Source organism: Armigeres subalbatus, chromosome 2 (assembly GCF_024139115.2).
Source record: "Armigeres subalbatus isolate Guangzhou_Male chromosome 2, GZ_Asu_2, whole genome shotgun sequence".
Lineage (NCBI taxonomy): Eukaryota > Metazoa > Arthropoda > Insecta > Diptera > Culicidae > Armigeres > Armigeres subalbatus.
Genome location: NC_085140.1, coordinates 327,888,699 through 327,960,787, shown reverse-complemented (window position 1 = coordinate 327,960,787; position 72,089 = coordinate 327,888,699). Strand labels below are relative to the sequence as shown.

General features: G+C 39.8%; 3 protein-coding genes and 2 long non-coding RNA genes across 5 annotated transcripts; 2 read left to right on the top strand and 3 right to left on the bottom strand.

Annotated features, from left to right (window-relative positions):
- Positions 1-28,668: 28,668 nt before the first annotated feature.
- LOC134216894 (leptin receptor gene-related protein) lies at positions 28,669-29,656 on the bottom strand. Its single transcript, XM_062695671.1, has 3 exons — positions 29,510-29,656; positions 29,095-29,272; positions 28,669-29,035 (listed from the first exon to the last, which is right to left on the bottom strand). The coding sequence occupies exons 1-3, from the start codon at positions 29,575-29,577 to the stop codon at positions 28,934-28,936; spliced, it is 348 nt and encodes a 115-aa protein (XP_062551655.1). The 5' UTR covers positions 29,578-29,656; the 3' UTR covers positions 28,669-28,933.
- A 10,539-nt stretch (positions 29,657-40,195) lies between these two features.
- On the bottom strand, positions 40,196-40,793 carry LOC134216893 (uncharacterized). Its single transcript, XM_062695670.1, has 2 exons — positions 40,454-40,793; positions 40,196-40,392 (listed from the first exon to the last, which is right to left on the bottom strand). Exons 1-2 carry the CDS (start codon positions 40,748-40,750, stop codon positions 40,297-40,299), a joined length of 393 nt encoding a protein of 130 aa, XP_062551654.1. The 5' UTR covers positions 40,751-40,793; the 3' UTR covers positions 40,196-40,296.
- Positions 40,794-43,277: 2,484 nt separating this feature from the next.
- On the top strand, positions 43,278-45,863 carry LOC134216892 (augmin complex subunit dgt3). The gene is made up of 7 exons (XM_062695669.1): positions 43,278-43,434; positions 43,487-43,629; positions 43,688-44,054; positions 44,124-44,428; positions 44,642-45,214; positions 45,275-45,452; positions 45,549-45,863. The coding sequence occupies exons 1-7, from the start codon at positions 43,417-43,419 to the stop codon at positions 45,717-45,719; spliced, it is 1,755 nt and encodes a 584-aa protein (XP_062551653.1). The 5' UTR covers positions 43,278-43,416; the 3' UTR covers positions 45,720-45,863.
- Positions 45,864-47,029: 1,166 nt separating this feature from the next.
- LOC134216891 (uncharacterized) lies at positions 47,030-54,448 on the top strand. The gene is made up of 3 exons (XR_009980863.1): positions 47,030-47,319; positions 47,488-47,681; positions 53,789-54,448. It is a non-coding gene; the product is annotated as an uncharacterized LOC134216891 (long non-coding RNA).
- LOC134216890 (uncharacterized) lies at positions 51,533-52,400 on the bottom strand. The gene is made up of 4 exons (XR_009980862.1): positions 52,236-52,400; positions 52,045-52,150; positions 51,782-51,979; positions 51,533-51,652 (listed from the first exon to the last, which is right to left on the bottom strand). It is a non-coding gene; the product is annotated as an uncharacterized LOC134216890 (long non-coding RNA).
- Positions 54,449-72,089: the final 17,641 nt, after the last annotated feature.

Here is a 72,089-nt window from a genome sequence, read left to right as displayed (position 1 = left end):
TGCTCAAAGCTGACCCCATGTCATCCGTTCAACTACTGCATCCTATATTTCGAAATATCTGGGACACCGCAACTTTTCCGGTCGACTGGAAGCAAGGTATCTTAGTGATGGTGCCCAAAAAGGGTGACCTGACTGTATGCGATAACTGGCGAGGCATTATGTTGCTGTGTACCGTTCTCAAAGTTCTATGCAAAGTCATCCTAGCCCGGATTCAGGAGAAGATCGATGCGACTCTCCGGCGGCAGCAGGCCGGAAGATCCTGTGTGGACCATATTGTCACGCTCCGTATCATTCTGGAGCAGGTCAACGAATTCCAAGAGTCCCTTTACTTGGTATTTATTGACTACGAAAAAGCTTTCGACCGTCTCAATCACGAAAATATGTGGGGCCTCATCGAGGCACAGTATGGGGCCTTCTCGTGAAGAGTGCTACACAATGGGGTCTAGTCCGACCCTATCCTGGTCGTAGCTGGTGTGAGGCAAGGATGTATTCTATCAGCGTTACTGATATTCCTTATCGTAATCGACGAGATTCTGGTAGGTGCGATTGACCGTGAACCAAATCGCTAGATGAAAGCACGGTGACCCCTTCCAGTTTCACAGTAGTCGGGCAACCAGTGGAGAATGTTAATAGCTTCCAATATCTTGGTAGCCAAATGGTGTCTGATGGCGGTACCAAGATCAACATAGGCACACCGATCAAGAAAGCAAGGGCTGCCTTTGCGAGTTCAAGACATATCTGGAAAAACAGGCAGATAAGTGAACGCACCAAAATACGAATTTTCAACTCTAACGTGAAATCTGTGCTTTTATACGCTAACGAAACATGGTGTGTATCAGTGGAGAACACTCAAAAGCTGCAGGTGTTCATCAACAGATGCCTGCGGTATATAATTCGGGCCTGATGCCCTCACAACTGGATCTCAAGCATCGAGCGGAAGTGGGGCAGGCAGTGACGGAAATATAAATCTCTTGAATCTTTTTCCGCAGTACTCTAACATTCTGGTAATAATCCGGAACTTCAGAGCTCTGATCGTCCGATAGTTCCAGCAAAAGTTGTCTAAAGTCGAAAGTCATTGATTTAATGACAGAGTTTAACTTGCCTTGGTCTTCGAGTAGGAAACCTTTTCTACCACTCCCACTCGCAGGGCCTAGACTTTTGTGGTTTCCGATGGGCAGAAGACGGAATTATATTGAAAATAAGGAATTGCTATTTAACGCATTTTATATCAATGGCGTCTCGTTTGATAATTGAATACAGCTGGTAAAAAAATCAAGATATGTATAAACACAAAGGTACGCATAGTAACATCTCGATAATGGTAGTGGTAGGGTTGCAGGATTGCTTTTCCAACAGAGACTACTGCAGAACGCTGGCTTGAATAGCTCGACTGCGGCGGTAGACTCCAGAGCTTCCATAATGTCATAATGAGAAACTGATGAACATTGGCTAGAAACGATTTACGGATCAGGACTGATACAATAAGCAAAATCATCGAACTTGCCTGTAAAACCGATTTGGAAGACCCTTCTACCACTCCCACGTGCAGGGACGACTGCAGAACGCTGGCTGGAATAGTTCGACTGCGGTGGGGAGCTCCAGGGCTTCCATAAGGCAAACTTCGGTACATCCCAGTGTCAGGTTAATTTGCGGCAACGGAATTACAGATACCATGGTGTATGTAGGTGCTGAACACCGTGATGATCCTGCCCTCTTCCCCCTTACAGTGCGGTGTAGAAGCGATCTAAAACATTCTGCATTCTTTTCCTCTACTAACTGACTAATTGCTCACACTTGCCCTCAACCCACCATTTCTTTTATACGGAACTACTGTACCTAGTTTAATAACTGCGGTGGTTGTAGCTGCCCAATTTTTGGCCGAGGCGTTTGACTTCAACATCAACGCGTGTTATATACCGTCGACGAGCTAGTGGTCGGTGTAAACATTCTCACTGCGATGTGTGCGGACGTTCGTGGTGTCGAAGAAAAAATCCATCGATTAGAACCTGCCTAATTTTGGTTTCCGTTTCTTGGTTAGGCGCTTTTCATTTCAACGAGAAGAATCAAAGTGTTGTGCCACACGAGTTGCAACAGCTGTTGAGAGAACCATCCATCATCAAATATACTACTCATGCACTCCGCAAAAATCGTAAGACTGTGGTGAAACTGATTCTCGACAACGATCTGACGGGCACAACAAGGCGAGGTGCGCAGCGAGCAAGGTGGATTGATCAGGAAGAAGACTGAAAAATCTCGTTATCTGTTAGTGTCAATGTTTTTGAAATTGTGTGTTCTCGAAGTGTAAGTCAGTTTTTATATGTTTGGATCTGTTGTAATTAGTTCAAATTGAGTGTTATAATTATCTAAATTTCACAGTATGTACCAGAAAAATCCATGCCAGACAGTTAATGTTAGACTAAACAATAGACTAGGAACAAACACCGTATTGTAAGTTAACATTTTGACACATATTTATAAAACATAATTAAGTACCCAATCAATGGTCAGACCGCATCGTGCTTTCGTGCTGTGCGGTTCTTTCTCTCTTTGCGGAAGGAAGTTTTTAATACTACCCGAAGCTATTTTAATTTCAACAGTGCTTCTCAGCGCTATTTGTACCCACTGATCCCGTTACGATCTTTGCAAGGACCCGTGCCTTCGTTTTACGTTGGACCCGTTTGCGGAAGTAAAATTCCGACAAGCGGTGGTAATCCTGCAGGGACACCGTTCTGGGAAAAAAAAACTCTTAGAAGGTCACGTCTCCACGCTCAGCAATGAACATTAATAAAAACAAGAGGAAGGAGGAGTCGCTGAATTCTCCACTTCCTTCAAAGAAACAAGGTTTCAAGACCGTTCTGCCTAAGCGCGGAAAAAATAGAAGGAAGCTGGAGACTTCAGTTATTCCTTCTAAATATAATGTTGACATTGTTTCTTCTCCAGCCCAGGTGATTCGATTCATGCGAAAAAGCAAAGAATTCCGCCAATTGTGGTATCTGTTGCCGAGTTTTCTGGCTTTCGGAATGAAATCTTGAGTAACCTTCAGGGGTTCAAGGTTTCATTTCAGATTGCTAGGAAGGATGACTGCCGTGTTTTGCCGGGATCCTTTGACGATCGCAAACGTCTTCTTCAGTATTTAACTGAGAAGCGCCATAAACTTTTCACATACGACGACAAAACTGAGCGATTGTTCGAAGTCGTCTTGAAAGGTCTCCCCAGTGATGACAAATCACTGGATGAGATTAAAATTGAAATTTCTCATTAAGATGAAAAAGAAATCCCACTCTGGTACTTCCCAGAGGGGCATTTCTCAAGAATTTTATTTAGTTCATTTTAACAAAAGTGAACTAAATAATATGAAAAGTTTGGAAAAGGCCTGTATTATGTCTCATGTCCGTGTTACATGGGAATATTTCCGCAGGCCTGGGGGAAACTTCCAAAACCCCACCCAGTGCCAAAAGTGGGGTCATGGAACCAAACATTGTCACATGGATGCTAAATGCATGATTTGTGGTGGAACCTTTCACGCCAAGGACGCATGTCCTGTGAGAGAAGATTCCAATAAATTGAAGTGTGCAAATTGTGGGGGCAATCATAAATCCAATTTCTAGGAATGCCCTTCACGCAAAAAAGTTTTGAATTCCCGTGCAAAATTGATGACGGGAAATTCCAATCGGATCCCAGATTCGACGGGTAGAAATTTTTCAAACGCTCAAATTTCGAAACCAGTTACCGGTCGAGCAATTCATACCCACCACAATTCACAAACAAATTTTGCCGCTCGCCAACGGGTAGCAAGCAAGGTTGTAAATATTCGGCAGCACTGGATGAAGGTGATGTTTTTTTATATCATGTTTTTATTTTCTTCCTGCTTTGAAATCAACCTCACATTCCCGGAGAGGCAGAAAAGTAAACAACAGAACTCACATCACCCACTGCGCCGCGAAGATGAAATTTACCACTGCAAAATGTACACATTCACCCAGCAAATTGAAAAAAATCACCACGCGTTTAAATGGGCCACTCACAGTCATACGATAAAGCGCGAACTGAGCAGCCTGTCACAGCGACTTGTGAGTGGCTGAATGCGAAATTGAACTGTCGGTGTTAGAAATGATTTTTCGGCTGCACCCAGTCGCACTCACCACGGCGGCGATGAAGGCGACTGCAGATTATATTGAGATACATGTTTTTCACTGCATTGACTGTGAAATATTTCTACCCTGGTAGCAAGCACTTCAGTAAATTCCAATTTTTCGAATGTACCTACGTATGCAAACATCGCTGCTGGTAGACAAAATTTCTCTTCTCAAAATGAGGTTCATACCCATGTCCCAACGGAAAATAACGGTCATGTTGCCGATTCAGGTTGCATGACTGCTTCCGATTTTGATTTTTTAACTGAACAATTGCATCACATGATTGATGCAATGTTCAAAGCAAATACCATACCTGAAGCTGTTCAGGTTGGTATAAAGTACACACAAAAAATTATTATCGGACTCCGTTTTAATGGATCTAAATAATTGTGTGAAAGTTCTTAATTGGAATGCCCGCTCTCTAAAGGGTAAGGAAGATGAACTTCCCAACAGTTCATAATGTGCATATTGCCATTATAACAGAAACTTATTTAAAACCAGGACTCTCCATTAAAAGAGATCCAAATTATTTTATCTACAGAAATGATCGTCTGGACAGCGCCTGTGGTGGGGTCGCCATTGTCATTAATAAACGTATCAAACATAAATTATTTTCTTCGTTCGAAACCAAAGTTTTTGAAACCTTGGGAGTTTGTATTGAAACAAATTTTGGACAATTTTCCTTCATTGCTCCCTACTTGCCTTTTCAATCAATGCAATTTTCAATGCAAATTCTGACTCGCAACAAATCAAAATTATTCATAATTGGTGACTTCAATGCCAAACACCGTTCATGGTATAATGTTCAAAGCAATTCCAATGGTAAAATTTTATTTGAAGATTGTTCTGCGGGATATTATACTATTCAATATCCCAATGGACCAACTTGTTTTTCTTCCAGTCGAAATCCTTCTACAATTGATTTAGTTTTAACGGATTCAAGTCAGCTGTGTGGCCAATTGGTAACTCATGCTGACTTTGACTCTGATCACCTTCCTTGAAATTTCACAAGAAACCATTTATAATCCAATCAGCTCTACTTTCAATTATCATAGGGCTGATTGGAATTTATATAAAACGTATATCGATAGGAATTTTGATGTTGATATTCCTCTCGATACCAAAAGTGATATTGATAATGCTCTCGTATCTTTGACAAATTTAATTGTCGAAGCCAGAGGCATTGCAATTCCTAAATGTGAAATTAAATTCAACTCCATTATTATTGACGACGATCTTCAGCTACTGATCCGTCTTAAAAATGTGAGAAGAAGGCAATACCAAAGAACTCGCGATCCCGCGTTGAAAGTTATTTGGCGAGATTTGCAAAATGAAATTAAAAAACAGATTAATCCACCTAACGGTGATGGCGCCTTTCTCGCGCAAAAAGGTAATAAATGTAGCCTTTACGCTTACACCTCGATGATGTACAAGAAAGGCAAAACAGTTACACCGTCTAATGTTATGATAGAAAATTTACACTACTAGACGACAGATGGCGCTGCCAAAAGTTTCTCGAATTTCCTATGTTCGAATTTTCACTTTCGGACAATTTCATAGTACTATGAAACTGAACGAAGAGCATACTTACGCCTAAATGCGTGCAACACGAGTATCTTTATAGTGCGATGAAACTCTTAATGGGAAGCCACGGATAAAATATTCATAGATGCAAGGCATTTTTCATAACACATTATTGTTCTATGTGACTATGTCTCATCACTATTTTAATATTATCTATTTTTTGCAATTTGCAATTATTATGAAATTCAATAGTGATCAACAGCGTTTTAGTCTCTGTCGGATGCAACTTGTTGCAAGAAAATCGGTTAAGAGTTTCTATGTGAAAATTTGGCTAATGTTTTTTATGGCATTTTGTGCACACACACACGCACACACATACACACACACACACACACGCACACACGGACAGACAGACATTTGTTCAGCTCATCGAGCTGAGTCGAATGGTATATAACACTATGGGTCTCCGGGACTTCTATCAAAAGTTCGAATTTGGAGTGAAATGATAGCCTTTCGGTACAACTTAGTTGTACGAGAAAGGCAAAACGTTTCGCTATTCTGAGAAATACCAACTTTGAGAATAATGTCGAAACCCTTTTGGAAATTAACAAAAAAAATTAAAAAACCTCAAAAGCCAATTCCAGCGCTTAAAGAGGGAAATAAAATTTTATTAACAAATGGCGAAAAGGCTCAAAAACTTGCTCAGCAGTTCGAGAGTGCCCATAATTTTAGTCTAGGTCTCACTAGTCCAATTGAGGATCAGGTTACACGGAGCTTCGAAGACATTCTCAATCAAGAGAATGTGTTTGACCCTTCGTTGGGAACTAATTTGGATGAAGTGAGATCTATTACTAGAAAATTTAAAAATATGAAAGCCCCGGGTTGTCGTAATCTGACGTTTCGCCTAGCTACTCCTCCTCCGCGTTACCGGCCACTGAAGCGACTCTCACGCTTCGACTGATGGGGGCGGTGCCACCCGCTTACCCGGTCGAAGCGAAGCCGGTCCTCCGCTCAGGTAATAGAGATAAATAGAGCGGAGCTGGTCCACACGTCGGCTCCCACGCTTCGACTGACGGGGGCGGTGCCACCCGCTTGCCCGGATCGAAGCGGAGCTGGTCCTCCAGGCGGCTCCCACGCTCTGCCGAATAGAGCGAAGCTGTGGCTGCCTGTTCCGCGTCCGTCGAAAAAGTGACGAGTTCACTGTCATGCATGCGCTTTTATACTCGAAGAACATGTACTGTTAGCGATGCGGTAGTCGTACGTCATTTCGTTTATTTTATTTTCAATTTGAGCATTGTATGCAGCTCAGCAAAATAGGTTTTAGATTCGAATGCAGGTGGTCCGTTTTTTTGTAAATAATTTAAAGAATCATTTTTTCGTTTTTAATTTATTTATTATTTTTTTTATTTCTTGGTTATTATTTTTAAACATACAGAATTTTCATTCACGCTGGTACATATATATACAACAATACTCCTCTCTTGTACTCTAGCCAAAGGTTTTAAATCTGTTAATATGTTATGCTAAACATTGATACTCTAAAATTGACCATTGTAGTTTTGAATAACAATAGTCTTTATATCTGATCTATCAAATCAGAAATTGGAATAATAATCTTCTCCACATATCAAATCTTACATTTTCGATCTTCAAAACCCAGCCTACAATTGATTTCGATCACACAATCATGAATAGAGCTTGTCAGGCTCAACAACGACAATCTTGTATCCGAATCAGAAAAGGCAACAATTATCTGCTTCGCATATCAAATCTTACTTTTTCAAACCCCAAAACCAAAAAAATATTTTGGTCATGCAATCATGAATTGTCAGGCTTGAATTCGAATCTGAAAAAAAGCATCAATGATCTTCTTTGCATATCAAATCTTACTTTTTCGAGCTCCAAACTCCAAAAACCAAACAAAATGATTTCGGTCATGCAATCATGAATAGAACTTGTCAGGCTCTAAAAGTCAATCTTGCATCTTAATCAGAAAAAAAAAGCTACAGTGTTCTTTTTCGCATATCAAATTTTTTTTTTTCACACTCCAAAAACCAAACTACAATTGATTTCGTTCATGTAATCTTGAATAGAACTTGTCAGGCTCTACCACGTCAATCTTGCATCTGAATCAGAAAAAAAAACCAAAAAAAGCGTCAATCATCTTCTTCGCATATCAAATCTTACTTTTTCGAACTCCAAAAACCAAAAACCAAACACCAAAACCCAAAAAAATGATTTTGGTCGTGCAATCATGAATAGAACGTGTCAGGCACTACAACGTCAATCTTGCATCCGAATAAGAAGAAAACCATCAGTCATCTTTCAAACTACAAAAACCAAACTACAATTGATTTCGATGTAATCTTGAATAGAACTTGTCAGGCTCTACCACGTAAATCTTGCGTCTGAATAAGAAAAAACAACAATGATCTTCTTCGCATATCAAATCTTACTTTTTCAAGCTCCAAAAACCAAACAAAATGATTTTGGTCATGCAATCATGAATAGAACTTGTCAGGCTCTACAACGTCAATCTTGCATTCGAATAAGAAGAAAAGCATCAATCATCTTCTTCGCACATCAAATCTAACTTTTTCGAACTCCAAAAACCAGACTCCAAACCCAAAAAAATGCTTTCGGTCTTGCAATCATGAATAGAACTTGTCAGGCTCTGCAACGCCAATCTTGCATCAAAATCAGAAAAAAAAAGAGAATAAATAAGAATAAAAGCATCAATCATCTTCTTTGCATAACAAATCTTACTTTTTCGAACGCCAAAAACCAAATGCAATCTTGAATAGAACTTGTCAGGCTCTACAACGTCAATCTTGCATACGAATCAGAGAAACGCAACAATGATCTTCTTCGCATATCAAATCTTACTTTTTCGAACTCCAAAAACCAAAAAAATGATTTCGGTTATGCAATCATGAATAGAACTTGTCAGGCTCTACAACGTCAATCTTGCATCTGGATAAGAAGAAAAGCGTCAATTATCTTCTTCGCATAACAAATCTAACTTTTTCAAACTCCAAAAACCAAACTACAATTGATTTCGTTCATGTAATCTTGAATAGAACTCTTGCATCCGAATAAAAAAAGGAAGCGTCATTCATCATCTTCGCGTATCAAATCTAACCTTTTCGAATTTCAAAAACAAAAAAAAATGATTTCGGTCATGCAATCATGAATAGAACTTGTCAGGCTCTACAACGTCAATCGTGTATCCGAATAAGAAGAAAAGCATCAATCATCTTCTTCGCATATCAAATCTTACTTTTTCGAACTCCAAAAACCAGGCTTCAAACCCAAAAAAAATGATTTCGGTCTTGCAATCATGAATAGAACTTGACAGGCTCTACAACGCCAATCTTGCATCCAAATCAGGAAAAAAACAACAATGATCTTATTCGCATTTAACATCTTACTTTTTCGAACTCCAAAAACCAGCCTACAATTGATTTCGGTCCCACTATCATGAATAGAACTTGCAAGGCTCTGCAACGCCAATCTTGCATCCGAATCAGAAAAAAAGCATCAATGATCGTCTTCGCATATTAAAATTTTCCGAACTTCAAAAACCAGCCTATAATTGATTTCGGTCATGCAATCATGAATAGAACTTATCAGGCTCGGCAATCTCAATCTTGCATCCGAATCCGAAAAGCATTAACAATCTTCTTCGCATATCAAATCTCTCAGGTTAGTACTCCGAAAATCAATCATCAGTTCATTTCAAACATGCAATCATGGACAGAACTCATCAGGCTCTACAACGCCAATCTTGTATCCGAATCAGAAAAACGTCAATGATCTACTTCGCATATCAAATATTACATTTTCGAATTGCAAAAAAACAGCCTACAACTGATTTCGGCCATGCATAATGGAAATAACTTGTCAGGCCTACCATATTTATCTGACCACCGCCATTTCTATCGGGGTCGCTTATTCATCACACCACCGCCTTTTCCATCGGGGTCTCTTATTCATCAGACCACCGCCTTTTCCATCGGGGTCTCTTATTCATCAGACCACCGCCTTTTCCATCGGGGTCTCTTATTCATCAGACCACCGCCTTTTTCATCGGGGTCCCAAATTGTCGACATCCGTCTTTTCCATCGGAGTCCAGACTCTATCAAAGCTTTTAAGTTTTACTCACACGTTTCCATCGCAGATTCGGCATCTACCGTCCACGCCATTGTCGTAATCTGACGTTTCGCCTAGCTACTCCTCCTCCGCGTCACCGGCCACTGAAGCGACTCTCACGCTTCGACTGATGGGGGCGGTGCCACCCGCTTACCCGGTCGAAGCGGAGCCGGTCCTCCGAAGGGCTCCCACGCTCAGGTAATAGAGCGGAGCTGGTCCTCCAGGCGGCTCCCACGCTCAAATAAAAGAGCGGAGCTGGTCCACACGTCGGCTCCCACTGACGGGGGCGACTGACGGGGGCGGTGCTACCCGCTTGCCCGGATCGAAGCGGAGCTGGTCCTCCAGGCGGCTCCCACGCTCTGCCGAATAGAGCGAAGCTGTGGCTGCCTGTTCCGCGTCCGTCGAAAAAGTGACGAGTTCACTGTCATGCATGCGCTTTTATACTCGAAGAACATGTACTGTTAGCGATGCGGTAGTCGTACGTCATTTCGTTTATTTTATTTTCAATTTGAGCATTGTATGCAGCTCAGCAAAATAGGTTTTAGATTCGAATGCAGGTGGTCCGTTTTTTTGTAAATAATTTAAAGAATCATTTTTTCGTTTTTAATTTATTTATTATTTTTTTTATTTCTTGGTTATTATTTTTAAACATACAGAATTTTCATTCACGCTGGTACATATATATACAACACGGGTGATGATGGTATTTTCTACATACTTATCAAAAAACTTCCTGAGAGCTCTTTATCCTTTTTGGTTAATATATTTAACAAATGTTTTCAATTGGCATACTTCCCAGATAAATGGAAAAACGCCAAAGTTGTTCCAATTTTGAAGCCGGACAAAAATCCAGCTGATGCTTCTAGTTATCGCCCAATCAGTTTGCTTTCTTCAATAAGCAAACTGTTTGAAAAAAATATTTTAAATAGCTAGATGGTTCATATTAATGACAATTCTAAATTTGCTGATGAGCAATTTGGTTTTCGCCATGGGCATTCAACCACCCATCAGTTATTAAGAGTAACGAATTTAATTCGGCTCAACAAATCTGAAGGATATTCGACTGGAGTTGCTCTTCTTGATATAGAGAAAGCATTTGACAGTGTTTGGCATGAAGGTTTGATTGTAAAATTGATGAATTTTAATTTTCCTCTGTACATCATTAAACTGATCCAAAATTATTTATCAGATCGCTCACTGCAGGTAAATTATCAGAATTCTAAATCTGATAGATTACCTGTAAGGGCTGGTGTCCCCCAAGGCAGCATACTGGGGCCCATATTATATAACATTTTTACTTCTGACTTACCTGATTTACCACCAGGGTGTCAAAAATCTTTGTTTGCAGATGACACAGGTCTCTCAGCCAAAGGGCGAAGCCTTCGTGTCATTTGTAGTAGATTGCAAAAAAGTTTGGATATTTTCTCCACTTACTTGCAAAAATGGAAAATTTCCCCGAATGCTTCCAAAACTCAGCTTATAATTTTCCCACATAAGCCGAGAGCTTCCTATTTGAAACCTTCTAGCAGACATATTGTCACTATGAATGGGGTTCCAATTAATTGGTCTAGCGAAGCCAAATATTTAGGACTTCTGCTGGACCAGAAATTAACTTTAAAAAATCACATTGAAGGCCTTCAAGCCAAATGTAACAAATATATTAAGTGTCTATATCCACTTATAAACAGAAAATCAAAACTTTGTCTTAAGAACAAACTTTTGATTTACAAACAAATTTTTAGACCAGCCATGTTGTATGCTGTGCCAATATGGACTAGTTGCTGCAATACCAGAAAGAAAGCACTTCAGAGGATTCAAAATAAAATTCTGAAAATGATTCTGAAGTTGCCTCCGTGGTATAGTACCAATGAACTTCATAGAATTTCTAATATTGAGACATTGCAACAAATGTCCAACAAAATTATTTCCAATTTTAGACAAAAATCGTTGCAATCTTCTATTGCAACGATTAACTCCTTGTACCCTTAGTATAAAATAGGTTAAGTTTAGTTTAAGTTGAAAACATTGTAATTCCTACATGGTTCAATTCAACCAGAGGAAAAATTCTAACTGCCAGAGGCAATTGAAATGTATTAATAATAACTAAAAATATAACATAGCAAATAAGGATGATAGTGTTAAGAAAACACGGAACACCTAGTCTAAGAGATGAATGCATGTATTAGATAATTAGCAAATAAAATTAGTTAAAAAAAACCCAGATTAATCCACCTAGCGGTGATGGTGCCTTTCTCGTTCTTTCAAAAGGTTTGGAAAAATCTAAAATAACACCAATATGTGGATTGGTCTTAGTTTTCATATTTGTTTATATGCATAAAAAAAATTCTCGCCAAACGCAATTTGTTGCAAACAAATCGGATGAGCATAAGAGCAAAAAATGGCATTTTATTTTGTAGTTTTAAAATTAGTATTTTCGCCATAACTTTTGACCCAATTGTACGATCCGGCCAAGTTTCTATAGGAAACAATGGGACAAGATTCTGCGTCGAATGCAATCTGTTGCGAGCGACCTGAGAAGCACACATATTGCACATCAATCACAGTAACTTATATATGACCGGATTCAGTCACAATATGGTTACTGCAACCAGATTTGTTGAACGTGTGTTGCTTGGGGAATAGATGAAGTCTAAGTGCTAAAAAAGTGAGCTAGACTTTTTTGAACTCTTTTTCACAATAAATAGTAATTTTACCATAACTTCTAAGCCCATAGTCCGATCTGGCCAATTTTCAATAGGAATCAATGAGACATTCTGCGTCGAATGCAATTTAATGCGAGCAAATCGGTTGAGGAAAAGTACCTGAAAAATGAGTGACATTTTTTTAGCGATTTTTCCATAAAAAAAATGGTAAAATTTTCGATCCCATAGTCCGATATGGCCAATTTTCAATAGGAAACAACGGGACAGGATTCTACGTCGAATGCAACTTGTTGTGAGCAAATCGGTTAAGGATAAGTGCCCGAAAAATGAGTGACATTTCTTACGCGATTTTTTCGTATGAATTTGTATTTTGGCCATAACTTTCGATCCCATAGTCCGATCTGGCCAATTTCAAATAGGAAACAATAAGATAGGATTCTGCGTCGAATGCAACTTGTTGCAAGTAAATCGGTTGAGTATAAGTGCCCGAAAAATGAGTGACATTTTTTACGCGATTTTTTCGTATGAATTTGTATTTTGGCCATAATTTTCGATCCCATAGTCCGATATGGCCAATTTCAAATAGGAAACAATGGGACAGGATTCTGCGTCGAATGCAACTTGTTGCGAGCAAATCGGTTGAGAATAAGTGCCCGAAAAATGAGTGACATTTTTCACGCGATTTTTTCGTATGAATTTGTATTTTGACCATAACTTTCGATCCCATAATCCGATCTGGCCAATTTCAAATAGGAAACAATGGGACAGGATTCTGCGTCGAATGCAACTTGTTGCGAGCAAATCGGTTAAGGATAAATGCCTGAAAAATGAGTGACATTTTTTAATCAATTTTTCGTATGAATTTGTATTTTGGCCATAACTTTCGATCCCATAGTCCGATCTGGCCAATTTCAAATAGGAAACAATGGGACAGGATTCTGCGTCGAATGCAACTTGTTGCGAGCAAATCGGTTAAGGATAAGTGCCCGAAAAATGAGTGACATTTTTCACGCGATTTTTTCGTATGAATTTGTATTTTGACCATAACTTTCGATCCCATAGTCCGATCTGGCCAATTTCAAATAGGAAACAATGGGATAGGATTCTGCGTCGAATGCAACTTGTTGCGAGCAAATCGGTTAAGGATAAGTGCCCGAAAAATGAGTGACATTTTTTACGCGATTTTTTCGTATGAATTTGTATTTTGGCCATAACTTTCGATCCCATTGTCCGATCTGGCCAATTTCAAATAGAAAATAATGGGACAGGATTCTGCGTCGAATGCAACTTGTTGCAAGCAAATCGGTTAAGGATAAGTGCCCGAAAAATGAGTGACATTTTTTACGCGATTTTTTCGTATGAATTTGTATTTTGGCCATAACTTTCGATCTAATAGTTCGATCTGGCCAATTTCAAATAAGAAACAATAAGATAGGATTCTGCGTCGAATGCAACTTGTTGCAAGTAAATCGGTTGAGTATAAGTGCCCGAAAAATGAGTGACACTTTTTACGCGATTTTTTTGTATGAATTTGTATTTTGGCCATAATTTTCGATCCCATAGTCCGATATGGCCAATTTCAAATAGGAAACAATGGGACAGGATTCTGCGTCGAATGCAACTTGTTGCGAGCAAAGCGGTTGAGAATAAGTGCCCGAAACGTGAGTGACATTTTTACGCGATTTTTTCGTATGAATTTGTATTTTGGCCATACCTTTCGATCCCATAGTCCGATCTGGCCAATTTCAAATAGGAAACAATTAGACAGGATTCTGCGTCGAATGCAACTTGTTGCGAGCAAATCAGTTGAGGATAAGTGCCCGAAAAATGAGTGATGTTTTTTTGAGTAGTTTTGCGCACACACACACATACACACACACACACACACACACACACACACACACACACACACAGACATCACCTCAATTCGTCGAACTGAGTCGATTGGTATATAACACTATGGGTCTCCGGGCCTTCTATAAAAAGTTTGTTTTTGGAGCGATCATATAGCCTTTACCGTATACTTAGTATACGAGAAAGGCAAAAAAGAAAAAAGTACCCAATCAATAATAGTTTCCCCTGATGAAGACACCATCCCCGTATCGAAACGTCGGATAAATATACATCTTGTCTCAATAATTCAAAACTGCGTACCGTGGGGCATCGAAATCCGTACACTTAAGCACCTTCGTATATGAAAAAGTCATTAGAAAATAGGAATAGAATGTAAATAGAACGTTTGTCACTGATATAGCCGCATGAAGGCTTCTACTTTTGAAGTTTTTCACATTTACTCATTAAAACTACAAAAACATGATAAAATAATGAATTTAATCAACTACTCCTGACTCGAAATCCGTCTACCGTGGTCGGATTTCGAATCAAGATCAAAATCCTGTACAGCAACTTCTTAACTAAATATCTAAATTGAAACAACCTGATTGACTAAACTACCACTGTAAATAGTTCGATATGCACCTTGAGAAGCGATCCCGTCGATTTGTATTCCGCTTATCTTATGTAATGATTTGCAATTAACAATTAAAACACAGTTACTTTTGGTGCAATTATGCTCTACCCGAAAACAAGATGGCAGCACAAACTCCGCGTTTGGTGGGTGGAGATTTGTTTTTGATTTTTGTGGTTTTAATTTCAAAGCCTTTTTTCCAATTCTATGCCCTAAAAGCTTACTGTCAAGTATCTGAACAGAATAGGAATAATTATTCTTACATTAATTACCTTTAACCTCTCTTAATTTATTGATATCTCATGAGGTGGACGGATTTCGGTGCTGTACGGATTTCGGTCCCGCACGGTAGCCGTCCTTAAAATCGAAATAATAATAATAGTGAGTACAGATCATGTAGGCATTGCAATGCACGTTGGTGATGCTGTAGATTTTTTTATTGTAGTATTCGACGGCAAATAAACGAGAATGTAACTTTTTAACATAGCTTATGTCTGATGGGATGCTTCTCGGATTCTGTAGATTTTTCGAGCTTGCATCAAGTTGCGATAAATTTATTTTAGTGCACTAAATTAATGATTTCGTGTGTGTTACTTCCACACTGATATTCTTCCCTCCCCCTTCATACGGGAGCTTGGCAGAAGGAAGGTCGTGTGATATGTGCCATCACAAATATTGCCCTCCGCTCGCTTTCAATTCGACTTCTATAAAAACATTCTTCATGCCTGCCGTATCCTAACGGAACTATCAATTCTATACTTTCGCCTCTAATTCTATCATGAACATGTACGTCCAAGTTTGGAAGATGATATTAGCATTTCCATATCATTCCATATCATTATTTTAGTGGCTTGTACAAAATTGATGCCTCTCTTATTATCAATTATACAAATACATACATTGGTTGTAGTTGAAGAAACAACCTTTGAGACCCAGCTTGTACATGCGTGATTCAATTAACTGCTACACAATCACATGTTGGCATATCTATATGTGATTATCTATACAACCAGCTTTCAGCTTATTAGTCAAGTCACATAAGGTGGCGAAACTTTCTGTTCCGCCCAGTAAATTTATTTGTTGCGGGGATGTAATTCGTCGTAGATTAGCCTGTCGTATCTTGCAAATCCGACCGACTTGCAGTTCCATGTTCCAAGCTTCTAAATGTGCCTTGTCGGGGGACAAGGAGAGCTGTAGAGCTCCATCAAATTTTGCACCTTTCAACAATCATCGAATTACTTGAACAACAAAAAGCAGTATTTGGCACAACTTTATGGTTTCATTAGACTGCAAATATAATCAATTTTGTGTTAAAATAGTTTAACTATTGATAACAATCAGGTAACTAATGATTTACAATCAAAAACTTTTTATTTCGTTTTCCACTAATTTTAGCTATGCCAAATGACTTTTGTTCTTGCATTTTTATCATAGGTGATTCCTTTCTATTGAAATATTTGAAAAAAATCGTGGGAAAGAGAGGGTTAAGAATTCCACCCATCTTAACCTTCCTAGTGCATTAAAAAAAAGTTACACATTGTGCATTAGCGGGTCAAAAATGACCCCAAATTGAATTCGCTCCCAAAAGTTCATTTTCGAACCGATTCTCAATCTTTTGGAATCAAATTGAAGGTATGGATTCCACGGATGTCGTTACGGACAGATTTTTGCACTTTGGCTATTCTGGTTCCCAGGAATCGATGTTGAAGGAACATAGATTCTCAGGTCAATTTTTGGCGTGATTTCTTGCCTCTCGAAGGGTGATTTTGGAAATGCTCATTAATTTGCGTAGCAATAATTCTATTAGAATGTAGCCATTGTCCATTTCCATGGATCAACACAATTCCTGGTTATTTCACGGTCCGGTGTCCCTCCGGAAGATCCGGAACATCCGTAGAAGTGGTCAATTCATTGAACTCATCGTAGAAGAACGCGAATAACGAATAACGAACGCTGAGTAACAAATGATTGTGGTGACCCATTTTGATGGACCTGCGTAGCCACCGGAGGTCCTCCAGAGGATCCGGAACATTCGGTGAAGTGGTCAATTCATGGAACTCATCCTAGAAGAATGCAGTTTTCACAAAACTTTTGATTATCGTAATTTGAGTAACAAATGATTGTGGTTACTCATTTTGGTGGAACTGGGTGGCCACCGGAGTTTTCTGGAAGATCCGGAACATCCGTAAAAATGGTCAATTAATGAAACTTATCATATAATAGCGCGGTTTTTTCCAAAGCTTTTCATTATCGAACTACAAGTAACAAATGATTGTGGTGACCCATTTGGATGGACCTGTATGGCCGAAGGTCCTTCAGAAGATCCGGAACGTCCGTAAAAGTGGTCAATTCATGAAATACATCATAGAAGAGCGCGTTTTTTTCCAAAGCTTTTCCTCATAGTACTTTGAGTAGCAAATGATTGTGGTGACCTATTTTGGTGGATCTGGGTGGCCACCGGAAGTGCTCCAGAAGATCCAGAACGCCCGTAAAAATGGTCAATTCATGAAACTTATCATAAAGAAAAATATAATGAAACTTATCATAAATCTTTCTATTATCGAGCTCTGAGCAAGATACGAAGGAATGTCGTGACCCGTTCTTATTTACCAAAGTGACTACCGGAGGTCTTACGTGGTTAAAGTGGTTAATTTATGTAATACATACTAGAATAGGCTATTTTTTTTAATTTCCTTGTCGTACTCTGAACATGAAATTATTGCCGTGACCTTTTCTCACTGATGTGAGTAGCAACTAAAGGCCCTTCGGAATGTCCGTATCACACGTAAAAGAGATCATCAATTCATAAAACCCACCTTAGAAATGGCGTGTTTTCCATAGAAGAAGATGAAGCACACTATTCTTCTAAACCTTTTTATTTTCCTAATTTTAGAAACCAATGATCGTAACCAATTCGCATGGATTGCCCACTGTATGTCTTCAGGTACATTCAGATCATCCGTAAAATCGGTCAATTCATGAAACTTGTCATAGTTTTCCTATTTTTATATCCTGAGTAATGGATGATCGTTGTAACCCATTCTCAGGAACGTGTGTAGTCACGAATGAAACTCCGCAAGATCAAAAAATCTGTAATTATAGTCAATTCATAAAAATTAAGATGACACTTTTTTTTTTAAAGGACAATCACATTAACCCAGAAAATATTTTCAAGTATGGCATAATTTGCTTCCATGATCGATATTCACCATTCACCACGAATTGACCACTTTAACGAACGTTCCAAATCTTCCGGAAGACCTCGGTAGCCACCCAGGTCCTTCAAAAAGGGTCATCATAATCATTTATTACTCAGCGTTCGGTGATTCAGCTATTCCATGGTGAGTTTTATGAATTGACCATTTCTACGGATGTTCCAGATCTTCTGGAGGAACTCTGGTGGCCACTCAGGTCCATCACACTGGGTCACCATAATCATTTGTTACTCAGTTTTCGATAATGAAAAGCTTTGGAAAAAACCGCACCCTTTTATGATAAGTTTCATGAATTGCCAATTTTTACGGACGTTCCGGATCTACTGGAGGACCTCCGGTAGCCACCCAGGTTCACCAAATCGGGTCACCACAATCATTTGTTACTCAAAGTACGATAATGAAAAGCTTTGGAAAAAAGCGCACTTCTAGGATGAGTTCCATGAATTGACAATTTTTACGGACGTTCCGGATCTTCTGGAGCACCTCCGGTGGCCGCCCAGGTCCACCAAAATAGGTCCCCACAATCATTTGTTACTCAAAGTACTATAAGGAAAAGCTTTGGAAAAAACCGCACCCTTTTATGATGAGTTTCATGAATTGGCCATTTTTACGGACGTTCCGGATCTACTGGAGAACCTCCGGTGGCCACCCAGGTCCACCAAAATGGGTCACCACAATCATTTGTTACTCAAAGTACTATGAGGAAAAGCTTTGGAAAAAACCGCACCCTTTTATGATGAGTTTCATGAATTGGCCATTTTTACGGACGTTCCGGATCTACTGGAGGACCTCCGGTGGCCACCCAGGTCCACCAAAATGGGTCACCACAATAATTTGTTACTCAAAGTACTATGAGGAAAAGCTTTGGAAAAAACCGCACTTTTTTATAATAAGTTTCATGAGTTGGCCATTTTTACGGACGTTCCGGATCTACTGGAGGACTTTCGGTGGCCACCCAGGTCCACCAAATTGAGTCACCACAATCATTTGTTAATCAAAGTACTATAAGGAAAAGCTTTGGAAAAAACCGCACCCTTTTATGATAAGTTTCATGAATTGGCCATTTTTACGGACGTTCCGGATCTACTGGAGGACTTCCCTTGGCCACCCAGGTCCACCAAATTGGGTCACCACAATCATTTGTTACTCAAAGTACGATAATGAAAAGTTTGGAAAAAAAAGCGCACTTCTAGGATGAGTTCCATGGAATGACAATTTTTACGGACGTTCCGGATCTTCTGGAGCACCTCCGGTGGCCACCCAGGTCCACCAAAATAGGTCCTCACAATCATTTGTTACTCAAAGTACTATGAGGAAAAGCTTTGGAAAAAACCGCACCCTTTTATGATAAGTTTCATTAATTGGCCATTTTTACGGACGTTCCGGATCTACTGGAGGACTTCCGGTGGCCACCCAGGTCCACCAAATTGGGTCACCACAATCATTTGTTACTCAAAGTACAATAATGAAAAGCTTTGAAAAAAAATCGCTCATTTCTAGGATGAGTTCCATGAATTGACCATTTTTACGGATGTTCCGGATCTTCTAAAGGAACTCCGGTGGCCACTCAGGTCTATCACAATGGGTCACCACAATCATTTGTTACTCAGCGTTCGATAATTAAAAGCTTTGGAAAAAGCAGCGCTCTCCTAGGATGAGTTCAATGAATTGACCACTTCTACGGATGTTCCGGATCTTCCGGAGGGACACCAGACCGTGAAATAACCAGGAATTGTGTTGATCCATGGAAATGGACAATGGCTACATTCTAATAGAATTATTGCTACGCAAATTAATGAGCATTTCCAAAATCACCCTTCGAGAGGCAAGAAATCACGCCAAAAATTGACCTAAGAATCTATGTTCCTTCAACATCGATTCCTGGGAACCAGAATGGCCAAAGTGCAAAAATCTGTCCGTAGCGACATCCGTGGATTCCATACCTTCAATTTGGTTCCAAAAGATTGAGAATCGGTCCGAAAATGAACTTTTGGGAGCGAATCCAATTTGGGTCATTTTGACCCGCTAATGCACAAAGTGTCACTTTTTTGTTGTGGCGTTCCTAGAGGTCGCTGATAGCTGGTTATCACCCCAAAATTTTCATTTCCAAAAGTTAGGAAAAGTCAGAAAATTTCAACGCCCTATCTCATTTGATTACAAAGCTACAACGTTTTTAAATCATCTCTGGGCCAAAATAGACCCCAATGCACTAGGAAGGTTAAATGTACAAATCTATTTTTGAATGTAGGCTGGCTCAAAAATTTATAAAGGCATCGCTTTAAGGCTCCCCCAAACCTAAGCGATTTCATCGCCGCGACGGCGACAACTAGTCGCCGCGATTCTATCGTTGGGTCGCTGCATGCAATACTCTATTGACGCTTCCATACCAACGGCGACAGAATCGCTGGCGCCAAGTGATAGAATCGCGTCGCGACTGTCGTGTCGCGTGTGTTTGGGGGAACCTTTATGTAGAAATAATAAAGCGATGCCTTCAGTAGCGCCGGGAGTGGGTGGGACAAGTAGGACATGTCCTACGCATGAAAATACCTGGGTAGGACAGTCGAAGCATTGTCCTACCCATGATTATGGTAAGGAACATACCATATGGATAGCTAAAAGATGTAATGTAATGTAATGCACGGGTAAAAATCCGTTCCCGGAAATGAGAAAATAATTCATGATTTCATTAATCCAACGTGTTTTCATGTTATGAAAATACACCATGAATATAAATCATGATTTCATGATTTATTTTCGCGTAATGCAATCACTGCGTTACGATTTGGTTGTTGGATCGAAAAATAAAAAAAGTTCAACAGGGGTTTTGAATTTGAGTACACCGAGTGAGAGTCCGGAATGCTACCTTTCAGCCGTTCTCACTTCTTGGGAAGGGAGTGTTCGAAGTATAACCGGTTATGCATTTTGTCGGCTGTTGAAGATTGCGCAGTACCATGAATAATGTTCCTGAAACCATGAATTATAATCATGATTTCATGAACATGCATGATTCATGATTTCATGATTTTTTATTCATGATTGTGGGTATGCATTTGTTCCCGTGTGTAATGTACTAACAACACTATTTCAATTTTTAGATCTATAAAAATATAATTAAATCGTTTCAAAGTTAATCAGAGGTTTGAAAGCTGGCAATCGTGGAGGTTTCCAGTGATTGTAGAGGAGAACTCTATTCCGAAAGGCTTCTCAGAGTCTTTGATGAATTCTTTTCATCCCAAAAAGTGCTCAATGATGTATTGAGATTTTCCAAGAAGTGCTAATATTTATAGTAGTATCTGCTCTTCCATAAAACTGTTGTAAACTTTCTTTCTGGAAGTACGTAATTATTTCTGCTAGTTCGGGGAGGCTTAAAGAATTTCTTTAATTTTATAAGAATTGACGGACTGTGGATTAATCAAAAGTTGAATATCTAAACAAGGATAGGTATAGCCTGGGTGGTGCGGATAGAATCGATTTGGTTGTCAAACTGAAGCCAAAATTTTCTATTGTGCCGGAGCCAAACATTGAAGATTGTGGTTATGTTCGTTTCTGATGTAATATTGAGAAGTATTGTTATTATTTTGGGAAAAAATAAAAATAAACTTTGTTTGAGTTTTGTATTCTTTGTAACAAATATTCTCACATTATATTTCGAGTGGAAAATTAGTGGGAATGCAACTAAAAAGCACTCGTTACGAAATTTCACGAGATTCAGTAGCTGATTGGAGCATGAATGTATGTAAATAATAGTGAAGTCATGTAGAGTCTAGCGCATTTGTGCGCTCTCATGCAGTGTGGAAAGAGAAATTCGAAGAGCGGGAAATGTTTGACAGCCAAGTAACTGCAAAATAATTTTATTTATGGGAGTGATTTCAAAATATCCCTCTGCTCGCTTGAGCGTAGAAAAGCGGCTCTATCCGCAGTACCCAGGGTATAGCTAAACTTAGCTAAGACTGACCCTAGGGGAAGTGGGGGTAGCACGCCCATAGGGGTTAAAACGCGCCACCCCTGAATAAGGTTAAATATCCCCATTTTGATTATTTTCAATAGTCTATACGATAAAGCAATAAAAATATTGCCATTGGATACATATATTTCATGATTTTTCTCTAGTTATACATGAAAAACTCGAAAAAACGATTTTTGCGTGTTTTGATGCAATTCTAGCTCGGTGGAATTTAGTCTTTCTGTCGCTGTTATACATTGATAAATTAATAATTGAGCCATGAGCCATGCTGCTTACTCGTGTTCTTTATGTTCCACACGAAATCGTCGTCAAAAATGGTTTTAAAACGATTTTATAGGCCTTCAAACTTCTGAGGTCGGTGGGGGGCATTACGCCCATGCTCATTTCGTATGGCCGAAACAGCTGAAACATTCGGTTAATTGCCTTAATGTAGGCAATTAAAATGAAAATCAGTACGATAAGCACATGCGCGTTTTAACCCATCCACTGGCGCATCTCACCCCGCATGGTTTCAAAATCATTTTTTTTTTTCGGGTGCTTTTTAAAAATCAAATTTCTGTGCAATAAAATGGACAATTAGATATCTGTTATCGGTAGTCAGTCGCAGATATGCTGTTCTTCAGTATGCGCTGATGAAAACTGGCTGAAATGGTGGTTTTCATTGATAAAAATGGCATTTTCCTTAACGTGGGCGTCCTACCCCCAGTTCCCCTACTTGTCAATGGTTGCTTCTCCGTGATTGGCTAGAACTGGTGCAAATTGCGCTACGATCAAAATGAATAGTGCTGTCCAATGAGCAGCTCGAAGTAGCTCGAAGCAGTGTTGGGAAATGTACAGTAAAACACTGTGATTATGCGAATGTTTACATTTTATCCGGTCAAATTTCACGCACCGAACAAACCGAAACAGTTTTCAAAAAAAAATGTGCGCCTCATTGTGACTTTTTTTTACCGATAAGGCAAACTGTTTGTATGTTCCTGTCTGCTGCTGCGTGAGAGTCGAGCCGTCGTGCAGTCAGCAGATTTCTTGTTTCGGTTCGTGCGCAGCGCAAACAGAACAGAATCGAGTTTGATTGCCTGTGGCGCAAAGCCTAGAAATAATGCTAGCCGTTGGTACTAATTCATTAGTTCTAGTCTCTAAAATGAGCAAGGAGTAAAGAAATAATCATTTACCACCAAAAACGGTCATACGTCGTGAAATGAGCGTACAGAAACATTAATTGTGGGGAGAGAAAATAATAAAATCATGTGCTGACTGTCGTCTGCTTGGTCGTGGCTGCTGCGGCTGCCGTGTTTTTGTTTTTCTTTTACTTCGTGGCAGATTGAATGATAAAAAGAAATGTCAACCGTTCCCGTCCCTGGCTCGAAATTCTTCCCATCCCTCTCATGTCCATTTGTTGATAAAAAAGAACGAGCAGGACGGGAACAACTTCGAGCTACTTCAGGCTGCTCATTGCACTTCATTAATAAAAGTTGGTATTTATTACCTACGGCTCCTGTCAGCTGGGAAAGGAGAGGAATGTTAGTATGTAGTTGTTGTTGCTATTAGAGACCGAGAAAGCATCTGCATCCCTAAATATCACAGAAAGGAGATTTCGTTAACTCGGTAAGGTAGATGAACAGAAATATAGATCAAGGATTCACTTAAAAAAGTGATGTAGTCTAAGCCAGACATCCTGTCTATAAGGCAGAAGCGGTAGTCACTAGACTGCTGAGCTCATCTCTAAAAGTTGAGAAACTAGACAAGAGTATGAAAGAACAATCACAGAAATATACGAATATGAAGCAGTTTATGATGATTGTAGTCCATTCGGATGTCTGGTGGCAAGCCAATGAGAAGAAGAATTCTGAAAGCTCCTGTCATATAAGACGAGTTTGAACAATCCCATTGAATTCCACCACTTAATTGTATCCTGACAGATACGTATTTCGACCTCAACAGTAAGGCCGTCTTCAGTGTCTTGTACTTGACTCGACTTGAAGAAAATGATCGCAGCTTACACTATTTATACTATGCGTAGGTATAATAATTTATCTAGGTACTTATCTTACTACGGTGCTTATTTCTACTCGCTTGATACGCTTAATGCTTAGGTATAAACTTGAAGAGCCAGGAGCTACCATTTCCTTGATCTTTATTCAACAACCGCGTTTGTACCTGTCGGTAGATTTCCAAGCTCTCAGCAACATCAAGTTTCCACGGAGAAGAGACATTTCTTAAAATTTTAATGTTTGATGTCGTAATTGAATGATTTTCCTGATATACATGTTCAGCTACCTTAGACCTAAACTCATAATTTAATCCCTTATCAGTTTCCCTCTTAGCCTTACTTACTTCTGCAATATGTTCTTTGAACCTTACATCTAACGATCTTTTTGTTTGACCTACATATACTTTATCACACTGTGAACAATTAATTTGATAAACCCCGGCCTTATTTAACATTTCTACTCTATCCTTTGTGGAGCCCAACAGTGTCTTCAGTTGATTGCTTCTGCTGGAGAATACTAAATCGATGCCGAATTTCCTCAGTCGATGGCGTAGCTGGTGGGTGATGTGTCGATCATAGGGGACCGATACCCTCTTCAGCGGTTCATCGATCGGTGTTAGTGTTGTCAGTTCGTTTTTCCGTAGGTTCCTCTGCTTCTTGTTGATGATTGCTTGTATTGTTCTTTCCTTGTATCCATTGATCCTCGCTGTTTCCAAGATGTGTTGTAGCTCCTTCGTTTTTCCTTCTTCGCTCAGGGGAATCGTCTGCATCCTGTGGATCATGTGATGAAAAGCTGCCATTTTGTGCTGATACGAATGATTTGATGTGTATGGGATGACTCTCATGGTGTTGGTGGGCTTCCTGTAGATTTCGAAGTCTAATGTTGCATTTGTTCCCTTGATAACCAGTAGATCCAAGAAAGGTAATTTACCTTCCTTTTCCTCCTCGTGGGTGAATTTGATGTCTTTATGCACGTTGTTTATCGCTTCCAAAATCCTGGGTAGATCTTTCCGGTTGATGATGCTGAAAATGTCGTCCACGTATCTCCACCACTTCTCGGGTAGTACTCCTTGTTCCTCTAGGTTGTCCTCCAAATTCGCCATGAATAATTCGCACAAAACGGTGATAGCGGATTTCCCATAGGTGCACCCTTCGTTTGTTTGTAGAAGCTTCCACGGAATGTAAAGTAGTTCTCATTCATGCATAATCTTGCAAGCTTGAGATACATCTTTACCTTTCCTCGCCATGTTGTATCCGTCCGTTGTCCTAGTAGCCAATCCTCCAAAAGGTTCAGAGCATCCTTCACTGGAACGCTTGGGAACAATGCCGCTACGTCGAATGATACCATGATGTCCTCTTCTCCGATGTTTCCTGATTCCAATATCCTCTTGGTGAACTCCTGGGTGTTTACAACTGATCTGCTGGGGAACGGCTTCGGCATACTCTGGAACTCCTTGACTAACCACTTGGCCAAGTTTTGTGTAGGGGATCCCACTGATGAAACTATTTCTCGCATCTCTGTACCTGGCTTATGTATCTTTGGTAGTCCTTTGATCCTTGGTAAAACAGGGTTCGTCATTTTAACGCGGGCTTCTCCGATGATCGTCTTGCATTCCTTTATCGTTTTATCCGTAAGTCGGATTAGTCCGTAGTGGGTCCACTCTCAAATGCCTGTATGGTCCTCCGTTGATTTTTGTCGTCATCTGTTCATCGTAGTCCTCTTTGTCCATTATCACCACTGCGTTTCCTTTGTCCGCCTTCATGTAGTAAACTGGTTTCTCCTTTAACTCCTTTAAAATCCTCCTCTCGTCTTTGTTCGATGTCCCATGATGTCCTGCTTTGATGGCGTCTGCTACGATGTTTCTCACGCTATTCTGGTCCCGTTGATCAACATTTCGTGAAATCGCTGTCTCAGTATCCACGATTATCTGCTCTAGATCCGCTTTCTGGGTTGTCGCATACCCTAACCCCTTGTTGAGGTGTGCTAATTGTTCCTCCGTAAACTGCTGTGTCGAACGGTTAACAACGAATCCCTCGATCATTTGTACTGTGGGGTTAGTCGTTCTACCTTCCGTCGCTGATTTCCCTCGAAGAATGGTCAATTTCTTCTTGTGCAGTCTCCTCTTCCTGTCCGCTTCACACTCTTCGGCCCGCTGTACCTTCTTTAGGAATATGTCGAAAGAATCTTGGTTCTCCTTTGCCAGCTTGAGGTGCAGGTTGTAGCACTCTAAGTTCAACCTCTCTAGCTTGGCATAGTGTCCCTTGATTGACAACTTCAACAAATCCGATTCCGCCCTCTTACTGATAGATTTTGGGATGTGAGCTCCCATCTTAATCCTATGGCTGACAGGAGTCAGCCTCTCCTTTTGGCACTTCTTAAGGAAGGCCACGTCCTTAAGAATACCTGCGATCCTCCTCTTCAAATCTATAAAAGTACTACGCTCGTTCCGCTTGGATGCCATTTTGATAAGAAAATTATTTTGAGCTTTTTAGTGGAATGTTTTCACCTGTCATAAGACGAGTTTGAACAATCCCATTGAATTCCACCACTTAATAGTCGAGTCAAGTACAAGACACTGAAGACGGCCTTACTGTTGAGGTCGAAATACGTATCTGTCAGGATACAATTAAGTGGTGGAATTCAATGGGATTGTTCAAACTCGTCTTATGACAGGTGAAAACATTCCACTAAAAAGCTCAAAATAATTTTCTTATTTCTGAAAGCTTCCAATAGATTATAGGAATCTGTAGGAATCACAAATATACCTACGTTTGCAAGAAATTTTAGAAGTTAGAAAGAAAATGGTCTGAAATTTGGAGTGACATTGTTCTTGAGATTTCAGAAAACCCGTAAATAGTACTAAACACCCTTAAAGATTAATGGACGATCATAAGCTTTACTGGTAGATCGTAGTAAAATTTCTGAAGATTTCTAAAGGTTCGAATGTCTAGAAGTTAGTGATAATTGCTTGAAATACATATAGGAAATCATATTAATTACTTCTGGAAATTCATAAAAATGTTTAAAGGAATGCTTTTTAGAAATGTTATGCTATAAACACTGGAAATGTAATTATAGTCCTAGATGTCCAAAGCAATCTCTTGAAATCTGAGAGGATTTCCGGAAAGTCGCTGAAATTCCATAAAAGTATTCTACAGATTTGATAGTCCAGTTTTTGTCCTACCCACGTCTTAGAACGTGGCCGCGCCTCTGGATGCCTTTATAAATCACTTACATAAATCATCATTGAAATTCCTTACCCCAAAATCCCAAATCATCTTCAAATATCAATAAAGGGGAACCACTGTAAAAGACACTGTTCGCATCTCATCATCGATACCAAACTGGCGTTCTCGTGGTTCCGGCATAGTGAAGAAGAGAGTGAGAACAACGGGAGATACGGAACGGGGATCCAAATCACGAATAGTGGCAGAGGATCAGGCAAAAAACCGGATCGACGAATCGAAAAATCATCGCGTGTTCGATTGAACCCTGTTTCGCACAAGTGCTAGTGGACGACGCTTTTGAATATAGTGGAAAGTAGGAGAAAGTAAAAAACGGAATTACACCGAAGTGATCAGTGATCGGGACCGTGACCGTCGTTCGTCTGACGGTGAATCACACGTGGATCGAAGCCAAGTTTGAAGGTCTAATGGTGGTGGCGAGCTCTTGAGCCGGTGGCCGGTGAGCCCTCACGTTATTACCGCGCCACACGTGGCGAGTGCGTGACAACCAAAGTTGTAGAGGAGAGGGCTCCTGTAAGGTCCGGTGAGGTCACCCCCACTCATAGGTCCGCCCAATATCCAATGTGTTGGTACCTCGCGCACGGGCCAAGGGACGTCACCAGTTAATTGGAGTGGACAGAAGCATCTCCAGGGTCACGGAGAGATAGGTACGGAAGTCGAATCCACCCTTTTGACCTGAAGGTTCGACGGAAAGCATCACGCGGACGGCATCGTCAGCAGCCGAGTACGATAGGGTCCGTTCGGGGCCCAGAAAACGCTATTCACTGGAAAGCTCCATTCGTTTTCCCATTCGAGAAGACCCGGTGGCTGGACTGGTAGGACGAGCCGTAGAAACCCTTCGAATTGCTGGATAGTCGCCCATAAAAGGTCAATCCAAGCGGCCTTCAACCACATAACTTCAACCCTAGCCGGGTACCGAAGAAGAAAACCAGGTATGTTCCCGTTGTTCTCTGTCTCCCTATGCATGAAAGGGCCGCAACGAAATGCTCCCTTTTCCGTTCTATCCTTCCTTCAACCTAATCCTCTCCTATAATTAAGTGAAAAAAATATGAAATAATAAAAGTAAGATAAAAATAGATAAAGTTGTTGTTGCCGTCATTATTTCAGACTGAGCCTTAGGTGCATGTATGTTCCTTCCTCTATTGTTGATCGCTCTTGTCCGCTCGTTTTGTTGTGGGTTTTCTCGAGAACGCGTGAAGCCGACCAGAGGTAAGAGTAGCCCTGAGCTAGCCGCACTTACAATAGTTATAGGATATCTTGGTATAAGAGTTATGAGAACAAAGATTTTATGGAAATAAAAAACACTGCTCATTGAATTAGTTCGATAGTTCATTTAATAGTATGATCAGTTACTATGATAGAAGCTTTTGTTCGACTCTAATGAATATTACAAGAACATGAAATTATTAAAATGATAAAATTTAACAAAATGATATCAGACGACTTGATCGAAAAGTTATACACTTTCCATCTGAGAACACATCCCTACAAATAAAGCAGATCCCCTCTTCTAAACGTTTGGAATTTCTCACTGTTGACTCACAATGAACTTTGGATTACGGGAAGGCTATTCTCTTTACCAAGAGTCTCCTGACTCGTACCCGAAGAAGTATCCCAGAATGGTAATATAGGCAATCGTGTTTCCAGCGAGTGTTAAATAACATGCTCCCCAGTGAATCTGAAACATGAATGTGGTTAATGCGGGTGTTAAATATACGTTTATTGCAAGCAACCAACCACTAGAGATCTGGCCAGCACAATTGGCAAAGCAAAGCTACTGATGACAATCCCAATAGTGGCAAACATCGAGTTCGTGATCCGTGACTCATCGTCATCTGACTGGTTCCGTTTGGCGATAAGCGTCGGAATGGGGCACAGTATGTAGAACAAAACAACGAAGAATGGCCACCAAACTCTGTAAAAAAAAGAAACAAATGATAAAACCTTATTTTTCACAGTTTTACAAATTGACTGTAAAATAGTGACCCGAAACCAGCCCTGCATATATTGTTTAACAAGATTTACCAAAGTTTTGTAATGTATTACTGCAACTTGGAGCATTTTATTCTCATATGCAAAAATAGGAATATAATAGCATACCAACGCAACAAAGGATGAGTCACTAAATTAAATTAAAGAAAGTACAACTCACTTGTATGTCGGCAGAGCACAGGCCAGGATAATCATGGTCATTCCGATGGAGCCCAGCATGGCCAGCATTACGATACTACAAAAAATTAGGATTAATCATTTGCAACATCAAGAAGGATAGAATACTTACACTTGGTTGGTAAAACATCGTTGACGAGAAAATTATGAGCAAAGAAAAAAAAATTTATTAGTTCAAGGATTTGTTTGAGGAAGTTGTACGTTGTTCGGTTCTTATCAATTTTATTGCATTTACGTTTCTTCGATTACGCAGAACCTAAATTATCTGTTTAATAGCCTAAAAAAAACTTTCGAAAGCGAAAACAATGTAATTTCAGTAAAAAAACTATTTACCTTTCAAAGATTCTGCCATTTTTTAAGTTTTCTTCGCACAGTCTGAACAAGAAATTGTTTTTGTTTTCCTTTTTGACATTTGAGAAAAAGAAGAAAACACACACGGAGAATTGGGAATACACATTTCATGTATTAAAATCACCCACCTTCGGAATCTATATGAAGCTGTCAAAAAGGTGGGTGATTTCAAAATATGCAGTATGGGGGAAAAATACCCATTTTCAAATAGTTCCATTCGGTTCAGAATGCAAGTACTTTTTATTCATTTATGGATGAAAAATTAGTTAGTTATTTTTCATGAAGTTGTAGACTGGTGTCTCAAAGTATCTACATTTTTAAATTTATCCATTTTTTATCGAAATAAAGGACCAGTGATAGCTATAAATGCTGAAGCCTACACAATAAATGTAAGTAAAATGAGTGTGTTATCAAAGAACTTGATTAGCGTTGATAGTAATGTAAAGAATTTTCTTGAAAACGTTCCGGATTCTTAGATAAACTTATTGTATGCTTTTTTTCAGATTACTTTTCATTAAATCTCTAAACATATATATGATGGAATTATATTTAAAAACAACGAAGAGACCTGGATTCCTAACCCGGGTGGATTTACAACGAAACAAATAGCATGCGGAAGGACATTGTTGGACAAATCATATAACAAACAAAGAGAGGACCGGACATAGTGATCTAATATGATTTTTAAATATATTCAATAATTTCAACTGTAAGAAATGTATAAGGTCATTGAAGAAAATAAATTTACCATTTAGGTTGTTTTGTGAAATGAGCTCATTTGTGATCAAAATTTATTTCTGGACAAAAATCCTCAACGCTGATTTTTTTTACTGCAGGTGGGTGTTTTTCACCCATCCGCATAAATTTTAGCTTCGTGAAGATGGTTGAAAAGTACACATCCATTTTGACGTACAAGCCTTCTTCCCATTTATGGGTAAAGCCCCTTTACCCACCTTATGGGTTAGTCCAGTTATCTCGAAGATGGGTGAAAAAACACCCATTTCTGTGTATTCCAATTTCTCCGTGCAGACATCAACAAGAAACCTCATCGGCAAAAAAAAGTTCACGATAATTTCAAGGTGGGAATAAATAGGCTCCCGACAGTCAAGGGTCTATTCAAATATTACGTAAAGAGCGGAGCAGAATAGATAATATTGTCGGCGTAGCACCAACCCGAATAAAAAATACAATAGAGTTGCAATAAAATATCATAAAAATACAATACATTTAATTGATGAGCATTAAATTCTATTGTTTTTATATTATACCAATTAATGTGCCATATTGTCTTTCCAATAGACGTACACACTTAATTTTTTTACCGGGATATCAGCAAAATGTCGAACTTTTACCGAGATTCGCATAGCCGTGCCCCAGCAAACATGTTTTTTGCGAGATTTCTGTCAAAATTGCTGAAAATCAGCAAATATTTTGCCGAAAATCAGCTAACAAACGTCATTTTTGCTGAAATATCAGTTTTTCACTTTGCTGACGCACGGCTGTGCGGATTTTTGCCGAGCTGCAGAAATAAAAACTAGGTGTGTAAAATAAATTATATTGCCAGTAAAATATTGGCAATAGAATTACAATAAATTCAATTGTAATGGCAAAAAATTGTTCGAGAAAAAATCGATTTTTTAAGATACATAACAACCCCTATTTTCTATTGTAAAACTGCCATTTACAATACGCTTAATGGTGGAAAACCCGGGGCCCTCCTTAGCCGTGCGGTAAGACGCGCGGCTACAAAGCAAGACCATGCTGAGGGTGGCTGGGTTCGATTCCCGGTGCCGGTCTAGGAAATTTTCGGATTGGAAATTGTCTCGACTTCCCTGGGCATAAAAGTATCATCATGCTAGCCTCATGATATACGAATGCAAAAATGGTAACCTGGCTTAGAAACCTCGCAGTTAATAACTGTGGAAGTGCTTACTGAACACTAAGCTGCGAGGCGGCTCTGTCCCAGTGTGGGGATGTAATGCCAATAAGAAGAAGAAGAATGGTGGAAAACCATATTCTTTAATGTTATTCAATTGTGAGCCACTATAGAGTTTACCGTAATTACTATTAATTTCAGCGTTCTGTTACAATAGTTTCTATTGTAATTCTTTTGGATTTTTTTATTAGGGAAGTTAGAATTTGGAAGTCGGGACTTCCGAACCGAACTTTCTTCCGAAGTTTTATTTGTCAAACTTATTGATGCGTTGTTTAGCGCATCTTTAGATGATGCCAGCGCACTACTTCCGAAGTTGTGAAAGTTGCCTGCATCTGGAGAAAAATCCAACTTCGGTATAAAAAGCGTTAGAAATTTATTCCCGATAGACAATATCACGGAACCACTACTCAATGAATCACATACAGTGGTTGATTTCCTACCCGCCGCTGCCGTATCCAGGCGCTAACGTATATGTAAAAAAGCCAGCATGAGTTAAACACCTGTCGAAAAACATCTAACACAGGTTTTCTGAACAGCAGGAACTTTTCACGAAAATCTATTTGGTACCATGGACGCGTAAAATAATTTAATGTTATTTATTATTAAGATTTCTAATGCTTTTGCGCCAAAGCAGGCGCTTAATGATATGTGTAAGAATAAACTTATACATCGCATTAGGCACATACATTCCGAAACTCATACTTTTCATTAACTTATGAATGCTATTACACGGAGATTTGAGAATACTCATTAAATGTTTTCAAATCACCCACCTTTAGAATCCATATGAAGCTGTCAAAAAGATGGGTGATTTCAAATTTTGCCAAATGGGTGAAAAGTGCCCATCTTCTAGCAGTTTCATTCAGTCAACGAGGTGGGTGATTTTCTTCCGTTTATGGGTGAAAAAATAGTTAGTAATTTTTCGAGAAACTTCAGAACGGTGTTTTTAGAAAATCCATTGCCCGTATCTATATTCTCTTTCCGCAGTGTTCTGCTCATCAGGCTTGCTGCTGAATTCGTCATATGCTCTGTACAACCTGTATCGATGACCCACCTTTCTTTGCGAACTATTTTCCTTTCGGTTGTTGTCGTGAAGCACACTCCACGGCTGCTACTTCCGCTACCCGAATTCTGATACACTGCAGAGTTCGTTGTCATATCAGTCGATTCCGGCTTAGAGTCTTTCACAGTCGTCCATAGATCATCCTTCATTAACATTAGCTCCATCCGAAATCTCCATGTTGCCCAGTTGGAATCATTTATCCGATCAAAAGTAACCTTTGCTTCCGTCATTATTAAACTTTTGAAATTCAATCTATCGTCAAACAAAAAACACTTTCTGGACCACTGTGACCACAATTACGCTCCTCAGTTCAATTCTGTCTACAGTTCAGTTCAACATACTCAATACAATCTCATTCGGTATCCAATATACACACAACAAACACAAAGTGACGGTAGCAAAGCTACTACACAACAATGGTGAAAAATCACTCATCCTCGAACAAAGTGCATTCATCCTTTCCATTATCCGTACTGTCTTTTTTTTCGTCAATTAATTGGCCAATTGGGTCCTAAAGCCCTACCTCGTTTATGGTTGCAAACGATAGTGCATCGGTCAAAAATACTTGTACCGTTGTTATAAAAATTCTGGTAAAATTCTAAATCAGTAAAAATAATATTTTTGTGTTTAAGACATTTTAAGGCAATTTTTGGGCTGTGCAACATTTTAGAACGAATAAACCATCAGCCCAAAACGCCAGCCCCATATATTAACTGTCAAAGGTTGAGTCAAGTGCCCTGCGGTGTTTTGCTAGTACGTTTGAATCCGTACGTCAAACAAGACCGAAAATGTCGAGGAAGCATTTTTCATCTATTTTTAAATTTCAAATTAAACAATATTCTTTTCGATTTTTGAGTCTAAAGAAAAACTGACATGTTTAGAATGATTACCTTCATCGTTCTCTGAAAGAAAATCGAATATCGACTCTTCATTTTAGGACTCAATTAACACATCATCGGGATAAACTTCAATGCCTTTCCCCTACCGGTAGATAACAACAACAATAACATATAACCACAAATCAAAAAAAAAATGTCTTTTCGAACAGACACTTTTTCTGTTATCTTTCTCTGCAAAAACTGGGCACATAACCTGTTGAATTCCTCAGTCGCAGCAGACACGGTTCGCTTCAGATCGACCGGACAATATCTTTCCCGGAATCGCGTGATTGCAGAAAAAAGATTAGCCAAACTAACAAATAGTTTTCACAACGGACTCTCTATATTTACGGACTAGTACGGACTGAATGTAAACATAAACAAATACATTACAAGTATATATCATCACTTATGATTTGTCAGTTTCAATTACACATACGTTTAACGCTACTCACATTCAATAAAGTTTACACTACTGTGTCATTGTCGTCTTTACCAGGGGGCTGTCACTACCTTATTTCAACAAAAAGCAGCTAAGCGTCAGAATGTGATGTCAAAAACGCGTTGACGTTTTGTTTCCGTGTTTGACGGGATCGATATTTTCTGGCGCGTAAAATTTTCCTTTGTTCAATGCCAAAAGTAAACAACATTGACGCTTGTTAAAACGCCCCAATTAGCGAACGGCATTCGCTAGTTGGGGTGAGGTCGTGTCCCAATTAGCGAACGATCACTGTATTGGGAATGCAGTTTTCCTTCATAGCATGCTCGAATGCTGAGTAGGTCTGCCGTGTTTTGGTAGCACATTTAAGTTTCCTTTTCCGCCATGTTGGTGATTTTCGAACAATAAATATTAAATTTAAACACTAATGTATTCCATGTGCGAGTATTAATATTAGGTTAATTATTGGTCATTGCATTGAAAATTTATTTCCTATTTAAATAAATCATAAATGCTTGGAATTTAAATTCTATTAACAATAAATACAATAGGCGAATTCGAGAAGGATCCAGTGGTAGAGTGCGCTGCGAGAGTTTGGGAGAAATTCGTCAGAAGCGATTATTTACATTCAAAATCAAATTTTCTCCATCAAATTTACTTCACTTTTTGGTATTGTCAGATTTTCTGGATATGATACCCTGCGCGGCGTTTGTAATGTTCCCAAATGGGTACTTGCACAAAACTTCACGCGGCGAATGACTGTCGAAAGGTACGGCCGCGGCAAACGATACACCGCAATGCTATTCACCCATAAGAATCAAGTAAACGGGCTGCAGAAAGCGCGGCGGTACCTTTCATGAAGGGTTCGCCGCGTGCAATTTTGAGAAAATCAGGCAATATATAGTCTAATGTTTTCCACTGGCAATGGCTTCTTAAAGTCTTTAAGCAGCTGTTGAAAACAAATCCCACCCAAATAAGCCTCGAATTAAAAATCCAGGAACTCATAACCAAGATTGTGCGGTGGAGGCACTGCAAGAGATGTGCTGTTTAATCGGAAAAATCATATGCAAGCACACACCGGATGGAAGCTCATCCCAAAGAAAACACAATTTTCTTCCAATGAATCGCCCGCATGAAAAATTCCTAATTTTGAGAAAACCCGCGTTAGATGTCTTTCGCCATACAAATTTCTGGTGGTTAACTCATGCTGGCTATTTTGCGCATAAACTATACCGCCTGGATGTGACAGCGGCGGGTAGAAAATCAGCCCCTGCCTATAATTCATTTGCGACTATTTCAGCTTTCATAAATGATTGTATTAATCAGAAAACTCGAAAACCGTACTCCCTCCGTATGCTGCCAATGCACTTTTTTGGCCAACGACACTTTTTTCGTGGTTCTTGTGACGACCACCAGATGTCAAAATGATCGATGAGCTTTACTCAAATTCGCCTATTCAAACACTCAGCGAACTGGACTATCGAAATTCATAACCGGCGCCTTATGAATATTCGACTGATTTTTCCACCATCAGTGCTTCTTATACGCAGTTACCTCTTCGAATACCCAAGCGTCGATGGGCGTGTGGTCTACATACCGGCCTCCCGACCCCGACGTCCATGGTTCGAATCCAGTCTGCCGCACTTCACTTTTTTTCAAATGAAAATCATCATTCATAAGGCAACATATTGAAATTCATACCGATTCCTTGTGGCAAATTTCCATAAGGCGTTTTATTGAAAATCGTACGTCCATTTTCCTCAGTGAATGCTGCACATAAAAGCGGCTTGAAAGCAGGCTTGCTTCTACACGCTTACTTCAGTTCACCCAAATATGGGTGAAGAGTACCCATAATCGCCAAAAAGTGCACATACGTATTTATGGGTGAATTGGCATTTACCTATATATAGCAGTGGCGTAGCCAGAAAATTGGTCTGGGGGGGGGGGGGTTCTGAACATTTTTTTTTCGCAAAAAAAAATTTCTTCTAAAAAATTTGTCTCTGGGGGGGGTTTTATGCCCAAAACCACCTCCGTGGCTACGCCACTGATATATAGGTAGATTGATTTCACCCATATTTAGGTACTTGGATTGGAGGAATTTATAGGTATATTTCACCCATATTTGAGTGATTTTTCATGCTTTGATCTTGGCTTATATTTTGGGACAGGAAAATGTTTTGAAATTATTTTAGAACGAAAACATTTAGATTTTTTTATTTATTCTAATAAACATAGGGTAAAATGCCCAATAGTGGACCCCCAACCAATAGTGGACCCTCCAGACATTTTTTCATTATTACAGCACAATGGAAACATTTTGCTATGAAATTCCATCGGGAGAACCTACCTTACAGTCCTATGATTTGATTACATCCATTGAAAATGCTCTGGAAAGTAAAATTAGTTGATTTTTTACAATTCTATAAAAAATAAACACGAGAGTGTCCATTATAGGAATATTTTGGGGGGTCCATAATAGGGAAGAAGAACGTCCCGAAACGAAACATGAAAAACAAATGAAGTGTCGACTATAGGGAAGCAATTTCCTATTATGGACGGGGTCTACTATAGGGCAAATTTAGTCCAACTTTACAATGTTAATTCCAAAGAATAACGTCGAGTATTTGAGTGTTTTTTGTATGTATCGTGAACAGGAGATGCAGAGCTTGATATTAGATATGACGCAAAATTAATATTTTGAAAATTTCTCATCCTTACACACTTAATTTATTTCACCGAGGCCGGCAAAAAAAATGCCGAGAATCCAACAGCTGAGATTTCGGCAATAATCTCGGTGAAAGTTCGAATTACCGACAATTCGTAAACTGTATGAAACCCTCAGCTGTCAAAATTTACCGACCTGTTCGGTAATGCTTTGCCGAACAGCTCAGTAAATCGTTATGCCGAAATTCAGTGCATTATTTGTTTGTTTTTTTCTTGTTTTTCAAAGTAAATAATTTTAAACACAAAAACATCGAAAATTTTGATAAGAAAATTATTTTGATTTTGAGAAAATTTTTCTACATAAATATATTTCGATTTACTTCATACAAAAAGTGTTAGCATTCAGACATTAATGGACCCTTGAATGAACCTTCTTTGATCAAAATTTCCCTTAGAATATGATGGTATTTTTACGGGAAGTATCTATTCACATTCTCAATTCCGTTGAAAATCCTTTTGAAAACGACTTGGGAATTTTTTCCTTCATCACGTACGAGAGACGGAACGTTGGAAGTCATTGGAGTCATGCGCGCTTCATCAAATAAAAAAGGGCGGCTCATTTTCCAAGTTAAATTTGATTCACAAGACTATTTCGCAAGTCAATTTCTTTAGGTTAGAACTGGATTAATATTTTATTAGCTGTTCGAGTAGACACTAAACCCCGCACTGAGCACTGATGGCCATACCTGCAGCTGCTTCGCTATATTTTCTAACATTGGTGGCACCCGACTTCACGTATCGGGAGCTTTCTGTAGTCAACTGAAATGAAATAGTAATAATGCAATGTGGTTTATATAGACAGGAACGATGTTGATAGATCCTTTTGGTGATATTTTAATTGTTTATTAATAGCAGTTGATTTGTATATATTTGCATGTACTTACATTAAAATATTCCAAAGTTTGCTTCTATCTTGTATTATCTCTATTTTCAAACACATGTCGTATCGAATAGCAAAGTAAAATTTTGACAGATTAGCTTTACCGAATTTCGGTCAGAAATTAAGTTTACCGGTCGCTATGGCAAATTTTATTGCCGAGTATTTGCAATCATCGTGAAATACCGATTCTCGTCAGAAACCTGTCAATTTTCAACGAGATATCAGTAAAGATAAGCTTTGCCGACCATGTTCGTTATTTCACTTTACCGAAATGAAATTTCGTGTTTAAGTGTGTATGCCAGGAAGAGCAAAATTTCGCTACTAGGGGGTCCACTTTCGGGCATTTTACCCTATTTCGTAATAAGTACAATACATGAATTCACAATTCAGATCGGTAACAGGAATGCCTCTATGTTTAGAGTTCAGACACACTGGATGATGGGAATGACGTCACCGTTGTGGAGGAAGCGGAGGATCCTGTTGATTCCATGGCTAATTCTGTTGACGGGAAAAATAATATTATTTATTTATAGAGCGCGGATGTAGATCACTGTTTTACCTGCTAATAAATCCAGTACGTTTCGGTAATCATTCCATTCCAGAAGTTGGCTGCATTTCTATCGGGTCGGTCATTGGGTCGTGTATCTTTCTCTTCGATGCAGATGGAAAACCTTTATAGTATACTGGTTGGCACCGCCCAGCCCACCTTCCTTTTCCTGCTTTCCGTTTTTTTTACAGCGGAACGAAAATCAATTATTACGGACGTTTTGATTTGGAGCATTCCGCTTTTTGGCGCTCCTCTTAGCAGCTCCAGGGTCTACCAACAGGAGTGAGGATTTTGCGTAATGTGACCATACGTCCCGCATTTCGCGGGACAGTCCCGCATTTTCACTATTTGTCCCGCGCTGAAAAGCGTCCCGCGAAACGTCCCGCATTCAACTTATTTCTAGATAATGTCCCGCGAAATACAGAAAAATAGAATACATTATTAGCTATTACTTAGTATTTTAAAAGAAATTATTAGATTTTTTAAATTTATAATTTTGACTAAGACTAACGTTTTGTAAGGCATATGGATCATGGAAATCAAGATTAAAATGTTCTTTTGGAACTCAGACTAAAATTTAATTATCTCTATAGTTTGTTTTACCCAAGCCTTATACCCTGGGAATCTTGTAAGCATATTTTGCTGCCATGTATTTCCTGCTGCGTAATTGCTTGAATTTCAACACGGAACGTCCAAAATTCCACTCCATTTAAATGCCATGCGGACCAAAATCTTGCGGAAAATCTACCCAGTTAGAAGACGACCTTTACTGTGTTGATATTGGATATCGATAGCAGAGTTGGAAAAAACTCAAATTCCTCAATCTCATCCAAAATTTAAATCAAGCGCGAGTCAAACACCATCCGACACATGGCACTGAGAATCGTTCATGATTTGATTCGCGGTTTGCATCATTGCTTGATTTCTACGTGTTGAATTAGTCGAATTTACTTTCTTTGCGGAAACAGGAAAATAAATCCATAGGTAACATAAAATACGCTTTTATTGGGATTTGGTGTTTTTTGAAGCGATATCCTTTTTGGGGAATAAGCGGTACGATGCGATTCTGCATGCAAAATTCAAGCACGATGCTCTCCCTGCAGAATCGCAAGCGGTTTATGTATTTTAGAAAAAGTTATTTAGGTTATTCGGAAATAATTTTTGAGGTTTGATATCATTGCTTCTATCGCTACAAAAAAATATTTCCTAACAAAAATCAATACGCTAGACGATCAACAGCTGAAAGTCATTCAACTGCAACGCTTTTGAACTACAATTCAATAGTTGCAACAGTTTTGCAGTTATCGGACAGGGAACCGCTTAACTTTAAAATTATACGAAACGCCATGGCAGCTACATTGAGCTGCATATTCAAGGTGCGAAGAAAGCTTTGACTTGTAAAGTAAGTTGTCGTTTATCGAACAATTAGCAATCTAAGCGTTGGTAACAAATAAAAAATTGAAATTTTTGATTCATATTACTAAAACATATTAAATTATGAACTTTTTTTGAACCGTCTAAGACGAATTAAGTACTCTCCATTTAATTAAACCATTTAATTTTCTATATCTTTGCAGATACGTATTTCGACCACAACTGTGTGGTCGTCTTCAGTGTCTCGTTTTTGACTTGACTCGACTCGAGTCAAGTACGAGACACTGAAGACGACCACACAGTTGTGGTCGAAATACATATCAGCAAAGATATCGAAAATTAATTGGTGGAATTAAATGGAGAGTACATAATTCGTCTCAGACGGTTGAATACATTCTACTAAAAGAGCTTCATATATTTTTCTGAACTTTTTTTGTCCCGCGCTCACATATAATTTATCGGGTCACATTAATTTTGCGATATCTACTGCAGGTGGAACCGGTATCACCGTGTGGTGTGTTGGTGGAAGATTCGGAGAAGGTTGGTTGGGCATACTTGCTTGTGTCGCTGCTGACCGGCTATCGATCGTATAGTTGTACTTCATTCGGGTGAATTTGCGTCGATGATGTACAGGCGGATGATGCTGATGCTGCGCACGGTAATTTCGTGTTTCCCTGATGATGTAGAAGTAAACAATCATGACCCTGAACTACAAAGAAGTATAATCGGACTTACCAAGTAATGATCAACTTCATGGGACGCAATCAGAGATACAGTTTCGACTGGATTCTGCGCTAGGGGCGCTAGGCGTATCGTACGCACTAGACGTTCAACGGAGAACTTTGGCGAGTTGCTTTTGTGACGGGAGATACTCCGCGGTTCAGGTTCACATAGGGGGTTAACCGACGCCTGTTTTCTTGGTTCCGGTTCGAGCATCGGGTGTACCATCATATTGTCCTTCGACTTAATAGCATCAATTATATCCTCCTTATATCCGGGATCGAAAGAAGAACTTCTACCAGATGCGCCCATGAAATCGTTATTGCTTTCGATGGTTAGAGATCCGAATCGTGGAAGTTACCCGGGTAGAGGAAAACAGCAAAATAATATCAAATTTTACTATTAATATATGAATAACTGAATAGCAAAATATGATATTAGTTTGTTTGATATAGTTGCTAAAATAGCAAAAATAATAACAGACATTGCTCTAGCAAAAAACTAATAAATAACTCATTTTGCTATTATAATACACACTTAAAATAAATCGCCGAATTCGGTAAAATTTTACCGAAATCTCAACAGCAGAACTGTTCGGTAAATAATTTAACTGATTTTCGGTGATTTTGACAATTGAGCAATGGAAAAAAAATTATAGATAGTAGAATCTATAGATGAGCGAAAGCATGGCTGAGTCGATTTTTTTGCCCGTGCACACGCGCATATGACGTCACAGCCCTTAACGTTTCCATTGAAATCGTGACGTCATGCTCGTTTGGAGACACGTTTGACAGTTCGTTTGGAGACAGAGGATTTATCTTCGCTCATCTATATATTCCACTATCTATAGAAAAAATTACAAAAAGTCTGTAAAATAAATTACCGAACAGTTCAGCTGTTGAGATTTCGGTAAAATTTACCGAATACGGTGAAATGAGTTTAGTGTGTAACAAACCAATAGCAAAATATTCGAAGAAAAGAAAATATCAAAATCAGTTATTATTGATGTTGAAAAAGCAAATGATAAATGAATAACAAACTTTGCTATGATTGCAAAATGTGCTCTTCATTTGTTGTTCTGCTCTTTTTTACAATAACAAATAAATGACAAATTTTACTATTATAACAAAACTTGTTGTTGGGATACTATTTTATGTTATTCATGAATAACATATAAATAACAAAATCTGATATCACAGCAAAATTTGCTATTGTTATGTTATTTGTTTGTTATTCACCTCTACCCGGGTACCGACAAACTTCTCAGGAAGCAATCGGCGGTTGGTACAACTCTTGCGTAAAAGTATTCCGTTTTCTAAATATCTAGAAATCATTTGAAATTTGAAATTTAAATTATTTTTTCGTCGTTTAGTAAAATATTTTACATACCTTCATTAAAAAAAACACACGTGAAACAATTTTTCAAATAATTTTCTCGATCTTCTAAATATCAACAAAACCAATTTGATGATAGAAGTAAATGTTATTATTTTCATCCATATATGGGTAAACATTTTCACCCATATTTGGGTAAATTGCATTTTCTTGGATTATAGGTAAAGTTCACCAATTTTGTTGGTAAACTTCACCCATATTATTGGTAATGGATGAAGTACTCAAATATGGGTGAATCAAGTACCTATTTATGGGTAAACTGATCTAAGCGTGTATGAAGTTTGTGCACATAAAAAATATTGTTGATTTGATTTCAGTGTAGTTTGCTCTGGATAAAATGAAAAAAGCTTATTAGATTAATATTTAATCCTTCCAAAGCTTTTTCAAAATATAATTGTTACAAGGATTAATAATAAATTTAGCTTCAATTGCTTTTTAAGCATTGCAATGATTTTCAGAAAAATAAATGTTTAAATGCTTAACAAGCTCGCATTATTACTCTTGAGACTCGAGAAAAACATTCATTACACTTTTGTCGTTCAGCAAAATAAGTCGAATCGCAGCAACATTTCATTTTTTTCCAGGTTGTTCCCGCTTATTGGACGAATTATCTACGCCATCTTGCCCGACTCAAGTCCGGCCTTGTGCAGTCAGCGAAAATGCTATAAGAAAATGAGCCGTGAGCCAGAAAAAAAAAGAAAATAACCTTTCGCGCATTTTCCGGAGTTGCGCTGAACCGACGAATTCCCCAAGGGAAAAGACACAAGTTTTCCTCGAGGTTTTCCTGTGCCGAAAAAGACTGCATCCCTCACAAAAGACGGCATACGGGCTTTGTCTTTTTTTTGGGGAATTACCATCGTTTTCGGAACTTTTCAGCCCAGAAAAACTTGTGTCTGTCGTTCCCCTTGGCAATCCCACAAATTCAATCTGTTTTCCCCTGTTCCCCATATGGAACCCAAACAAATACTCAAGTTACAACACGTCCGCAAAAAGGCTGCTAAAACAAACCGTAATAAACCCGCTTTGAATTCAATTTAAAAGAACTTACTTTTTGCCCTTGGCCTTTACATTCTAGTCGTGGCTTAAATCCCATACTAATCACGTCTTTTTTTAATTCCTTTTCAATGGTTATGTTTTCATTTTCATTTTTTCATATTTGATATAGATGTATACTGCTGCCTTACAATTATTGCAGAGAAAACCTTGCAATGATTAAATCAACTTTAATCCTCAAAAGATTAAATAAAAAATAATCCTAGCAATGAGTGGATAGACCGAATATGGTTTTAGCTTAAATTTTAATCTATTTTGCTTTTATATTTTTATCCGTGTGAGTGAGCGTCGGGTTCCCATTATTTTAAATATAGCTTGATTTGTATGCGGATATTTGGCCGTTCAGGCTGAATGATTTGTTTTAAAACCGACCGCAGAAGGCGCTAGTGCTCATATAAACAAAAATTTGATTTGGCAAAAAAGTTTTGTGCATTGTGCGATTTGTGTAACTGAAATCAGCTGTACCGAAATTTTTAATTCAGAGTTTTATTCTGTGAAATAATGTCAACCTACGTGAAGACGCATTAAATATGGATGAATCTGCAAAAGTAAGTATTTGTGATTGTTCTTTTATATAAAACTAATAATTCTGGTTCCTAGAACTTGGAAATCTTGAGGCGAGTGAGCGGAGTTGAAATCGGCGGGCTGTGGCTGTTGCACGATGAATCGTTCAAGGAATTTTTCGAATGGTTCGGTCAGTCCGTGACAGAGGATAACTTAGCATCAGACAGTATGCTCCGGGAGTAAGATTTTTAGATTTGATTAGGTATATGGAATAAGAAATAAAATAAATTCTTGTAGTTATGCAGATCTGGAACGCAGTGGGCTTGTGCTATCGGAGGATGAAGTTCGGGCGGAACTTGAAGTGCTCTGCAAAGATTACGCAAATATCCTGGAATACAATGAGGATGATGTGGAGATTTATGAAGAACAGCTGGATGAGTTAGTGAGCATTGAGGAGCAATATGAGCAATTAATATCCGCTGCAAAAGTGACTGAAAAGGGATTAACTAAGGAACTTTCCGAGCTGGACATGAAGCTTATTGATGCTGATTTCAATCAAGGAAAGATCTCAAGTGAATGCATGGAGAAGGCAAAATTTATTGAGGACATACAATCCAGTTCGCAGCAGCAGATTTTTGAAATGCACCAATGCTACGTTCAAGCTGTATGTAGGCTATTTTGCCATGAGGCTGTGAGCTTGTGCTCATTTTTATGTGATTTAAAAATATTTTAGCAAAATCCTCCGTTGTTCATCTATCAGATGCCTATTGAGCAGTTCAACATGAAATGTGACCAGTTTCTCAAGTATCTGGAAATGTACATACGGAAGCATTTTTCTGTGCGGGATTCCAACGATTCGGATAACGAGAATGACCACAATCAGCGGGACATAATTATACAGTTGGAGAGTATCAAGTCTCGTTTGGATCTGGAGGAGGGAAAGCTGACAGATGCCAGCAAGGAATTCCATGGACTGAAACGAATGATGGAGCGCTTTCAGGACCTCAGTTGGCAGCCTATGAAAATTGAAGTAATGAGGTAAATTAATGTAGGACGAATCTCCTTGTATTTTATATGCTCATTCTAATTAATCATTGTCATTGTATCAAGTCTAGTGTATTCCGAATGATATTTCATTATTTATGTTCTCACTTTCATATTCAACTTTACTTATTGCAATACTTTATCTATTATTTTCCCTTCATACATCATTTATAGCAGAAGAAAAGTATATTTTTCATACATTTTCAGAAAATATTGTGCTGAATTGAAATCTGCCAACGAACAGGACACTCTCCGGATCGATGTCCTCAAGCAGGAACTAGAAATGTACATTCGCCAAATGAACGAGCACCGAATCGAGTACATCCTCTACGATAACAGCAAATTGAAACTAGAGCGAGCCATCAGTCGACTGGAGTACATCAAGAAACTCTCCGAGATCGTGTCGAGTGCACTGATGAACGCAGAAATGTTGTGGATTTTGATGCAGCTGGATTTGGAGAAGATGAAGAACAAATTCGACAACAGCGACGAGATGAATGCGGAAACTCAGTTTAGTCTAAAACGCATTGAAGCGATGAAGGCACTGGACCGAAACAATGCCGAAGAGGAAGCACTGGAAGAGTTCACCAACCAGATGGCTTCCCTCATGGGTGCGTTGAATTTGAGTCATTCTACGTCTTCGCTGGCGATTGATCGATCGTTGAACTTGAAAAACAACTTGCAAGAATTTGTGGACTTTCAGAAACGAACGTTCAAAACTTTGTCATCAGTTGTAAACGGAAAGTTCTACAAGAATATGAATGAAACAATTGAAAATCTGTAGGAATATTAAATCGAATTCGAGGGAGGATTTTTTGATAGAATATTTTGTCTTTTCAGCAACGAAAACGAAAAAGTGTTGACCAGATACGTTTTTGATGGTCCGGTAAACAGACCTCAGTTTTTCGATCAGCAGTATCAGGAACGAATGCAACGGCTGACGTTTGAAATGGATCAGATTGAAAAAGATCTGCGGGCATTAAAGACTGATTATCAACAGAACATCAACGAACCGAAGGTAAGTGTTTGCCGGTAGCTTGTTGAGCAGTAGACATAAAACTAGTTCACATATATCATTCACAGACACTATTTTTACAAAATATTTTATTTCTAGAACAATAAATACTGGCGCTACAACCAAAACCTGTGGGTGTGGTTTCTGACGGAGCCAAAAAAGGTGGCGGTTGCCATCAAAGAAGTGACTGCGGCTGCATCACAGATGGCTGCCTACAAGAGCATCTCCGGTCTCAAGTGCAAGTCCATAGCCGACGAAATGAAGTTCTGATAGCTGACAGCAAAGTGTGCATCCACTCTAAAACTTTCCCGGTGATATTAACTTGCATTACCTAAAGGTTTTATGACGCATTTCGTCCCTTGTTATCGTATGTGGTACATTATAACATATCTCTTACTGCATGTCAACATAAAATGTTATGCTTTCTGCTGTGGGAAAGAAATCCTTTCATTATGACTGTCCTCTCTTCGGGAGCGGGATTAGCGTGGAAAGCATTACTTCGTTATGGTAAGTGTTTCAACTAATTAAGGGCTTTTTAGTATGTCACTCATCCATCGTAGTGCTCATTCGTTCGCTTTACCATCACATATAATGAAAAATTGCTGGATATACCAAACTCACCAGCCCTGCCGTCCTTCTTAGTCACACTTGGTCGACAACTAAGAAGCTTTGCCCAAAAATTTCTATTAGTCTCTTTATGCTATAAAAAAAATGTACAAAAAATAATGTGCCGTACGGCCGAACACCTTTACAGTCTCTTTAAAATGCTCCCACTGGTGCGGATTCACACTGCTGCCGCCCACATGGGTCTCAATTATGCACTGTTGGTTACTATCAACTCCCCTCAAAGCCAACGTTTTTTTTCGGCTGTTTGGCCACATTGAGAGTTGACGTAAAGTCAATGTCAACTTCTCTCCACGAACAGTGGTGTCGGCAGCTGGTTATCTGGCTAAGAATAACATTACGGATTGCCTGTTCCAGTGGTAAAAGTCCACCATACAGGTGACCCCTAATTTTTGGTGTGATGCGGCTTTATGCTTACCGTGCCTACGAATGAATGGTTAGGGGGGTCTAATAAGAACCTAACCGCAAACGGAGCCTGTGAAGCACCAGGGTCCCCTTCACAGTATTTTAGCCCTCGCTGCGCTAACCGGAGCTATGGCGTAGTTGACTTTTTACTTCTCCGAGATAATCGGCTACTCTTATTCAACCTCATCGTGAGGCTAAATAAGAGTAGGGTTATGAATATGTGTTTTAATTAGTTTTCAACAAATTGTCACCTATATGGATTCGCATTATGCTTTTTCAGTGTACTCTGTGTCTCGTCTTTGACTTCGGCTTTGGCTATTCTTGTTCAATCTCAACGTGAGTGTGGGGTTATGAATATGTGTTTTACTTAGTTTTTCAACAAACTTCCACCTATATGGATTCGCATAATGCATTTTTTTTACAATGTACTTTGTGTTTATCACCTATATGGATTCGCATTATGCGCTTTTCACAGTGTACTCTGTGTTTCGTCTTTGACGTTCGGCTTCAGCTACTCTTGTTTAATTTCAACTTTATAATATCCGTTCGATTTGATGCAGTGTAAAATATGATAACGGCTCAGATTGCCGATAGGGCAAAAGCTATCAAATGTGTATATAGCTTGTATATGACATATGTCTTTTGTTTAGCTAGCCTATTAAAAGTGGTGATCTGAATAAACGTAGTTCTTCTACTCTTGGACTTGAAAGTGTTCGGTTGTTTATTACGAAAGAGAAATATTTTACTGGCGACGAGGATAAGTGGCAAAGCGTGTGCAAAAGGAAAGTTTTGGAAGTTCGGATAGTTTAATTGGATTGAAGTTTTTCGGATATTTTGGAAGGTAAGCAACTAAGAGAAGTGCCAAACCGAAGGTGCACAAATAGTTTTAGGAAAGTGAATTGATTGTATTGATATTTTTGAACTGAATTTGAATTGAACTATTGAATGTTTTGACAGTGCAGCTTTTGTGTAGCCATTATACTTATATTCTTTTTGTTCGTTTGTATAGTTTGTGGACTGTGACGCTATTGCCGGTCAAGTTGATGCGGTTGCGCTTCGGAGCGACGTTTGAACGCACACCATTTTCGTTACGGTGAGGCTTTTATTAGTGGAACTAGCCCCTGGCCCCGTTTCCCGCGAAAAACGTACAGAGTAAGCGCGGAGGATTGATCTGAGGAATTTGGTTGATAGCGGAATTTTGAGGTAAGTGAAAATATTATTTTCTTTATCTTTTTGGTGCGTTTTGAAATAATTGTTTCATATACAGCTAGAATTGTGTAGCACCACAGATAACAGATATTTAAGCTAGAACAAATTTTATTGAAAATCCTGTGTAAACTTTTGAATTGATATACGTTGGCCCACTACTGCCATCTACTCAAGTGATTGCGGCAGTACACACGGACGCAGCTGATTAACAACCGTCGAACGCAGCCAATGCATTTGACAGCCGCTTTTGGGCTGCGTTTTCAATAACAATGATCCTTGCGCCATCTCCAATCGATTGCCAAACGCGGTCCCAATTTAAAATACATTTGAATTAACGGTTGCGGATGTTTACACACGTATCGGATGCTAGCCTCAATATCTGTTATCTGTGGTAGCACAATGGCACTGATCGGTACGGTAGACCCATATGTTCCCGGAACAAGTTTTTCTAACTACGTTGAGTTGATAGAATATTTTTTTTCAAGTAACAATATAGAGCAAGATCGTAAGAAAGATATATTTCTAGATTGCTTTGAGAATAGGTCGTATGTGCAAAAGAGAGGCTCTCTTTGTTCACGCTCTCTTTCGCTTGTACATAAGTTAATTTTGCATATTTTGCCACATTTTCACTTCAGAACGCTAGACAAAGCTATAATCTTTAGATATCTGCCAAGAAATCTGAAGTAAACTTTATTATAGATCTGTAATAATCGAAAGAGAATGGAGGCAAAGAGAGACTCTCTTTTGCACATACGACCTATTCTCAAAGCACTCTAGATTTATGAGTTGTTGTGGGCTTCCCACATTTGCGGAATTGAAGTTATTGTATCCCGCTACAGATTTAAGAACTTTAAGTTACGAGGAAATTACCAGGAAACTCAAAGAGAGGTTCGATAAAGTTGATTCTGAGATCGTGTTACGTTACAAATTTCGTTCTCGGAAGCAAGGCCCAAGTGAGTCCGGAGAAAATTTTATTCTAGGTGTAAAACTGCTGGCAGAAGCTTGTGATTTTGGTGAGTTCAGGGACTCAGCGATACGAGACCAGCTAGTGTATGGAGTGTTTAACAAGGATGTACAACATCGGTTATTGGATGAGGATAATTTGAATTTAAAGATGGCAGAAAAAATTATCAAGAACAAAGAGATTACTCAATCTAATGCATTAATTATCAATGAGGACAGTCATGTTAATTCTGTGAAGTATAGATTAGGACAGAAATCACCAGAGCATGATCAGAGTGTCTACGTAGGAAATGGGGCCCTCCTTAGCCGTGCGGTAAGACGCGCGGCTACAAAGCAAGACCATGCTGAGGGTGGCTGGGTTCGATTCCCGGTGCCGGTCTAGGCAATTTTCGGATTGGAAATTGTCTCGACTTCCCTGGGCATAAACGTATCATCGTGTTAGCCTCATGATATACAAATGCAAAAATGGCAACCTGGCTTAGAAACCTCGCAGTTGATAACTGTGGAAGTGCTTAATGAACACTATGCTGCGAGGCGGCTCTGTCCCAGTGTGGGGATATAATGCCAATAAGAAGAAGAAGACGTAGGAAATGGCCGGGGTAGATCGCGCTTTGATAGAGGGAATCAACGTTACAATAGAAGTCGTTCTAGATCGGGTCAACGCTCTTCTAGTAGAGGAAGGTATTCAAATTTTACTTGTCATTATTGTGGCAAGAAGGGTCACGTCCAAAAGTATTGTTTCCGTAGGAACAATAGAAGTGCTGTGAAATTTGTAGAGGAGGCCCCCCCGAAGGAAAAAGTACATGAATACTTCAAAAGGCTTCGCGTCGACTACGATTCTGATAGTGATAGCTCAGGTGATTATCCTTGTTTAATGGTGAAGGCAATCCAAAAAGTGAATGAACCTTGTCTCCTTGAGATTAGAGTCGAAGGAAAGAAAATCAAAATGGAGGTTGACAGTGGGTCAGCAGTTTCAGTTATCAGCAAGACCGATTTCTTGAGGCATTTTAATCAAATTAGACTTATCAAATGTACTAAAAGACTAATTGTTATCAATGGATCTGCCTTACAGATTTTTGGTAAAGCTTTAGTAACCGTTAAATTAAATAATATAGAATCTCGTCTGCATTTAATTGTTTTGGATAATGACCACAACTTCATTCCTTTAATTGGACGAGACTGGTTGGATATATTTTGCTTTGGATGGAGAAACAAGTTTTGTGATATTTTTTCTATGAATTCAATCTCAAATTGTGCAAATATAGAGGGAATAATCAATGAAATCAAAACTAAATACGAGGAAGTTTTCAACAGAGATTTTTCATCACCTATTACTGGATTTGAAGCCGACCTTGTGTTGGATGAGAGTAAACCAATCTTTAGAAAGGCTTATGACGTTCCATACCGGCTTAGAGAAAAAGTGTTGAAGCATTTAGAGGAACTTGAAAAAGATAAAATTATAACTCCAGTTCAAACTAGTCGCTGGGCTTCCCCTGTAGTAATTGTTACTAAGAAAGATAACGATATTCGCCTTGTGATAGATTGCAAGGTTTCGTTGAACAAAGTTCTAATTCCACAGAAGTACCCACTACCCAATGCCCAGGATTTGTTTGCTTCCTTGGCTGATTGTAAGGTATTTTGCTCTCTGGATTTGGCTACAGCATATACTCAATTAAATCTATCGAAGGCTTCAAGAAAATTTGTTGTTATCAACACCATTAAGGGCCTTTATTCATACAACCGGCTTCCTCAAGGCGCATCTTCAAGCGCATCAATATTCCAGCAAATAATGGATATAATTTTGAAGGATTTTGAGTACGTATATTGTTACTTAGATGATGTGCTTATTGCTGGTAAAGATGTTGAAGATTGTCGTAGAAAGCTTATCGCAGTGCTAAATCGATTAAAAAAATTTAATATTAAAGTGAACTATAAGAAGTGCAAGTTTTTTGAATCTGAGTTACCGTACCTAGGCCATATTGTCTCGGAGAAAGGGCTCGCACCTAATCCAGAAAAGGTAGCTACTATTGAGCAAGCAAAAGTTCCTAAAAACACTACTGAGTTAAAAGCGTATCTCGGATTAATAAATTATTACGGCAAATTTTTACCGAATTTATCGTCTATTTTGTGTCCGTTGTATAACTTGTTAAAAAAAGATGCAAGATATAATTGGACTAAAGAATGTGAAGATGCTTTCAACTTAAGTAAAACTAAGTTATTAAATGCTAAAATTTTGACCTTATATGATCCAAAAAAGCCTATAATAGTTTGCGCAGATGCTTCCTCATATGGATTAGGAGGATTAATCGCTCATATAATTGATGGAGTTGAAAAACCCATTTGGTTTAGTTCTTTTTCATTGAATAACGCGCAAAAAACATATCCCATTCTTCATCTAGAAGCCTTGGCTATTGTGTCGACTGTAAAGAAATTTCACAAATTTCTTTATGGTCAAAAATTCACTATTTATACAGACCATAAGCCGTTGCTAGGAATTTTTGGAAAACCCGGACGTAATTCAATTTTTGTGACGCGATTACAACGATATCTAATGACACAAAAAAATATCATTGGTATAATTGAAAAAAGCATTGGTAAAATTAAAAAGTAGCGTTGGTTCTTTTTCGTAGAGAGTTGCGAAAAATTAAAACTAAAGTCTAGAAACTGCCGTTTTGAAAGTAATTTCAAACTATAAAATTGAAAGTTCAAGCTTTTAAAATAAACTGTAGAACTGTCAAATCGAAAAAATATACACAGTAAAAAAGAAAGAATGATATTGTTTGTTTCAAATGGTAATATGGGTAATATTCTTATTAGAATAATCAAAACATGACAAATTTTGAAGAAAGGAGAAATATTGAATTTTATTTCCAATCATTTTCAATTTTGAAAAACGGGAGATTCCTCTCCTGGCTGTCCTCCGACGCTGATGGTCTCGATCCGCGATTTCCTCAGAATCACTGCAGTCGCCTGGCCGTTTGTACTTTTCGACACCAATTCCACTAAAATATATTCAAATGAACCAAAATTAATAGGTACACGTCAGGCATAAGTTGTTTTTGTGCAAATGGCAAATGCAGTAACATTGGAAATTTGCGTAATAATTGTTTGAAATAAGAACATGTACTTACTGTTCAACGCTGATGAACATCCAGGTTCAGGTCAAGGATGGTCAACTTCCCGTTCCACAGTACAAGCTGGTCTTTCAGGAACCATACTGACTCATTTTTTCGATTAGCTGATCCAACAGGAAAAAGGAAAGCTTCAATAAGATCGACATTCCCCGTAGGGGGAATCACTGCGGGTCACTGCAAACTCGACTGCAAACACTAAAATTTGAGAATAAAACACAAAACTCAGATTATTGCCGTGGAAGTTTTAATTGACCACTTACCTTCGGTTTATCGTAGCATGAGTTTTGCGGCAGGAAGCAAACGCGTTAGGTGGTGATCATGGCGGGAGACGGCAAACTGCGGTACGAATGAGCCATTTCCAATAGCCTGGTGAAATTAATAAAGATAAAGAAAACATTATTCACTTATCGCAATTTTTAGAAACTGTGGCTGAGCCTTCTTCAGAACCTACCTTTCGTTAAATATGTTCAATGTAGTCTTTCTTAGCAATCCGAAAATAAAAATTAGCTCCTGCGCTGCGGACATTTTAAACTAATTTTGCAGTGGGGGGCGAATTTTGATTTTGTTTTGCACTCTGTTTTGATGGCTACTTTCGCACAAACATTTTTTTTGTGGATTTGACATTTCTATATTTCTTACACTGAAAGAAAAAACTTTTAAATTTACACTGAGTGCAGATGAAAAAAACTTTCAAATTGAAAATATAACTTCCAAAGTAAAAAAAGAACTTTTAATTTTAGGAAAACAGATCAACTTTTAAATGTAAAGTGTAAAACATTTATGAAAACCATTTATGTTTTCTCTGTGATGGAACTGTCAATATACGATTTTGAAATTATGTATCGTCCATCAAGTAAAATGATAACAGCAGATTTTTGTTCGCGTTTTCCATTACCTGACAATGTCCCAAAAAGTTTTGAGCAATACAGTATTAAAAACTTAAATTTTGGTACCGAATTACCCTTAGACCATTCCACGATTGCTTCAGAGACGAGAAATGACCCATATCTACAAAAGATTTTATCATACATACAAGAGGGATGGCCAGAAAGAATAGAAAAAGATTACCGAGATGTTTACTCTCAGCATCAACATTTGGAGATAGTCGATGGTTGTTTGTTATATAGGGACAGAGTAATTATTCCTGGTTCCCTCCAGGGAAAGGTATTGAAGATGCTCCATTTTAACCACCCAGGAATGGTTAAGATGAAGCAACAGGCTCGTCGTAGTGTTTATTGGTTTGGAATAAATTCTGACATTGAATCATTCGTTAAGAACTGTGATATATGTATTAAAATGGCTATTGTTCCAAGTAAAAATATGACTACCGAATGGATACCTACTAGCAAGCCATTTAGCAGAATCCATGCAGATTTTTTTTACTTCTATGGACACACTGTGTTGCTAATTGTGGACAGTTATTCTAAATGGCTTGAGTTGGATTGGATGAAATACGGAACAGACACAGCCAAGGTGTTGAAGAAGTTTACAGATTTTTTTGCAAGGTTTGGTTTACCGGATATTTTGGTGACAGATAATGGTCCGCCGTTCAACTCCAAGAATTTTGTAGCATTTTTTGAACGACAAGGAGTTAAAGTAATGAAAAGTCCACCGTATCATCCCCAAAGTAATGGGCAGGCTGAACGCTTGGTAAGAGTAGCTAAAGAAGTTCTAAAAAAGTTTCTTCTTGATCCGGAAATGAAAGCATTGGACTTTCAGGACAAATTACACTATTTTCTCTTCAATTACCGTAATAGCTGTTTGACTTCGGGGAAAGGTGTTCCTTCAGAGAAGATTTTTAATTATAGACCTAAAACAATATTAGATCTCGTCAATCCAAACAAGACGTTTAAACAAAATTTAGTTTGTAAACCAGTTAGTAATCAAGCAAAACCTGAACTAGCTCAAGGCGACAAGGTTTTGTACCGCAATCCTAAATCTAACGAATTACATAGATGGACTGAAGCTATCTTTATTAAGAGAATTTCTCCTAATGTATTCCAGGTAGCGATCGGTTCAAACACAATCTCGGCTCACAGGGAGCAGATTCGACTGAAGGAAGGACCTCGACGCCGGCGTAATGTCGCGTTGGCGCCTCACAACATGGTCAGGAGAGGCACTAAACGTCAGGCTAATGATTCATTCGACGATGAAGAACCATTCTATGGATTTGATTCGACTATGGAACCACCTACGCCCGCCAGAAATGAAGTTCATCCTGCTAAGCTGCAATTCCGAAGCAACGAAACACCATGTGAGAAAAGTGTGAAGACTATTCCGAGATGATCCACTAGATTGAAGAAACGTAGGAGGCGAGATGAATTTGAGAATGAAATTTGATTTTTGTTTCAACTTATAGTAAATTTAGAATTTTTATACAGGTATCGAGTAAATTTGATTTTCTGAAATAGCATGATAAATAAGATTGATACGTTCTGATCATAATTGTAGTTGAGTTGAGACTTTGAATATCATAAGTTCGAATTTATACGTCGTTGCTTAAAAGGGAAGGATTATAATATCCGTTCGATTTGATGCAGTGTAAAATATGATAACGGCTCAGATTGCCGATAGGGCAAAAGCTATCAAATGTGTATATAGCTTGTATATGACATATGTCTTTTGTTTAGCTAGCCTATCTGAATAAACGTAGTTCTTCTACTCTTGGACTTGAAAGTGTTCGGTTGTTTATTACGAAAGAGAAATATTTTAAACTTGAGGTTGAATAAGGGTGGGATTATGAATATGTTTTTTTACTTAGTTTTTCAACAAATTTTCACCTATATGGATTCGCATTATGCGTTTTTTTTTACAATGTACTTTGTGTATGTTACCTTTATGGATTCGCATTATGCTTTTTACAGTGTACTCTGAGTCTAGTCCTTGACGTTCGGCTTCGGCTACTCTTGTTCAATCTCAACGTGAGGTTAAATAAGAGTGGGGTTATGGATATGTGTTTTACTTAGTTTTCAACAAATTGTCACCAGCTATGGGAAAACTCACTCACTCACACGAACCACGCAGATTTAAAATCCCTATCCATCAGCGAACACACGATTGCAAAATGAATGCTAATCAACCCAACAGCGAACCAACAAACGATTCATACCTACTGAGTGCCTCCCCAGCAGGAATAAGTGAAACCAAAGATAGTGCGAAAAGAAATCGAGAGATGATGATAAACCGATGTGTAGTGAGTGCAGCAGAAAATACTGAGTTGGACTCAGAAGATTGATTCAATTTAGACTCAATGATTCGTTTTGCGGGCTGAATCTTGCTGCCGAATCCTCACTCACCACTCAATTGCGATTTCATTCGTTTACGAGCCGAATGTAAACGAATACTCGGCTATGCATCATTTGCTATCTGTGGGAAAGAATCGGTGATGAATTTTGTCTGATTGTTTTTGGCACGATTCGTTACTAACTGATGCCAAACGGTAGACAATCGAAATCGAAAATATTGGAAGGGCTCGTGAACATATGCCTAATTTGCGATTGTGTGTAGAGGTGAGTTGAAGATTAACGCTAAATGAACCGATTTTTCCCATACCTGATTGTCACCTATATGGATTCTACATAAGTCTACATAATTGGCTTTCCTATAAATGGTTCCATTCTCCTTTCCAACTTCACTTCCTCTTCCTTTCCCCTTTTCACTTCCTTTTCCGTCAGGTAAATGATGAGAAAGGCCAGTGAAGGCGATAGCACAAATCTCCCAAATTGAGGGGAACGTGCCTCCTGAGCCGACGTTCTGATACCTGATACTATCAACTCCCCCCAAAGCCAACATTTTGCGCTCTCGCAGGTGCGGATTCGCACTGCTGCCGCCCACATGGGTCTCAATTATGCACTGTTGGTTACAATCAACTCCCCTCAAAGCCAACGTTCTGCGCTCCCCCTGGTGTGGATTCGCTATACCAGCACCCAGACTGGTCCCAGTTTCGTGTTGGAAGTATTGATTTGTTCCTCTAAATCCCATTTTCACATCGCATGAAAAAATAGTTTATTTTGGGATACTTGGGTCACATGATACTTTTGGTGCAGGTGTGAACATTTTTTGACTGCAGTTTATTCTGGTGTCCGTAGGAAGCCCGACTTTCACAGGCGATGCGCCTTCGTATTTCACGAATAAAATTATTATCAGCCGTAAACAAGGCATGGCAAATGCGGTGTAATGCGTACCTGAAGGAATAAAATAGACCCCACTTTGCGGTCCTTAGCCTCTTAACTCCTATCCCTACCTCCTCGTGGCGCTGGGCGGGATACAAGAAACCTTAGGGAAGATCAGTTAACCAACCACGGTGGGAACTATGGTCGTATGCTGACAGGGAAGGGGAGATTCGCTCCTCTCCAGAGATGCAAATCTGATCGAGCGTCTGTTCTCCATGTTAGGAGCGGTCAATCATCGTCCGAGTGCCAGCGAGGAACTCTAAGCTAAACTATGCACATCATGCTGCATCGTGTTAGCATCGAAAAGGCAGCCCCATCAACGCGATGTAAGTAGCGCAACCCTGGTAAGGTAGCCTATCGAAGATTCTTACCAAGAAAGGCCAGGTAGGTAAGCAAGGATATTTGCAGTTCCACAAACCGCGCTTCCAAACCAGAGTTTTAGTTTTCGAATTTGCGCCCTCAAAATAGCCTTATTGTATCAGCGCCCTTTTAAAGAATTGGCAACTAAGTACCCCATATTTTACGACGACAGGGCTGAAACTCACTATCAACGAAACTTCCTAAAAAATAGCTTAAAAACTGCTGAAAAAATGACCGTCTCCGGCTCTGATAATGCTCTTTATTAGTATAGATCAAAATTAAAGGCAGATTTTCCCTCCCCTCTGATATGTGATCTTTACGTACTTATCGCTTACGCCATTAGCACTGAGATGGCAACCAAAGACATATCCTGTCATGGTGGTATCACATGTTAACTATTTTTGTTTGGCATTGATGCACGGATTTTACACATATGATCCAACGGACATCGTGTCTTGAAGCCTGGAATGGCACACGTAAAAAAATTACCTTATATGTTATGGCAAAAAACTATTCGAAAATACTTATACTCTTCATATATGTATAAGTTTTTTCTTATACATATCATTAAGCGCCTGATTTGGCAAAAAAAGTTAGAAATCCTTATAATATATAACATTAATTTTTTTTACGTGTAGTGCAGTCTGGTATAGGTTTTTTCTTTTCTCATCAGTGATAATGATGTGAGTTTTCTTCTTTTCTATTTGAGGTTATGGCTTTCAGTCTTCTCATGCTCAAAACCGGGTTCTACGTTTTTATCCGACGTTTCGGTTACATATATTGTACCTTTATCAAGGAGTCTGTGGACAATGGTGGATTATGTTGTATTAATGTTGTATGTTGTGTATGTTCACGATTAGTTACTAACTAAGTCCCGTTTTACTGTTACATTATTTATGTATACTGCAAAGAACGAGAAACACTGATTGTAACAGGCGCACTCACTTACATCGCCCCCTCTATTTTTCGGTAGGGGCTGTGAAATTTGAATTTATCCGCACACCAGGAACTATCGTGTAGTACTTTTTTCGCGCCACTTCTATTCTGTTTGTATCGAACTGTGTGATGGAGTTTCTGTCTGTCTGTTGGCTATATTACTCTTATTGTTTTTGAATGTGTGAAGTATGCCGGAATACGTACTGCTGAGGTTGTCTGTGTCTGTGTCTGTGCGCTTGTTGACTGTGTTCTGTGTGTTTATAATATACCGCCGGAAATAAGTATAAAGACAAGCATGATTTTCATACATTTTCATCATGATTGAGGATCGATATCTCGATTCGTAGCGATTCGATTTGGCTGAAATTTTACTAGGCACCTGTTTTTAACTTGAACTTCCCATCTTTGAGTAAATTGTATACACCTCTGTTGATTTCGACCTCAAAATCTGGAAATAATTATAAAGACACCACTTTTTTATATGGAGCTTCATACAACGGAACTGTCTTTATAATTATTTCCAACAGAAACGCGTATGACCAGAATATATGCATAAATGTAACTATCATTGAATAAAAATTCAAGTCATTTTAGGTTTGTTGGCAAAAAATCAGATCAATCGAATCACCAAGAATCGAGATATTGACTTCCCAATATGGCCATTTTATATGGAAACCGAGCTTGTCTTTATACTTATTTCCACCAGTGTATGACATGTTTCTAGAATATGTAGGTTTTGTTTCTTAAGACTAGAGTCTAGAACGTGTGTGCGATCGAATGCGAAAGCATGATGGTTCTCGATGAAATGATCGAGTAACGCTGTTCGCTCTCGCATTGCTGCTACCTCCTGATCTTCTGCTGATTTCTCTTGATCCCACATAGTTTGTAATCGGCTGGAACAGGAGCAGTGACCGGCAATTCTTGTTTTCAGCTTGTTTGACGTCATCCCCACGTAACAGGCTGAACAGTTCTTGCATGGGATCCTGTATATGACGTTTGATCGGTTGTTCTGGTCTATCTTGTCCTGCACCGGGGGTAGTATGTTGCCGACGCACATAGGGGTATTTCGCCATTCTAGCCGGAATAAAGTTAAATTTTCAAAATTGTCCTAGAGCAGTCTGAATACGTCTTAAACTTCTCTGAATAGTAGACGAGCCACTCCTAGTACTAGGTTTTCTATTTAGATTTAAAGTTTTACAACTACACTTCTAGAAAGTTAGAGGTTTTTCATTGAGGAAATTGCCGGTTTTCTCTGTTGAATTTGATTACGTTCGGTATGTTTTATTGTGGTCAAATATTTGTCACAGTAATCCACAGATCAGTACATACCATGATAAAGTAGACTAAATAGTATCATGTAAACGTGTTTTGACAAGAATAAATGATTCTGAACAGAAATACAAAAGAGTAATTCGAGGTCCATTTTCGAGCAAAAACTAGTTAATGTTCCTCATATTTTCAACAAGCATAAAACACTTATTCGATGATATTCGGTAATATTTCATTATAGAGAGGACGCATTTATGTCTATATTTTAGGATCCCGAAGAAAAATCTTGCGCAAATTTGCGCCATTTTGAAAGCGGATGTTTTTAGTTTAGTACTGTATTTTAGGCATTTATGACCTATATCATACATTCAACATCCCTATGAAAAGAGGAAGAGTTATAGAGCAATTTCCATGACACCATCTTTTAGCTCTATGTTTCCCCTTGCAAACACATATAGTTGAACTGATTTCGGTAGAAGCGATGACGAGAACGAATTAATTGAAATTATCAATGTTTTTCAGGGCTTTAAAGGGTATAGCACATGGGTCAAAAAGTGAAAATTAAGAAAACTGATATTTCAGCTAAATTATCATCACAGTATCATAAAATAAGGTGAAATATAGCAGTTTGAGCGATAAAATAATTTATTCCGGCTAGATTGCGAAAATACCCCTATGTGCGACGCCCGACGGTCTTCTCATTTTTCGCTTTAATGGTGACGTTTGGGTAATCTTTTCGGCAATACTTTCCATATGCGTTCCCTGATGGGGATGAGCCGTAGCTATGCCTTAATCTAGCTAGCTGGGCCAGTAGAAAATATGATCAAGTTTATCGTCATTAAGGCTCAAATTACCGTCATCTAGTCATTGACGGGAAAGACAGCCACGTGCTGGTACCACCCCCAATAATAAAACCACCGACCGAGGAGAAAAAGCAGCTAGATGAGGGAAGTATTTTTGTTTCAAAATTACATCATACAATAGCGAAGACATAACTATATCCGGTGGATGCTTCATTTGGTTGTATTTCGCTTTAGTTTAAAAAAAAACTGCCTTTTGCAACATTTTTTCCCAAGAGGGGTAATCGACGATTTATCCGTCATACTAGTCGTTTCTCTGATCCGGGGGCACCGTGCCAAGTGCAGCGGTTGCGGTGCTACCAATGCCGGATCGAATCTCTTTCCAGCCATCTTCAAAAGACTCTGCGCCTAGCTGCTCTCCCGTTGGGAGTGCCACTTCCAGCTGCTGCGCGTATCCTTGGGTAAGTCTACAGTCTTGTAGCTGCCCAATGTTAAGCCGCGGCATTCGTCTTCGACGCGTGTTGTACACCCTCCAATTTTTTTTAGCGCAGGTATACTGCAACGAGGTAGTGGTCGGATTCAATATTCGCACTGCGGTAAGTGCGGACGTTCGTGATGTCGGAGAAGAATTTACCGTCGATTAGAACGTGGTCGATTTGGTTTTCCGTTACTTGATTAGGTGATTTACATGTGGTCTTGTGGATATTTTTGCTGGGAAAGAAGGTGCTTCGGACTACCATTCTGCGGGAGGCTGCGAAGTTTATGCATCGTTGGCCGTTATCATTCGATACGGTGTGCAGACTATCCGGTCCGATGACCGGTCTATACATTTCCTCCCTGGATTCAGCGTACTTTGCGCATTCGATGTTTAAACAGAAATCATAAATGTCAAACTTCGTGTTACTTCGTATAGAAGTGTTCTGAAGATTTATCTTCGTGGTATTAAAAATAAAAGATTATGAGTAGTCTGATTTGTGACTTCAAACTGAGAAGACAGTTTTTTTTATTAATCGATCAAAAAAAACCTTTCTGTCACGGTTTCAGTTAACCAACTCAAAACCTACCTGTGCGTTCACGTCGCCGATGACGATTTTGATGTCCCGCAGTGGGTATCCGTCGTATGTCTGCTCCAACTGTGCGTAGAACGCTTCTTTCTCGTCATCAGCTTGCACATCCTTGCGTTGATTAGCTGCCACCCAATCACACGTTGGCGCATCCTGCCCAGTACTATGAAGCCGGTTCCCAGCTCGTTGGTGGTGCCACAGCTTTGGTAGAAGGTAGCTGCTCGATGCCCGCTTTTCCACACTTTCTGTCCTGTCCAGCAAATCTCCTGCAGCGCCACGACGTCGAAGTTGCGGGGATGTAATTCATCGTAGATCATCTTGTCGCAACCTGCGAAACCTAGCGACTTGCAGTTCCATGTTTCAAGCTTCCAATTGTGATCTTTTATTCGTCGCCTAGGTCTTTGCCGATTATATCGAGTCGTATTATCTCTTATATTGCTCGTAATTATTGGTTTTACAGGCGGCTTATTGGGCCTGGGCCGTCGTGTCAGGTTGTTTTGTGTCCCACCTGACACCAGTGTGTGGCCCCAAATGGCCGGAGCGAATTGTTATGACAGCAGCTCTCCGTGGATGCGTGTGCACGCCACGGAGGTCTGACCAGAAGAGGACGAGTCATGGCTTGTTGCGCACTGATCGACACGCTGAAGTGTTAATGTATAATCACACGCTGATGGTAATATACTCAAACCCCACATTTCCCTTCTTCTCTCATTAAAAAAAGGAAAAAAATCCTCTAGCATAGAACGCATTGATTTTTTTAAAGTTATTTGCGCGAGACAAAGATGAACAAATCCAGTCCAAATCCAATCCAATTCCAATCCATTCCAATCAAATCCAAATCCAACCAAAATCTTATCCAAATCCTATCTAAATCCAATCGAATCCAAATCCATTCCACATTCAATCCAAATCCGTTCCACATCCTTTCCAAATCCACTGCAATCAAAATCTAATCCAAATCCGATCCAAATCCAGTCTAAATCCGTTCCAAATCCAAATCCAATCAAATGCAATTCTAATCCAAATCCAAATAAAATCCAATCCAAATCTAACCAAAATCTAATCCAAATCCAATCCCTATCCAATTCAAATCCATTCCAATCAAATCCAACCAAAATCTAATCCAAATCCGTTCGAATTCCAAATCATTTCCAATCCATTCAAAGTAATATAATGATGGGATATGATGCAATTCATAATGGTTTGTTCAATCTAACGCGAACTTATTTTTACCCAAATTCTAAAAGCCAATGTGGGAGGGTCGCAAGCAATATGCGATTCTGCTAGGTGGGTCGCATGTACAAGTAGTTTGGGAACATCTGGCCTAGGATATGATGTTTATCTAAAATTTCGCAGAGATATCATACTTAAATGGGATAGCATAAGTATATACCTAGACTTATTGTTAACCAGTACTTTTAGCCAATAACTAAGTCAGTAAATTCCAAAATAAACTTCAAGATATTATATTAAGCCTTCCAAACAACTTTGTAGCATACGATAGATCTCCATATCTCTCAGATTTCGATAGAACTAGCTTAACTGGTAGTCTCATGTACACTAAAGTCGCTAAGTTATACAAACTAAATTTATTTTAACCAGAATAAATGGTTCTATTACCCACCTTGGGATTTTCTAGATTGTAAATTTTATTCTCGGCAGTCTCCCAGATACGCCTTGTATTGCAAACCATAAACCAGCGGTCTCCAATGCTTTGTGATTTTTCAAACCACAATCCATTTTGCAGCGTTCTTCCAGACGCGCTTTGTAGTAGTACAAACCCATTGCCTTGTGTTTTTTTAATCATCAGATATTTTAACACATTAGCACATTACCAATTGAATTCAACTCACCTTTTGAAATCAGCGTCAGGATCCAACAAATAACCTGGCAGGATCGCCAAAATGTGTGGCCCCAAATGGCCGGAGCGAATTGTTATGACAGCAGCTCTCCGTGGGTGCGTGTGCACGCCACGGAGGTCTGACCAGAAGAGGACGAGTCATGGCTTGCTGCGCACTGATCGACACGCTGAGGTGTTAATGTATAATCACACGCTGATGGTAATATACTCAAACCCCACAACCAGGACTTGGGCTTGTGCGCTTTGAGTGGCACACGGTCGCTTTGGCGGGGCCTACTTGCGGATACATGCAGCTTTTTATAGGAGTTTAATAGGGCCCACTGTCAAACCCCACCACATCTTAGGCAAGCCCCTCGGATCGAAAACAACTCTCGGATGGCCTGGGGAGGGATCGTCAAGTCCTTGGACCTGCTGCCCAGGTGACGGTCTTTCGTGTCTGCTATTCAACATTGATTTGGAGGGAGCAGTGTTGGTGAAATCACTCATAAATCTCAATCAACGAGCGCTCCCGTGCGATTGAAATCGTCTGCGATTTTAAAGGAATGCATCACGCTTGAATTTTTCATGCTAAAACGCATCATTTCACTCATTTGCCAAAAAATCATTTTGGTTTAAAAACGCATTTGAAATCAATTTGGGGTAATTAATTGCTTATACATATAAGAGTGTCTAATATTTTATGCGACAAACGTCAATTCACTGTTTTTAACGAAGGAGAACAAAAGAAAACCTACAATGATTCAAATGGATGATTCAACTCATCCATGAGTTTTTAGGTGCTGAGTTGGATGCGTTTCAACTCACGCTTGATTTGAATCATCCATACGAATCCATGAATCATAATACGAAGGGCAGGGATTGGCCCGTGTGGTACGGTTTTCACGAAGTCCGTCCAGTTATTTGGTTTCATTGATATTATGGCACGTAACTTTGAGAAGATGGAGGAAGCCTACATCAGACTCAAAAGCGAAGCTCAACAGATTGGACTAGTCATCAACACGTCGAAGACTAAGTACATGATAGGAAGAGGCTCAAGAGAGGACAACGCAAGCCACCCACCACGAGTTTGTATTGGTGGTGACGAAATCGAGGTGGTAGAAGAATTCGTGTACTTGGGCTTACTGGTGACCTCCGATAACGATACCAGCAGAGAAATTCGGAGACGCATCATGGCAGGAAATCGAACGTATTTTGGACTTCGCAAAACGCTCCGATCGAATAGAGGTCGCCGCCGTACCAAACTGACTATCTACAAAACGCTCATTAGACCGGTAGTTCTCTACGGACACGAGACCTGAACGATGCTCGTGGAGGACCAACGCGCACTGGGAGTTTTTGAAAGGAAAGTGCTGCGTACAATCTATGGTGGGGTGCAGACTGCAGATGGCGGACGGTACGCGGATGAGGCGAATGAACCACGAGTTGCATGAGGTGCTGCGAGAACCATCTATCGTTTACACCGCAAACATCGGACGACTGCAGTGGGCCGGGCACGTAGCCAGTGCACAGTGTTTGGTAACATTTACGTACACTTAGTGTACGAGAAAGGCAAAAATGATTGATGATAGTCTATTTCTTATTAATGTCCGCTCAAATTCTTATAGGGCAAAGGTTTGTGCGGACCTTGATCTTAAATTTACCTAAATCTTTTGTGCCTCAAACTCTACTCACAATCTTTAAATGCCAGTGACACCATCACCTCAAACTTAATCCTTCAAATCACTTATCTTCAAAATCCACAATGAAACAAATCGATTTCCATTATATTAACTACTTTTCGCATGGTATTTTTAAATTGGAGCTTAGCTGGGATGCTATTCTGTTTCCATTTTTCTAAACCCTCGAATATCTGCAAAGCATACGAACCAGTTCGTGAACAGCAAATGAAAATTCCTTCTTCTTCTTCTTCTTCTTATTGGCATTACATCCCCACACTGGGACAGAGCCGCCTCGCAGCTTAGTGTTCATTAAGCACTTCCACAGTTATTAACTGCGAGGTTTCTAAGCCAGGTACCATTTTTGCATTCGTATATCATGAGGCTAACACGATGATACTTTTATGCCCAGGGAAGTTGAGACAATTTCCAATCCGAAAATTGCCTAGACCGGCACCGGGAATCGAACCCAGCCACCCTCAGCATGGTCTTGCTTTGTAGCCGCGCGTCTTACCGCACGGCTAAGGAGGGCCCCAAATGAAAATTCCTTGCTCATTCCAATTAAAAGCAACCCCTCCACCATCCATTGAACCATTCATCCGTCAGCGGAAAACTTTTTCACTTCAACTTTTAACTATTTACACTTTGGGGCAATGCGATGGCAAGCAAGTGTGCCGCCACGTTCCACTTCTGGCCACATTACAACGCAAACCTTCCCTCGACTTGCTTGGCCATATATATTTATACTACACGTGTCTCACCGGTCTGGTTTCACCTTTCCCATCCAGATTGACTCGAAGCTGATGACTTCTGGCGTTTACCGTGGTGGCGCTCTCGCTTTCTCGCGATTCCGTTCTTCGGGGTAGGTACCGTGGGAGGAAGGCTGGTATTCCCTAAGAGGTGGTATGCCCCGAGACAACCCTGGCCACACCTGGGTTAAGAACTTTTGCCCGCAGTCAGCGATATTTTCTTGTTGCTTCATACATACGACCGGTATTTCTCAACCCATGAGGATCAGGGAAAGTAGGTATGTGAGATATGTTTCAAAATCAATAATAAATTGTTTGAATTTGAATTAAAAAATTGAGAACCCAAAGTTGTCTCCAGAACGTCCTCAAGAAAACATTTACGGGATTATTTTTTTAAAATAAATTTCCTAAATTGTCAAAATATTTCAAACAGATTGCACAGCACATTTCTCACCAAAAGAAATTTCTTGGATTACAAACCACTGCCTTCGAGGGTAGAAACTTGACATGACTTATTGTATGCATGCAAAACACAAGCACATACACACCTCGTGTTGAGTTGAGAGTGCAATTTGTGCTCTTTTGCTGAACCCATCAATCGAGATTTATAACTATCATTAGTGCCACCAGTCAGCACTTTGACAGGTTTGTGATAAATTGGTTCATGTATGCACGCTGCTCGGGTTGTTCGAGCTCTTGAGCTCAGCGGAATAATGGATGGATGGGAGTTGCCCCGGAAGCGTGCCCCGTTTGTTGTTTCAGTGAATATTTCATCGGGCAGGTGTAAGAAAAAAGCTATTTCGCAATTTCCCTACCTTGAGCTAGCCAGAGCCGTGCGAAAAAAGTAAGCGTTTTACATATATACCAACCGACAACAATTGAGATAATCCGATTTAAACAATTGCATTTGGCGCGTATGCGCCCCATACCAGCTACGAACAACGAATTGAATTGTTCTGCTCGTTTACATTACTGCTCGCCTCGGTACTTGTTTGCTGAAATTTTATTCACCATCAGCACCATCGGCATGCTAAAGGATTGCTGGATTCTGTCTGAAGCTGGACCTGAATTTCAATTTAAATCCCATCGAAAAGATACGATTTACATAGTAGGAAGCTTTCCAATAGCTATTGTTCGTGCCAAACTTTGGCATGGTATGATCGGAATGTAGAATGCTGTAGATGTACGTTTCGTGCACTAGATTTAGAGGAAATAGTGTGTTCTATCAAGTGTTCTATTCTTGTTTAATTTTTCAATGATACCTTAACCTGCCCAATAATTAAACGCTACAATACCCGGTTCGAGGTCACATCTCTCCATCCTCGATTGCGCGTTGCTCGCCAAATCGTTCTGTACCTGCTGGCCAGCCCACCTGTTCCGATTCCACCACGTGCAGCCAGCGTGATTGTGGCCTTCCATGAAATCGCTGGCCTCTGTCTGGTTCTCTGTTGAATATTCTTTCTTCCGACATTCATTCATTTGTTTAGTTTACATCTAAACAGATAACACTGAATCAACAATTTGACGCCACAATACACGGTTCGAGGCCGCATCTTTCCATCCTTGAATGCGCCCCACGCTCCACGTCGTCTCGTACCTGCCAGATCGGCAGCGAACACCATCTTTGCAGGGTTGCTGTCGGGTATTCTTGCAACATGGCCTGCTCATCGTATCCTTCCGGCCGGCGTTACCTACCTTCTGGATACTGGGTTCGCCTTAGAGCTGGGCGAGCTCATGGTTCATTCTTCGCCGCCACACACCATCCTCTTTTTTGCACCCGCCAAAAATTGTGATAAGCACACGTCTCTCAAATACTGCGAGTGCTTGCAAGTCCTCCTTTAGTATTGTCCATGTTTCATGTCCGTAGAGGACTACCGGTCTTATCAGCGTCATGGACATGACACATTTGGTGCGGTAGCGAATCTTTTTTGACCGCAGTTTCTTCTGGAGCCCGTAGTAGGCCCAACTTCCACAGGTGATCCGCCTTCGTATTACACGACTAACATTGTTACAGCAGTTAGTAAGGAGCCAAGGTAGACGAAATCCTCGACCACCTCGAAGGTATCCCCGTCTATCGTAACACTGCTTCCCTGTCGCGTTCGGTTCCGCCCACAAGCATGTACTTTGTCTTTGCGCATTCACCACCAGTCCAACTTTTGTTACTTCGCGTTTCAGGCGGGTGTACAGTTCTGCCTAGAGGTGTGCGCCGGTCTAATATTCGTCATTTTAGCCAGCGGCGGCGTTTTTCTAACTTTTTTTTTGCATTTTTCGGGATATTTTCAAGACAATAAAAGAAGAATCTTTTGATTTTCGCATGAAAAATCTAATGAACTTCTCCAGAAAAAACTATAAAAAAATGGGAAAATATTTTCGGATTCTTTGAAGTTTCGAGAAATCTTTGGAATTACCAAGAGAAGTTCATTGGAATTCCCAAATAAAATTGTTTGGAATTTCAGCAGAAAATTTGTCGCAATTTACATGAGAAACTTCAGAATTTTCACAAAAAAATGTTCTTAACTTCTACAGGAAAAACTTCGGACATTTATGAAAAGTTCCTGTTGAGTTTCTGTTGAGTATTCTTCCAAATTTGCACAGAACATTATTGATAATTGTAGAAGAGTGTGACTAATAGAATGGGTGTTTTACCGTTGGCTTTCTCAGTCTAGAATAATAAAGACGGCTAGTTTGGCATGGCCAACGATAAAACACTCAATTCTTAAGAATTTCCGCGGGAGACTCTAAGGAGTTTTCGAGAAAAATTCTCTGGAATGTTCAGGAGAAATTCTCCGTAAGTTTAACGGAAACTTCTTTAGAATTTCCGCGGAGGATTGTTCAAAATGTTTCAACGAAAAATTATTCGAAATTATTGGATTCCTACGGGAAATTCTTTGTACAGTACACGTTCGATAACTGAAGGTCATTTAACTGCAATGCTTTAAACTGCATTTCGAAAGTTGCATCAGTTTTGCAGTTATCGGACAGCCGGATCGGAAGCGAACACCATGTTTGCAGGGTTGCTGTCCGGCATTCTTACAACATGTTCTGCCCATCGTACCCTTCCGGCTTTAGCTACCTTCTGGATACTGGGTTTGCCGTAGAGTTGAGCGAGCTCATGGTTCATTCTTCGCCGCCACACACCGTCCTCTTGCATACCGCCAAAGATGGTCCTAAGCACCCGTCTCTCGAATACTCCAATTGCTTGCAAGTCCTCGTCGAGCATTGTCCATGATTCATGTCCGTAGAGGACAACCGGTCTTATAAGCGTCTTGTACATGACACATTTGGTGCGGTGGCGAATCTTTTCCGACCGCAGTTTCTTCTGGAGCCCGTAGTAGGCCCGACATTGTTATCAGCCGTTAGCAAGGATCCGAGGTAGACGAATTCCTCGACCACCTCGAAGGTATCCCCGTCTATCGTAACACTGCTTCCCAGGCGGGCCCTGTCGCGCTCGGTTCCGCCCACAAGCATGTACTTTGTCTTTGACGCAGTACACTTCGCACGCACTCTTCGTCGAACCAATCCACAGTGGTGCGTTTGGCTAAAATCGTGAACTTTTTGTTTTACCACTTTAGGGTGTTATTTTTTTGGCATCGGTGTCTTCGGGAATAAATTTTAGAAAAATATGGCGCATCGAGAGACGAATAGTTGTAGTTCCAAGTTTTGCCACAGGTGGCGCTGCAAAATATAACTTCTTTAATAAACGATTTTTAAATATGGTGTCTTTGGCAAAGTTGTAGTGTAATTTATTATGATATTTATTACTGAAGACACCGAGTGTCCATCTATCATCGTTTTTGAAATGCGGGCGTTTTTTATGGACAGACCCTAAAATAACAGTATTTAAAGATATTTTCGAAACTAACAGTTTCAGGTCAATACAATGTTCTACAAAAATGTATATAAATCAAAATAGATCACTTTCTGGAAGATACTAGGGATGTTTTTTGCAAACATGACTTGTTATCGGCGATTTAAGGTCGAAAATAGTGAAATTTGAAGGCTTCATATGCAACAGAGGGGCGAAATGGGGCAAGGAAATCCCCACAGGATTTAAAATATCTAGTCTATAGTTTCATATGCATATAATTATGTCTATCTCCACGTGTATCCAAACAAGTATTTCTAAATTTCATAAATCGATATTTTCAACTGATATTTATATAATAATTGAGATTTCACCACGCTGTTGAATGTTAATGCCAAAAGAAGTGCAGCGTGAAGCAATTTTTTTGTTCTCTTCATCCAACCATTTCACACAATGCAAATCTGACGTCATACGCTCCTAGAGATGTCGTAAAATCCCGAAAAATCCATTCATAACTAATCGATTACTCTTTATTCTTGTCGATTATTGAAGCGAGCCATCGTTGGGTAGTAATCGATTTAAAATTAATCGATTATCACAACGATAAATCGATTAATCGAAGTAATCGATTAATTTGCGACTTAATAGAGATGTCGTTAATTCCCGATTAATCAATTAGTAACTTATCAATTATTCTCGATTCTTGTCGATTATTGAATCGATTAACCGTTGGTAAGCAATCGATTCAAAATAATGCGATTATCTCAACGATTAATCGTAGTATATATCACAGAGAAACAGACGTCTCACTCAACACATGATCTATCGTTCACCTTTTAAACGGTTGATTTATTTTTTTGTAGGTGGTCAATCGGCCACCGATGGCGCTTGCATCGATTTTGCTTGTGTTTGACGTTTGCGCACTACCGCCATCTGGTTGCCGCTTGGCCACACACAGTGATTTTAGCATTGGGCGGCTATGTTTCCATGACGATGATTTTTATTGAATTTTGTTCAAAGTGAGACGTCTGTTTCTCTGTGTATATATGATAGCGCCTGAATGCTGGCAGTGGTGGGTAGAAAACCAGCTACTGCTTAGGATTCATTTTTAAACTATCATTTATTTGGAAGGCTCATTTGTGTTGGAGTAAATCGGCAACAAAGTATGCTGATGACCTCCTTGGAGACCGAAGGCCTCCATAGCAACATAAGTTTTATTGAATAAACAATTGTAGCAAATTTTCATTCCTGTTCAAGCTCTCCACCGAACAAGTTTAATAAACAGTTTTCTGCTGTTAAACTGCTGTTCTATTTTATTCCGACCATCAAGAGGTTATGGGCGACTCACGCAAGGATTCGGTCCACGGGATCCCGTTGTTCTCGGGCACCGGCTTTGACAATTGGCGTTTTCGAGTGGAGAAGTATTTGAAGTCCGTGAAGCTATTGGATGTCATCAAGAAGGATCCTCCAGCGGAACCTGCCGAGCTTGCGAAGTTCCAGGAAGAAGACGGTAAAGCGGCGTACCTGCTGATCTCATTTATCCATGACGATCTGCTGGATCTTGTCCGGGACAAGGAGACGGCAAAGGAAGTTTGGAGCAGCCTTGAAGCCGTCTACGCCAAGAAGTCCGTCTCGTCGCAGACATTCGTCAGAAAGCAACTTGCGAAGCTGCAAATGGCTGAGGGTTCATCCGTGAAAGATCACCTGAAGACATTCGAAGAGCTGATCCGACAACTGAAGCTGGCCGGGGCGAAGCTTGAAGAAAACGATGTTGTGTCCCAGCTGTTTGCCACCCTTCCTGAATCGTTCGATCCGTTGGTTATTGCGTTGGAAAATCTTGGTGAAGATAATTTGAAGCTGGATGTTGTTCGCGAGCGCCTTCTTGCCGAGGAACTCAAGAAAACCGACCGGGTAGTCAACTCTCAAGAGAAACCATCAGCATTCCAAGGATCGAAGCAGAAACCTGGTAAGTTTACCGGAAAGTGCAACCGCTGTCAGAAGAAGGGACACAAGGCCAAGGACTGTCGCGTGAAGTTGAAGACGGATGTGCATGCTGAAGCTAACGCTGCTTCCGGAGGTAAGGCGGTGGTTTTCATGACCGGAAAGTGCGTTCGCACACAGGACGATGGTGTGGTGTCCTTCAAGCTGGATTCTGGAGCCACCGACCAGCTTCTTGTGAACGTGAACCACTGTTTCGCCGATCTCACGAAGCTGAAGCAACCCGTCATAATCAACGTGGCGAAAGATGACCAATCTCTGGTTTCCTGGCACCGAGGCACGATTAAGGGCGTCAACAAAGAAGGCAATCAAATCAGCCTGAAGGATGTCCTCTACGTACCAGATCTCCGAGCGAATTTGCTGTCTGTGAAGAAGATGGCAAAAGCGGGTCTGAATGTCACGTTTTCAAAGACGGAAGCAATCTTGAAGCACGAAGGAGAGCTGATTGCAAGATGTCCCATGCGGGGCGATTTTTACGAGCTCGATCTGTTTGTCGATACTGTGGCGGCCAACATGTGTGGAGCTGCGAACGGTAACTTATGGCACCGTCGACTTGGCCATTTGGGAGAAAGGAACATTCAAGCACTCGTTAAGCACGGAATGGTAACAGGTATTCCCGAGGAGCCAGGTAAATTGGATTTCTGTGATGGTTGTGTTCTCGGAAAGCAGTGCCGAGAACCATTCACGGGTACTAGAGCTCGTGCTGCAAGACCTCTAGAGCGAGTGCACTCCGATGTGTGCGGTCCCATCACACCAGCGGCTTGGGATGGTTCTCGGTACTTCGTCACCTTTATTGATGATTACACGCACTTCGCAGTAGCTTATCCCATCAAGAAGAAGTCCGAGGTGTTCCAAAAATTCAAGGAATACGAGGCCATGGCTAGTGCTGCTCTGGAGCACTCGATTTCGAAGCTGACTGTCGATCAAGGGAGTGAGTACTGCTCCAAAGATCAGCGTGCGTTCTACATTTCCAAGGGGATCCAGATCGAGCCAACCGCAACCTACACACCACAGCAAAATGGGGTGTCCGAACGGTTCAATCGGACAATCGTCGAAAAGGTGCGTGCGATGCTTATTGAAGCCCAAGTTCCGAAGACTCTATGGAATGAAGCGGTCCTAGCGGCGGTGTACCTGATGAATAGAAGTCCAACCAATGCGATATCTGGCTGGAAGACTCCTGCCGAAATGTGGACTGGTCACAAACCGGATCTGAAGAAATTGCGTGTCTTCGGATGCAAAGCATTTGCTTTATTGTCAGCGATACAGAGGAGAAAACTTGAGCCAAAAAGCAAGCCTGCTGTGATGATCGGCTACGCGCCGAATGCATACCGTCTGTGGGATAAAGAGAAGAGACAGTTATTCCTTGCCAGAGATGTGAAGTTTGATGAGAGCAGTTTTCCATTTGCCACCGAGATCCGTGATGAAGCTCCATTGGTTGTTGTTCCGTACGAGTTCGAGGATCAAGACAAGGAAGACGTGCACCACCAGGTGCGGTCTGTTCAAACCAATCAGCCACTCGTGGCTCAACAAGATGACATTCTGACTGACGATGATACCGACGAGGGTGAAAACGAAGTTGACGAAACCGAGCGCTCCCTTCGCAACTAGACCGTGGTTCAAACCTCGAAATGGTAAC

Excerpts from the sequence above, each read along its gene's own strand:
- LOC134216894 (XM_062695671.1), bottom strand. The coding sequence starts at position 29,577 with ATGCTGGCCATGCTGGGCTCCATCGGAATGACCATGATTATCCTGGCC. Across the intron at positions 29,273-29,509 it reads TGTGCTCTGCCGACATACAA|AGTTTGGTGGCCATTCTTCG; the intron begins GTGAGTTGTACT and ends TTTTTTTTACAG. Across the intron at positions 29,036-29,094 it reads TGCTGGCCAGATCTCTAGTG|ATTCACTGGGGAGCATGTTA; the intron begins GTTGGTTGCTTG and ends TTCATGTTTCAG.
- LOC134216893 (XM_062695670.1), bottom strand. The coding sequence starts at position 40,750 with ATGGGCGCATCTGGTAGAAGTTCTTCTTTCGATCCCGGATATAAGGAG. Across the intron at positions 40,393-40,453 it reads ATGAAGTTGATCATTACTTG|GGAAACACGAAATTACCGTG; the intron begins GTAAGTCCGATT and ends CTACATCATCAG.
- LOC134216892 (XM_062695669.1), top strand. Across the intron at positions 43,630-43,687 it reads TCAGACAGTATGCTCCGGGA|TTATGCAGATCTGGAACGCA; the intron begins GTAAGATTTTTA and ends AAATTCTTGTAG. Across the intron at positions 44,429-44,641 it reads ATGAAAATTGAAGTAATGAG|AAAATATTGTGCTGAATTGA; the intron begins GTAAATTAATGT and ends ATACATTTTCAG.